The sequence below is a fragment of the Cupressus sempervirens genome, chromosome 9 (genome assembly GCF_028749045.1).
Source record: "Cupressus sempervirens isolate cs-2001-9-10 chromosome 9, ASM2874904v1, whole genome shotgun sequence".
NCBI classification, from domain to species: Eukaryota; Viridiplantae; Streptophyta; class Pinopsida; order Cupressales; family Cupressaceae; genus Cupressus; species Cupressus sempervirens.
Genome location: NC_143126.1, coordinates 703,796,550 through 703,868,638, shown reverse-complemented (window position 1 = coordinate 703,868,638; position 72,089 = coordinate 703,796,550). Strand labels below are relative to the sequence as shown.

The 72,089-nt window shown below is 36.1% G+C and overlaps 1 pseudogene; it reads left to right on the top strand.

Moving 5' to 3' along the window:
- Positions 1–33,579: 33,579 nt before the first annotated feature.
- Positions 33,580–51,997, top strand: LOC149540666 (uncharacterized; annotated as a pseudogene).
- Positions 51,998–72,089: the final 20,092 nt, after the last annotated feature.

Sequence of the window (72,089 nt, the reverse complement as noted above, 5' to 3'; positions counted from 1 at the left end):
AGTTTTTTTCTTGCATCCACCTCCATATCCTTTGAATGTTCTCAAACATGGTTGCTTCCATAGCCATTGTTTGAAGTATTCTCCACTCGTTTTGCATAGTTTCATCATCACATTTGCATTTCATATCAAAGAGATTCACATAGATGTGTTTGGGAGAGCACATCAACATCCCTCTAATCTAAAATAAACCAATAGGGCCTCTTATGGGTGCCTTTGTTGAGTTTTTTGAGGTTGCATGAGGACTTACTTCTTGGTTGCATTGAGTTGCAAAACTCAAGCATAGTGTTAGTTGTGTCTTGTCTTATTTTGCAACTTTTGATATACATGTTCAACTAATGTGTGCTTGTTTGCTCTTGTTTCCAATAGGTTAGGTTTTTTTGCATACAGTTATTGAAGGTGTCAAGGGAGAAGAAGTTGAGGAAGTACCTACACCTACTGACCAAAAGAAGAGGAAGGCCAAAGCACAACCAGTGACGAGGGCTAAGAAAATTGTCAAACCAAGCCAAGTCAAGCCTATAACACCTACTACAATAGCTAGTGCACGTGTGAATGCTCAAAAGGGAAAGGAGAAAGTCAAACCAACTAGAGCAAGAAGGTGGTGTGCAGAAAAAGCCAAGGAGGAAATACATTGCACAACAAAAATCTGACAAGGAGAAAACAGAATCAAATGATAATACCCAATTCAAAGTGGTGAGTCACAATCCTCTATAAGACTTATAAAATCCTTGTGAGAATGTTAAGACTAATGCAGATTTGTTAGGATTTTCACATGTTGATTTTGATAATCTTTGAAAAGTAGAAAAGAATCAAGTAGAGGAAGATATTTATGCCATGATGGCAAATTTTAAGAAAGCCCCACTAGAAATTGCTAACTCTATGCCAAAAAATTTATATACGAGAGTTGAGTAGAAGTGGCACGATTGTTTGAACTTGGAGAGACAAATAAGGGAGACTTCACTTGCCAAAGTGATGCCTGAACTTAGTAAGGCACAAATTTCTAAGGTTATGAATAAATATGCAGTTAGGTTTGTACCTAAATACAAAGCCTTTAGCATACTGCAAAATAACATTGAAGATGTTGTAAAGAAGTCCACACATATGTGGAAGATAACTTATGGGCTTGCTACAGTGAAGGAAGGTGAACAAGAGCCTCTTGAGGTGAAAGATGATGAGGAAGATGATAAAAATGATAATACTATTGAGGGAGGGATAGAAATGCAAGTAGATGACAAGGCAATAATTGAGGTAGAGTAGCAAGAAGAACAGAGTGTACCAAATACACAATTGCCTAATGTTAGTCCTCAACATGTAACAAGTGAGAATACTGAAAAAGTAATAGTGAAGGATGTTTTTGATCTTATAGCTTAGAAAATCAATCCCCTTACAGAGGAAGATCTCAAGAATATACTAGATTAGTCTACACTATACGCAAAACTATGTGATAATCCTATTTTTGTGAGTGTAGATGAACTACAAAAAATAGTGATTGATACTCCAAGGGTAGAGGTGAATACACAAGAACCACCTACTATCATTTGTCAAATCACTCTTGTACAACCCTTGGATAAAGTACCTGGAGCTAAATCAGAAAAGGTTCATACAATTAAAAAAGTTGATAAGTTGAGAAGGATATAGTGGAAACCCAAGCCACTATAGAAACACTGAGTGGAATAGGTTAGATAATCTTATCCACACCTCTTGTACAAGTACAAGGTGTAAGTCAAGGCATTATGGAACACAAGGATAAGCTTGAAGAGACGAAGTTGACATCAAAGGTGAAGGAGCAAGTTGCAATTCAAGCCCTAGTAAGTTTACTAGAATCTGGCATACCTTCAAGTCATACTCTTCAAAAGCCAAGCATAGATGCAACACCATTGCAGATCTCAGCACTGAGTCCAAGCTCATCAAAGGCAGAAGAAGTGATACAATATGGAGATGTGAGCCTTGATGAAGAGATTGTGTTACCAAAATATGATTATGACACAATGACCATAGAGCATATGGGTATATTGTAGCAAGCCCTAGCAAGAAAGAAGCATCAAGAATTGCTTAGAAGGGAGCATAGGTAGAAGCAAGCATTGTTGGACATTAAAGACATCTTTTTAGATGCATTCATTTGCCAACTATAGATGATCCACTGATTGAACAATTGACAAACATAGTGGAGAAGGTTAATGATGCAAACCTAGACACAAATGCAAAATTATTAGAATGGTTAGAAAAGAAATTTTAGCATAAATTAAATGAGAAAATATTAGGTGAACTAGCACTCACACAAATTGCATTGGCAACTAATGTTGAGGATGTGAAGAAGGTACTTGAGAACATTTTCTCACTGTACACTAAAATGTGCAATGCAACACTGTTCACCCAAGAAACTAGAAGTCACATTTTGAGTTTGGAAAGTCAAACCAATGCATCAGGTGTAAAACTACCAATGACACTAGCTCAAAGTGAGAAGCACTTCAAAACTTTGCTACAAACCTAGACTCGGTTAACTGCATTGTCAACAGATGAAGCCAATATAAGGGCAAAATTGATTAGCATCCAAACAACACTCACCCCACACATGGAAATTTTGCACAAGGAGTTAGGCTACATTGAAACTCTTATAAAGAAAGACCCAAATCTTTCAACATTAGATAGCCTAGTCCACCTTGTTAGAGCTAGCCATCCAAATCAAGTCTTTGGATGTAGCATGTGAAAATTGGGATGCAGCTCTTAAGATAATACTAGATGTCCATAAATCTTTTTTTTACAAACACACTATTAGTGTATAGCCCACTGACATAAGTGTCAAAAATGGGGAGATATAGCAAGAGTGTAAAAGGGGGAGATATAGAATTTGAGAGAAGATAGAGAAGTATGGGGGAGAGTAAGAAAAGGGATAGAGAAAAGATAGAACAAGATAAGGGGGAGCAAGCAGAGAAACAACATGAAGTCAAAGAATATCAGTTGAGACACATTTACTTAGTAGGAGTACAACATTTTGCAAATAGAAAAAACCTATCAACTCAGGGGAGTTATCAAATTTTTAGGTATCTAAGTTGTTACAAATTTTTGAAATTTTAAAGTTTTGTACATAAGTCGTATAAGAGATATAAGAGATATGTTATGCTCGTAAGATTAAGAATATTAATGTATAACCAAGTGTTTTTTACACTCATGTTAAAGGAGAAGATTGTTGATCTCATATTGGTTTTGACTAATGACTATCTACACACTTATGTCATTTACTTAGTTCATGTTGAACAAGTAATACATGTCGAGCAGAACATGTATAGAATAGAGCATGTCGAGTCCACAATGAGTGTTGAGCCACTCATGTGCTAAGTCACTCAAGTGCTGAGCAAATAGTGTATGCCGAGTGATTTAGGAATCGAGCAAGTAATGCATGTCGCATGATACAAATGTTGAGTCATAGTATAGAAGTTAGTATATGTCGAGCATCAGAGACTTCAGATGCTGAGTGAAACAGTTTTATCATAGTTGTTTGTAAAAGCACAAAGTACTATGTAAACCATTTTTTAGCCGACTTAAAGATGAATTATCATATTTTGGAGATAAGGACAAATCTTAAGTTGGATTCCCAAAGCAATTATATGTAGCCAATCAAAAAAAGGGAAGGATTAAGCAGCAAAATGGATGAAGCATAGTCATTGATTCATATCTAACCCTAAGTCACCTATGTCTTCTTAAGGAGGACAAACCCTAAACTATCTAGAGTGCATGGAAGGTGAATGAAGGAGAGTGTAGAGAAGTTTGCATGCACAAATAGAGTATTCATGGTGACTAAGGAGTTATGATCTAAGATTGCATTGCAGAATTAGTTAAAGGAAAACAAAGGAAGAGAAGAGCATACAACAGAGAGACATCTAATCAAGAAGGATCAAGAAATACATCAATTTAGAGGCGATCTATCATCAAGCAATCAAGTGCTAACTATAGGATCATTGTTGAATCATTCTAGCAAGTGAATTAGTTAAATCTCTTAATAGAGTAGTCCTAACATGTTGTGTTGAAATCTTCTAACAAGGTGTTTACTTAACTATGAATTAAAGTCCTTTAGCAAGGCACACTTCTAAAAAGGTTTTGAAATCATTTACTAGGGTGAGACCTAATAGTCTTTTTAAGCTTTTAACAAGGCATACCTTTCACAGGGTAGATCATGTCTCATGATCAAAACATTGTAACCTTTATTGGATGCACTTTATTACTGTAATAGTGAAGATTTGTAGGTGTCGTCCCCACCCCAGTTTTACCTTCTCATTGGAGGGTTTCTAGGTAATCATATCTAGTGTCATACATGTGTGAATGTTTACTTTCTTACATGAATTAAAAGTATATACTTTGCATGTTATTTTAGTTTACTTATTGAATACATGAGATGGATGTGTGGTGAAAGTTTTATGGGCCAAAGCTTAAACTACTGATCCCCCCCCAACTCTTAGAATTTTACCTTTCCTACTATAATTCCAAAAATGTTCTATAAGTCTAGTGGTTGTATCAGGCATTAACAGGTCAATCTTTTGGTGCAATGACAACCCTACCTTATAATAAGTGGTATCAAAGCTTGGTCACAGGTTTGAATCTCCTCGGGTAACACTAAGGGGGGATTGTTGGACTAATCACCAATATTCCCCTTTGAGATTCATGACATGGCTTAACTACCTCCTATGTTATATAAGTCTAATAGTTGTATCGAGCATTAACAAGTCGATCTTTTGGTGCAACGATAACCCTAGCTTGTAACATCTCTCCTCTTCTTTTCTGGTTGTGACCATGTGAAAAAGGTTATTCCTAATAACTTCATGACTTTACAACCCATTTCTCTAATTGTCATGTTTGCCTCATGATGGTGTGACCCCTTTATTTCAAACCCATCGCTGCTTCATAGCTTGAAAGTCCTTTATCTCACTAATCGTTATGACCTTGCGAAGCTGCCATACCTGATTGTTTGATGCCATCACACCTTTGCAAACCTAACTCTAGTTTTAGCCTTTGACCTTGTGAATAAGTGAAACAAATGAGATCACCACTTCAATTCCCTAACCATGGTTCACTCTTAAACTTCTATGATGATGCAAAGGTACTTAATTTGATTGTGGTTCTTTATTGTCGCACCATCGCAACTTAAAATAATGAAGCCTTTCGATGGAGTGCATTGATTCAATTGATTTTCTCTCATTCAATGAAGTCCTTCAAAAACCCATTTTCCTTGGTTGTGCACCTGGCCTAGCATGACACACGTCATAATATCATTTTCTCACTTTGGCTAAAGGTCATGCATCTTGGAAAAGCAAGAATATGACATCCATTGATCTATTGAGATCTAACGATGAAGAAGATGTGTTGATTCTTCCTCACTTGAAAACCATAAAAGGGACCCACAAGATAGGTGTTATCTTATCGCATGCTTGCAACCTTTGTCTAGAGTCTAGCACTTAACCCCGCAAACATGCACTCATAAACAAATCGCAGCTACGTAGCTCTAATTCTAAGTTAAGCTTAACTCCCTATGATGAAGTGACTAAACCCTTTTTTGCATAATCACAACTAACCTTATTAGCCTGGAATTAACTATTGCGTACAAGCAACAAAGTCAATTCAAACTTCATTGCTAACTATGATCATGCAAAAATGTAACACTTAATTGCTTCACGGCCAATCGTAACCTCGTAACTTAAGTCTTTAGTCTTCAATGTTCCCTTGTGTTGTTGTGATTAATTACTAAGCTGACTATGTTCTCCATCATCATGGATTGAATGTTTAACTCAACCATCAGCCTCACAATCATGTGAAAGTAAGCTTTTCGCACCCTCGCGACTCAAACCTAAAGTTTATGCTAACCACTTGTGAGCATGTGCCTCCACTATTTTTTCCTTTCGCACCATAAGCTGCACAGTCTCCCTTAATAGTTGTGAAGCCATGCACACTACTTGAAGTCTACTTTCACACTCTTGCATCTCCTACAACAGTTAGTGATAGAAAGGGAGTGACACTGCAAATGAAACATTTTTGCAACATTGCAACTTAAACATTTCAAGAAGGATGACATTATAATATGAAAAGTGGCCAAAAGACCTAGGGATATAAACATATAAACAATATTTTCATCCATCCCTATAATATTTTCAACATATGAATTACACCCATGCACGTTAACATGGCTATCACCTTTGACTTAGTGGGACTAGTAAACAAGTTTTACCAATCTGCACAAGGAGGTGAAAATCGGTAACAGAAAGAATGAATCATCAACATATACATTTGTATCCTTGGAAAGTTCATTAACTATTTATCAATTGATATCAACTTTTTATGCAATGAAAGTTATTGATTTGACCATTCCATTGTATTCATTTTAGCTTGTATATTGATGCATGAACATCAAAAAGAATATCTTAGAGACTTGACACATCCATCATTAGGTAAGGTATCCACTTTTCTCTTTGAATGGAATTTCTCCTCTTCTATTTTGTGCTTTTCATTTTCACAATCAGCTTTAGTTTTCCCTTGTAAGAGTTAAACACACCTTTGAATAATTCACTTGCAATGAAAGAGACAAACCAATCATTTTTTTGAACAACTACTAGCACTAATAATAGGGGTTAAGATATAAAATAACTCTCATTTATACACAATACCATAATTGTCTTCATAGTTGCAATGATTTCTTTGTGATGTCTTCTATTGGTGGCAACCAAGAAATTATGAAACATGTGTAGATCAGATCATGTAATCCCAAAACTATTAGATCGTGTGAATACACAATATTGTTGATATCATCAAGATCTTGAAAATTATCCACAATTAGATAAAATACCACCTTTAATGTATCCTTATCATAAGGAACTTAAGTGCTAGCATCCTAATTGCATTGAAAGTGTTTATGAGTTTTTTATTCATGTAGTTAGAAGGTTGATTTGATATTATGTTGATGTGAATGATTACATTATATGAGTTTAATGTTCAAATGGGAGTTTATGTGAAGATATCCCACACCCCACCCCCATGCCACAGTATCTCACTTTCCCTATTAGATTTCCAACATTGTTGTTAAAGAGTGATGGCTTTGCCACAAAACACATAATTCAAACTAGGATTAAAACATAAAATAAAATATATATTGACAACCATGAATGAAGGCATGATTTAATTAAATAAAACTCGGAGTCTCATGAACATTTTCTTTCATAGTCTTGTTTGGAAATCAAAATGAACATCAGAGACAACATATTAGAGAATTGACACATCCATCATTAGGTAAGGTATCCACTTTGTTATTTGAATGGAATTTCTCCTCTTCTATTTTGTGCTCTTCATTTTCACAATCAACTTCAATTTCCCCTTACAAGAGCTAAACACACCTTTGAATAATTCACTTGCAATGGAAGAGACAAACCACTCATTTTTTTGAACAACCAATAGCACTGATAATAGGGGTTAAGATATAAAATAGCTCTCATTTATACACAAGACCATAATGGTCTTCATAGCTGCAATGATTTCTTTGTGATATCTTCTATTGGTGGCAACCAAGAAATGATGAAACATGTGTAGATCAGATCATGTAATCCTAAAACTATCAAATCATGTGAATGCATAATATTGTTTATGTCATCAAGATCTTGAAAATTATCCACAATTAGATAAAATGTCATCTTTAATGTATCCTTGTCATAAGGAACTTAAGTGCTAGCATCCTCATAATCTCAGTTAAGCAAGAAGTAATTATTAGCCTAATCTGATTATTTAAATGCCTCACCATTCTGTGGTTTGTTAAGGAAGTCACAACAAGGACAAGAGCTAGTTGTAAAAGAATTAAAGGTGACTTTTCTACTATGCTCAAGCATCCATCTAATTCACTCAAAGTGTTGAAAATCCCATCTTTTCGCTAATGAGCATTGATCTTTCTACTTGCCTATAATAGAACTTTCACCAACCATTGAAATATGTTTCCAATAGGCTAGCGTAAACTTTATCTTTAAGAAGTATTGTATAATTAGCACACTAATGGCTGACCCCACTTGCTATTAATTTTTGCAATCTCTTTCACAATCGTCACTCAATACTTGAGCTTATAATTTTCTAATTTGTGAATGGTTTAATTGATCTCAATGTTTATAGATTTAACAGGGCTCAAACATGTATTTATAGGAGAAGAAATAAAACTACAAGAATGTGAAAATTTGAGATAAAGAGTAGTAACATTACAAACTTAGTGCAAAGATTAAGAAGAGACACAAAAGGAAAATACTATTAGTAAACACCTATGATTCCTAAAAAGGAAAATACTTTTCCACAATCTATCTTCTTCTAACATTACACAACCATGGACTCTTAGGATTTAACTAAGGTTTGATTCTTAGTCTCCAATTCCTACCAATGGAAAAATCCTTCACTCAATAACTATGACATAATTACCCATGACTATAACTTTCCTTTCATTAAGTCTTTCATAGTTTCATATGTTTTTGTGACTATTATAGTTACCCTTTCTTCATTGGATCACATGCCCAAACATTTCATGCTCCTCCTACAATGACTTCAGATAGGTATTATATATTATCATCTATCATCCCCACCCATGATGGGACTTATTCAATGTTGCAAAAGAGAGGGACTACATTCCTAATGTCACTAGATAATCTAGTTGAGGGTTTTAGAAGTTATCAACCAAATCAAAGGATTTGTGAATAAGAGAAGCCAAATAGTATGATCCAATCACCATAATGTTCCTAATTCAATACTAAATCTACTTCAAACAAGGATCCTATGAAACATATATATTTGAATGTTGCAAATATACAAATAAGTTAATTGTCACTGAGTATAAACCACTAAAATGTGTTAAGAACTTTTGTCATTCACTTAATTTCAATCAGAACTCTCAATACATGTCACCCTCTCTTTTCTTAAGATTCTATGTCCTTTATAAACTTCCTAATATGTTCTATACTCAATAAACTACCCATAACCAGCCTTAGGTCTGCTTGCTAATATGTATTTGTCATATTTTATATTTTATATTTCTGTTGCCAAGTTGATAATAAGTTGTCAACTTTGGAAACATTACAACATTTATCATTTATATTTATTAAAAAATTATTTAAAATCCTTATGATGACCTTGCGACACTATATAATCTCAAAACCCTTATTCACTTACTATTACCCTCTTATGTCATGTTTTGCACATAAGGAAAATTACTACAACTTTGCATTATTAATGCATATTATTACATCTAGGGGTACTATTGACCTATTTTACAATTTTTAAGTATTTTAAGGTCATTTCTAGCTCTGTCCTGATAATCTATTCATGGTGCTTCATCCATTGTTCCTATTTTACCATGGTCTCTTTATCATGTCCTCATGCTCCTGCACTGGAGATCTAAGTAGTCAAGGGAAGGTAAGAAAATTGAAAGATTTGATCAACTTTGATACTTTGATGCCAAATAGACTATACATCCTTATAAACACATCATATTTTATCCAAACAACCTATTTTCACTTTTCAAATTCCTATTTTAACCTATTTGACTCATGATCTCACCATGAACTTGATTAGAGAAGTTAGTATGAAGAATTTTCTTTCAAACAAATGTAGTTTCAAGAGATGACATGCTCTCTATGAAGAGATCCAATCATTTATGTTAGAATTCACCTACAACTATCTCAAATATAAGCAAATGTAATGTAAGCATTGATGGTTAATGTGATTCTCGATTCTGTCCACATGAATGGCTAATACTTTTAGAATTTGATGCATGTCTTTGTTGTTTGGATTTTATGCTCTGTTATTTTTAAACTCATGGTGTGCCTTACTAGATCACTTAGTCACATTCATTCTAACCTGTAGATTTTTTTTCTAGAATACTCCATGTTTAGTGGCACTCTTATAGTTGATCAAGTACATGTTTTAATATTTGTGTTTTCTAGCTTAAGATGACATGAAATCTTGTTTTTATGATTTCTATACCCATATGAAACTAAAAATTGATAATCATGAGCTATAAAAACATACCATCCTCTGATGTTCAAGCCTCTATTTTATTATTTGACAATGAATTATTGACCTTTTTAGAAGTTGGTACAATTGGCCAAGGTATTTTGTGATTCATAAAGGACTTGTATTAGGAGATGTTGTACTCTTCTTTAGGTGTGATCTCAACCTATGCAATCATTTTCAGTTAAGTGTTATCCAAATGCATTTATTTCCACCACTTAGAAGACATGTTTTTGATTTTCAGTTAGTGTTATCAAGTAATTCTACATATTTGCTACCCAACACACTTGTTGCCTTCACTGAGACCTTGCCTACAAGGTTATCTTCATGTGAATTAGGTGATTCTAGTTTCTTTCTACTCATGACATGCCCATTTCACTTCATCCAAATGCATTTATTTCCACCACTTAGAAGACATGTTTTTGATTTTCAGTTAGTGTTATCAAGTAATTCTACATATTTGCTACCCAACACACTTGTTGCCTTCACTGAGACCTTGCCTACAAGGTTATCTTCATGTGAATTAGGTGATTCTAGTTTCTTTCTACTCATGACATGCCCATTTCACTTCATATGATCATTTGAAAATTGTGTCAATTTAAGCTCTCGATGCATCAATCCATTCATTCATTTAGAATTCAAGAGTGAATATATATTTTGTATCTTAATGTGCCATTGTGATCTATGTCTCTGCAGTGATCATTTTTAGTGGAGAAGAGTCTCACTGCCTATCACACATGTTGCCTTCATTGAGACCTTTTGAAAAATTTAACATATTATATGTCCTAATTTCTGACCCTCTAATGTTTATTAGTAAAATGTTAAAAAAATGTGTGTAACAATTAACACTGTCCTTTGAATTGATTTAATATTGAATGTTGCAATGTTTATTATTTGTATGACAACTCTTATTTATTTTTTATGTAGGTCAACCCTAAAGGAATTCATGAAGGACTTGTATTAGGAAATTTTATACTCTTCTTGAGGTATGTTCACTCATGGTTCCATGCATACTCAATTATCATTGTTTTATCTCTAAAATGATTTGTTAGCATAAGATATTCCTATGAAGAATAATTGAATATGGTTTCATAGGAATATCTTATGCTTCCACCCTTATTGAGAAGGCAATGCAAAATATTATTGTCACTACAAAAGGTGTAAAAGCTTAAGCACTAGAAGACTCCTAATCAAAATAGCTAAGATAAATTGTAGGGACAATGGTCACATTGAAAGGGTGTTCGAATATAGTCCATTGGTAAGTTGTCTATTATATTATTTTAACAATTAATATACATAGGAAATCACCTGATGATGAGATCACGGTCATGGCTTGTTTATGTTCATCATTTTTATATAGATTGATCTCCCCATGATAATACATGATATGGACCACTACATCCCAGGGAATATGGTTTTGGAAATGGAGGAACTTGGAGGTGTGAATATTGATGATTCTATGGAAGTTGACGATCACACACCAAAAAACACATTTGAAGATGATAGTATAAATACATTGATCCATGACACGTTTGGTATTGACACAACTAATGATGATGATGATGATGATGATGATGATGATGATGACTTTTATTTCATCAATGATATACCTCTACTTGGGACGGAAGCCATGACCCTTTACGAAGGCTCCCAAACAACTCTTCTTGGTGTTGTATTGTTGTTGGTGAATTTAAAGGTTATTAATGGTTTATCCAATATAACAATATTGTGTATATTAAGGTTTTCCATTTATTTCATTACTGTCAATAAAGGGTGAAACCTTTACCATTAATACTATTTATATTAATAACTTGTACTTTTTATTGTAGATTGATAAGTGAGTTTTTGTTACCACCATCAAATATTCTCCCTCACTCATACTGAGAATTATGTGCCACTATGAAATATATTGGAATGAAATATCAAGAAATAGATGCTTGTCACAATTATCATATTATTTACCATAAAGAACAAGAATTTGCAACAAAATTCCCTAAATGTGATACAAGGAGATATCGACCAAATCAAATAACAAAAAATGTACCTCACAAGACTCTTCATTACATCCCCATTATTCCACGTTTGTAATGATTATTCAAGTGCAGTAGCTTGGCATAATCTATGGATTACCATGCACACAATAGAAGTCAAGATGACATTATTCAAATGCCTATAGATGGTTTGACATTTATGGACATAGAGGAAAAGTTCCCACACTATAAAGAAGAACCTCAAAATCTCAAGCTTTCATTGGTAGCAGACGGTGTCAATCCATTTGGAGATTTGAGATATATTTACTCGGTGTGGCATGTTTTTATTACCAATAATAACCTTCCTCCATGGATGTCAATAAAGATGGAGCACATTGTGTTGGCAATGATTGTTCTAGGTATTTTATCATTTTGTAGTTATATACATGTAATTATAAGTCTTGCAACAAAATGGTCGCATTAATTATATAATGACGTTGTTGTTCATTGGACTAGGTAAGTACCAAGTTAAAGATATGAATGTATATATTGAGCCTCTTATCAATGAGTTTGTGGAGTTATGGAATGGTTTCACTATGCATAACATCTTTGTACCAATATGAAAAAGATAATTACAATTCCATTTAATGCTTGTATGGACAATAGATGATGCCCCATGGCTGACACATTTTTTTGGTATGTTATGGTGGATTCAAGTTCTACATGATAATTCTAATTAAAATCAACATATTTAATGTAGTTGTATCATTATCTTGTAGGTCTTCAAATAAAGGGAAAATTCCCATGTCTAATTTGTGGTCCACAGATGAAATCTCATCATTCAAAAAGTTTAGGAATACAGGTGTTTGATGAGTATAGGCACTTCCTGCACAAAAGTCATAAGTATCAAACTACCGAAAAACATATTTTTCAATGGGAAAAAATAGAATACATCAAAGACATGAAGAATGACACCTGACCTATGGAAGTTGGATTATAATTGAATTACTCGTCAAAGTAATGTCATTCTATGTAATGGTTTATATTTGGGATTTATATATTTCTATTGTGTTTTGTTTGCTAATTTGTAATTGATGACCATGAAGGTTTTAAATGCATTATTGAGTACCTTCCAAAGGGACTAAAGTGTTACCCCAGATAATTTAGTAGGTTTCCCTACTACGAGGACCTACAAATTTTGCATTTGTTTGATACTATGCATATTAAAAAGATTACAATAGAGACATTATGGAAAATATTGAATGGAAGGCCCAACAAAGAAAGAAACAATGTTAGAATTTGTAGTGATATACATGAACCCAAGCATGCAATTAAAAACTTCATTGAATCAAATAACAATAGAGACCACATTAATATAAGTGCCCTTATTTGGTTATTAACAAAGCTATAAAGTGACACCATAAAAGAAGTCATACAAAAGTCAACTCTGAAATTATGTCTTCCTGTGCATCCACAAAACCTAAATCTGGTTGCAAGATAGGAAAAAGATCACTATGCAATAGAACCATTATGGTTCATCACCAATCTAAAGGGCTTAGTCCTCTTTTCCAAGGACTTCCCTAGTAAAGTCACCAAAAATATGTTAGTGAACTAATTGTTTTCCCCTTTTTTAATTTAAATATCTTGGTCTACACCAAAGATAGGAAACCAATGGAGCTCACAATAGTTGGTAAATGTTTCTTTAACCATTTCCCTTAGAATTTTAAAAGCTACAACTCCCTCTGATAAATTATCAATGAATTTAATTCAACAACATAGTAAACACATACATGCACTTTTACCAGAAAGTGCCTAAGGATCTCTCACATACTCTTAGGCACGAAGGTGAAATGCACAAATTTTCAGAGATCAAAAGCAATCGAGAAAAACAAAGTCTCCTCAAAATTGAATAGAACTTAGGAAAACCTAAGATACTTCAACAACATTTAACAAAATAAAAATTGAAAACCAGGTGCAACAATTTAAGATTGTAATAAATGTCATCAACAATCAACATAATAGTTCACAAAGTAACCACCAACAACGAAGTTCAAACCCAACGTTTTGAACTATAATATGTATTGATAAATATATAAGTAAATTTCTAAGCCCAAAGTCTTTAAAAAAATTAATATATTATCTTTACTTTTCACTTATCACTATTAAGAAAGGCTCAAAATTGCTACTATTAAGATTATCCTATTTATCTCAAAAAGCTAACCCTTTATCAGTTTTATGCCCCAATATATATAGTTTTTAAAATCTGATAGGCCTCCATTAAACCTAGCCATCTCAATTACAAATAGTTGGTAAGAATAATCCATTAAGACAATTTTTGAAACAAGAAACTAAAAAGGACAATCACCCCACAACTAAACTTCTTTGCCAAATTTATCATCTTCCACACGGCTTGCTTTACCAACTTCTAGCTTCAAAAAGCACTCATGAATTCCTAGACTGTGTGAGATAAAGGCTGAGCAACTTTTACCTGCAAGGGTCTTTCTGTCACCTCACTTCCTTGATCCTCTTGCTTTGTCTAGGCATGAGCTCCTTGTTTAAGTACAACACAGATTCCATGTTGGGTACTGTAGTGAAATCTTGAGAGGTAGGAGTATTGTTGTCCCTGATCTTGAACATGGTATCATGGAAACTCTTTGTTAAAATCTCTAAATCTATGTTTCCATCTTTGAACTATGCAATGCCAGTAGGATTTATTATCAACATGTCTTTCAATATCCTTTTATTGCATCTCTGTGATCTCATGCTCAATTGCACACATCTCTTCTATGGCAATTTTATACAGAGAGTCTTTCCAACTCGTTTTACTTTTCAAAATGAAAAGCATGCATGGATCTACAACCTTCATGCAATTTTTATTGAGGAATTTTATCACACCATATATTTTTCTATCTCATGCACCTAGAAGACAATCACCTGGCATCAACTTTGATTTGTTTCCCACACAAGAATGAGAGTTTGAACTTCCCCAAGTAGCACCTCTCCCTCTCCGTATGTAGTGGTAAAATCCAAAATGAATTTACCTCCCTTGTTCGCAATAGATCCAACCCACTTTTTAATTGGCTCTAAAAATAGTCTTCCCCTTTGCATTTGTCTGACTAACTACTGACTGCTGGAGGAGTTGGGGTCAAAAGACTGCAGAACTTGGATTAAGGGAAGTGCACCAACATTCAATAGAGAATCAATATATTCAATTATACTAACAACCAATCTCTTTAGTTCCCTCTTCTCCTTGTTATCCTTTTCTGATTAACTTAACATGTGGTCAGCTAAGAACTTGAAGATGTGGTTTCTAGTATCTCTAGTAAGAACCCCCAAATCCATGGTGGCAACCTTGAAATCTCTAGCCTTCACTTGACCTAAACCTTCTTTCTTCCTATAGGTGGCCACTTCTACTGTTACCTTCCCTATGATAGGATCCTTAGATGTGCATCATTCTTTAGCTTATTTTTTTTTGGAGTACGAGTGACATATTTGGTTACTATGTCTTTGATGGTCATAGAAAAAGGCTAAAATTTGTGTTTCTTATTATTCATAGGATTACATAACCAAGGGGGAATGGTACTAGCAACTGTTACCCCTTCTTTGGTTCTAGGGGGGTCATGAAGTTGGATTAAATTACATTCATAGTACCTAACAACTCTGCATCCATCTCTTGGTTGTCTGATAGTGTAATATCTTTTGCTTTATTTTTCTCTTGATCCATAGTGTTGAATCCTTGAACTATCTTCTAAGCCGGTGGCATAGACCTAGTTTTAGACATTATTTTGGGATTCATCAATCAATTTGGTGGTACCACTCCTTTCTTTCTCTTAATTATTGAAACACAACCTATAAGCTGTTGAATAACGAAAATACTTCTCTTTCTTCTCCCATTATTCAACTCTCAATTTACCATGAAGCAGGATAAAGAAAAATGAGTTTCAAACATAATTTTAAAGAAAAACTAACATACCAAGTGTTGGAGTTTTAAAACTATTGAACAACAAAGATTCAATACCAAATTGATAGTACTCACATAACCTAAGGATTAGCCAATTCCTATTAGCAATTACATGTGTAAACCATTCAGACCCAACTTCAAACAAAACCAACGGTGGTTTTCTACTCTTTAGGCTCTGCAAAACCAAGGTGGGTATGCCCAGGCATGATTCAAGACTGGAAGATACTATATGAGAATTATTTTAGTTTCATTCTAATTTTCATCTCAAATCCTCACATACATGCATGGTTCTGGCATTTTGAATAAACACATCCCATATAACAGACTTGGCCAAATTTCTTCTATAGATTTGCAAGTGTTCATAGCAACAATGGCTAACTAAGGCTAAAACATTCCTTGCAAAAAAGTGCTGATTATCATTTAAGATCTTCAAGAAATGTAATTTAAAGATGATTGCAATTTTAGAAATGATGCTCCTTCACAATGTATCTATTCTGCATATTGAGTAAAATTTGATCAGTGCCTATTCCATTGGGATTCAAAGTCCACTTCAATTTGTGATCTAATATGTTGCTTTACAACAAGAATTATCAGCAATTCTTATTGAATTTCATTCTTACAGACACCCTTTCTATTACCATGACAACCCCATCAAATTCATCAAAAGCATTTACTTAATTCATTGAATTAACAATATTAATGAATTGACATACAACCTAAATGAATTGCATTCAACTGAGCAAGCTTTAACTCACACAGTTTAAAAATAACCGTGTAACAACCAAGGAGACAAGATTCACTAAAAACTGATATGGGGACAGTTTATAACTTGTATTGATTTTCTTTGAAAATTGTATACAATTTTTGTAAACTCATAATGATCTCAAGAAAAGACACAAAGATCGATCCATATTGAAATATTCTCAGAAAATATGCAGAGAAAATACATCATAAAGTTCTGCTCAAAGACTGGACTAAAAAAATCCTAAGTTTAATACTAAAATGCATTAGAAATTGGACCATTCTCTAGCCCTAGAATCTCACTTATATAATGTGAGATACAACAAGCTTCAGGCTAAGAGAATTGATAGGTGTCTTTGACAAGAGATATTTACATACACCTATCACAAAATGACAAAAATGTGAGTAACAGAAAGATTTCTAGATCGAACACTCCTTTTGGTTGGTCCCCTTCTGTTACATCCTCTGATGTTGTTGATTTGGCTGCTATTCTAATTCCTCCATGTATGCAACTACCAAGCTAGCCAATGATGAAGTTTGTTTTGATGATTGCAGGTTAATCTCCACCCATGGGTTTTAACCATCTTCATCCTATATTGTGGGCATAACTTCTACCTTTCCCTCTTCTTCGATTGTGTTAGCATCCTGTGGTTTTGGGCCTACAAATAAAATTGACTGATCATTCTTGTCTTCTTCTTCCTATTCGCCTTGTGTAGTGACAGTGTCAATGATTTGGATCTCATCACCCTGCACCTCATCACTGTCAGTTTCAACTTCCTCAAATTGTTCATCAGGAGCTATTTCTACCATCCACTTGTCAAACAATGTGTTATTCGGCCAATCAAACTATAGAATATCATGTTGCTTCTTGATAACAAACTCTGCCTTATTGTCAATATTAACAAATTCTTGTTTCAAAGAATCAAAGAATAGTTGAACCTTTACCATTTCTTTAGTAGTTGTAGCCCACCATGCATGCCCTTTTTCATTGATAACTTTATTCATTCCGAGACAAAATAAATCATCTAACTACTTGGCCATTCATCTTTACTTTTCAATCTATTTTTTCTATCTAGGGCATGAGGGAATAAGCTAAACCTTTGGTCTTTATATTTATCTAAGTAGCCAACAATTATTTTTTGTAAATGAATTCTCTTTTCATCAAACTCTGGGAGATCAACAACCATATCATAGGTTCTCTCAATTTGATTATGTGATGACCTTATAACAGAGTAACACAAAAAGGTCACCTCTCTCCTCCTCTCTTTCTTTCCCCATTTGTTCACAATAGGCTTTAAAGTCTCATCATTTTCTTTCAATTCATTCCAGATGTTTACCATCCTAGCCAATTGGTCATAAACTAATGGCCATTCAATTTTATTAGCCAAGTATGTAAGAGTTTTTGTCAATTATCTTGACATTTTGCCTCCAACTCCACATGTAATGCCCACAACTTGCTTTTTTCTTCCTCAAGATCTTTTGCTATGTAGTATTTTGGCCTTTGGGGTGTATCTGGTATTTCTATGAGGGGGGTGAATTTGAAAGGTTCAACTAGGGGGCGAGGATATGTTATTCTTGGCCTTGTGGACCTCCCCAATAACTTGTTTTCAAGTTCAATTCTCCTTTTTACCTCTTTATTGTAGGCATCCACAACTACCTCATACTTGCTCTGCAACTCAATCATTTCTTTTTCCTCCCTTTCTATAGTAGCCAAGGAAAATTGAGAATAATCCACATTCATATGGACTACTTGTACATATGAGGTGTTAGCAACTCTCCTTACAATGATATTCCCTGTTAGTCCTGAATCATCAGGTTGTGATGAAATAGCTCTAGACCCTCTTCTAAGTGACCACATAATAAGAGCAGCTTGGTCATTACTAAATGCAGTTCCCAAGAACTCCTTTTTATTTGGATCTTGCAATCCCAAATTATTTGACACAGAATTGAAAATTAATGCATCAACAATGTCCCAATTGGGCAATAATAAAATATTTACAACTTTTACCATATGTCTCCCCTCTTTAGGGGTTATACTTTGGAACTCTTAAATCATCTGTTCCTTTATTTGATTTTGAATGGAGGTTTCATCTATTTATGGATGCTCTGCTTTCAAATTCTTACATCTTTCCTCAAAACTGCTCATGTTTGCCCTCCAAGAAAACTGGTGGAAAGCCCTAGACTTTACAAAACTATCATTAAAAAAAAATTGTTGACTTGCTTCTGCCAAAATAGGGTCCAATTGCCTTCCTTTGTAATCTGCAACAGTCAATTCAAAACTTGGCACAAGAGGCTCCTGGGGGTTCCCTTCATCAATCTCTGCTTGGGTAACAAAAACTCCCCCTTGTGATCCAATTTGTCAACTTGCTCATCAGTGAGTTGCTCATCCTCAATTCTCATTGGGGTTTGGGAAGGTGAGTACTCCTCAACATGAGGTTCCTCTTCCCTTATCATCTTTCTCCTCTTAGGAGAAGGTTCAGGAGGCCTTTCTTCAAGAACAACACTAGTAGATCCAATTATCTATTTCCCTTTATCTACAGTGGGCCTTTGATTATGAATGACAACATATCCTAGCCTTCTTTGAACAATTAATGGACCTGCCCCTATATTGGGAGTGAAACCCAATCTCCTCATTATTTCCCTAGCCTTATCTACAAAAGAATTAATGAAATATTGCTTCTTCTTATTCATTGCCTCCATTATTTTAGGGAATGTATTCATAAGCTTATTAATTTTATCTTTAGTAGTTACATCATTACTTAGAGGGTTGTAATCTTCATCAAAATAATTAATAAAATTCAAAACATTTGAGTAGACTCTCCATTTTTCTTTCTTTGTCTCTTGCTCCTGCAAAGAGTACTCATTCCTTATTACATCTTTAGGGAAAAAAAATTCATGTTCAACTGGACCAAGCTTGATCCTATACCTAAGAGCCAAATGATAGATACCCTCTGTATCACAAAAATGAGGGTGAGAGTTAGCCATTTTATACTGATCCAAAAATTTGTAAAGGAAAACCCACCCTTCCTTGGTTATTGCAAACTGGTGGGCTATTATGCAAGTGGGAAAAATTGATCCTATCCCCCTCTTGTGCAAAAAAGCTGCTTCTACTCCTCCCAACTACCACAAGAATTCAGCTACTCCTACCTTTAAGGGCACCTAGTAAGGTAGTACATGGGGTGTTCCTTTGAATCCATAAATTCTGATAACAGTTGAAACTCAATATGGGATGATGTCTCTCCAATTATGTGAAACTTTCAAATTATGGGGTTTATCCATAGGCCTAATGAGGTGCATTAGTGCCTTATGGATCCTGGGATTGTCACTTAATATGAGGCATCTCAGCTTGGAGGCAAAGTACCTGTCAAGTCTAGCAAAACTAGCATTTTCTACTTCCCCAGTCATATTTGCACGCCATAATTGAACTGGCAGTGCTTCCCCTTCTTGTTCTCTATTTAAAACCATTTCTTTACCAAAATATGTCACCCCTTTAAATAAAAACATGTGCATCAACAGAGAGTAATGGCCCTAAGCCTTCTCCACCTTGCCCTTAGCAATCCCAACCAATTCACTATGAATCTCATCAGTTAAGTAAGAAGCAAAATCAAAATTTATTTCCAAACCGAAAGAGGAGATTTGAGTAATCATATACAGGAAACTCACAGGCATAAAATCTTCTTTATCCTCTCCAGAAACTCTGCACAGGGTCTTGTATATCTCTACTGCCCTGGCATTGAAGTATGCTTTCTTGAAAGGTTCTTTAGAGGATGATATTATTGCTGGTAGGGTTCCAATTTTTCCAATATGGGCCTTCAGTGCACCTTTTCTAACTATATCCTTCTTAGATATATATATTCTTTCTCTAAATCTTTCAAATTAGTGGGCACATGATACCTAGTGAGAGGTCCCAAATGAAAAACTTCTCTAATTTCCTCTAGGTTGATGGCCATTAGAATTTCACCATCTATTCTTCCTACTACCCTAGTGGCTTGATCATAGTTTTTTGCCACGGCCTCAAGGAGATCATAATCCATAAAAACACTGGGGACCACTAGCTTTCCTATGTTGAAATTCCATATATTGGCATGTGGGGCAAATAGTTTGCTCTCTGCAAACCATTTCTTGAACAAATTTAAACCAGTTTGCGAGGTACGAGCATCCCAAACCCAATTACACTTATCAAAAAATCCATCTGCTATCCTCAACCTAGGGTTCAATGAGGTCAACTTCTTAACTTATACTGTCTCAATAGTAGACTCAAGAAGCAACTCAAGCAAATCATCATGTACATTTATATCCAAATAATTTTCCTAACCTAAAAATTCCTTCTTTGGAGGCATCTTTGATTATTCTTTGCAGAACTAAAACACTTACAGAGATTATAGTGTAATTACTTACTTGAATTTCATTCTCATTCCTCTCTATATTTCTATAATTTCTCCACGAACAAGCTACTTCACAATCTTGCCAAATTCAGCACGATCTTCACAGTAATTGGTTCTGCTCAGAAAAGGCTCAAAATCTTTGTTCGTGTAAGGTGGAACTAAGAAAATCTTCTATGTTATACTCTATTTTTTCTCACATAAAAATCTTTCATGTCTCATTAATACACAAAGTGGCACCACCTTCTATGTTTAAATCTACACCATCAATCTTTAAAAATCTTACGATCAAGGGATGTGGAAAAAGATGACTAGCATTCCACTTAACAAGTTGGTCAATCAATCCAATGAGAACTAACCACATATATAGCTCCTTCCTTGATGGTATTTTTGTCTGGACCCACTGGTGACTAAGGAAACGTGTCAATAGGTCACTACCTCGCTATACATAAAGAACGAGCACCTTGCCATAGCAAAGTAGCGAAAGCAGTTGATTTGATCTTGATCTTGTGGATGACATGTTACTGCATTGCTTAGAAGAATAGTGGTGGGCCCTTTGTCGCTATATCGCTATACATATCCTCCAAGCAACTCTTCATAATGAGATAGAGATGGCCATTGATCTGAGATCAATCCAAGGGTAAAGAAATTGCACAAACTTCTTAAGATGTGGTGGGTCCCATATTCGCTATGTCGCATAGAGTAAACAATGCACATCATTCTATAGTGAGATAGTGAGAATCATTGATCTCAACTTGATCTAACAATCAAAATCCCTCATGCATTTTATGAATGGGGCATGGGTCCAGGATACTGATGACATGGTAAATCCTATATAGCTAGCATAATAAAACCATATTCTAATCCTAGTCACCTTTCCACGTTGCTTGGGTCCTACCATATGTTCATTTCAAAGCAACTCACTATGTCACTAACGACGAGATGCCTAAATTTTTTGATAGTGAGATAATGAGCTCTGGTATCTTAACCAAAACTCAGTGCTAGAAGAATAAAAGCAAGTCAAGTCACCATCATCTTTATTAAATGCTTCTACCAATAATAGTTATTACTCACCATGCCACTTGGAAAATCTTATGGTCATTGGGAAGTTTAGAGACCATTATGTAATACATTTCTTGGTTATTCGCTATGTCACTAATGGTGAGATGCTTAGCTTTTTCGATAGCAAAGTAGCGAATCATCAAAAAATCAATATTCTGGTGATATCTTCTACCCGCCTTTTACTAGGTTCCTTTTCCTACTCTGACAGCTTTGACAAAATGCACGTGATTGAAACTTTGGTCGCAACATATTTTTTGACTATGGCATCTCCACTATATGGCATTGTTCTTTAGTTTTGTGGCATTTGCTACCTCACTATACATAAGAAGCATGCAACTCACCACAATGAAGTAGCGATTGCTGTAGATCTCATCAAAATCGGACGGTGAGAGATATAAGGGAACAAGACCGCTTAGGGTGCAGAAAACTTAAAATGAAAACAAAATATTTGCAAAAATTCAAAAAGATTTCATGCCCAAGACTTTTAAAAGGAATGAGACATAGGGTTTAACCAGATTTTTCAAAAGAAAAAAAAATCTGGAAGACTAAACAAGAAACCCTATTCATCAACAATGGATTCAATCTGATTTTTTGTACCTAGGCTAGGGAAATTTCAACATGCAAAAAATTAGACCAATAGTGGCTCTATCTGGGGATGATAGACTACCTGATTTTATGCAAGAATTTAGAATCTCTAGGTTTGTAGACCACATACATGACTTTAAAATAACAAATTCTTTAGAGAGCGCAGGAACAAAACACAGAAACAGGGAAAACCACTATACAAGGATATTTACATGAGTTTACAAGATACATAAAATGTACAAAGGAACAAGAAACCCTAAATCTATTGTTCATGGAGAAACATATACTTTCAAGAAAAGTATCTCTTCAAGAATTGTCCATGAACTGGCAGTTCAAGAAGATTGTTTGATAAATCTTTAAGGATATAGGAGTTTTCTCCCCATGGATTTTCAATTAAATAGGGACCTATCCAAATAGGTTCAAACTTACCATGTTTTCCTTTATCTTCAACTCTGGCATTCCACATAAGGACCAAATCTTCATCTTGAATTTTTTTGCTTATTGTCCTTCTATCATACAATGTCTTGATTTGTAACTGCAACTTTTGGTTTGTGATTGATGCCTCCTTTCTTGTTTCTGTTAACCCTACAAGCTCATCAAGCCTTTTGTGCATATCATCTGTAATATCCTCATCATATAACTGGATATGATTGTAGAGTCCCATTAAGTTATTCTGAGGTATCCTCGCCTGAATTCCATACACTAAATCAAAAGGAGCTACTCCAATGGCTTTCTTCATAGTCACTCTATCAACCCATATTGCAAGTTGCAACTTAGAGTCCCATGCCTTCTTGTTATCATCCAAGGTCCTCTTAATAACTTTTAACAAAATTTTATTTGTAGATTCAGCCTGTCCATTTCCTTATGGATGATATGGGGAAGATGTTGACCTAGTTATTCCATACTTGTCATAGAACTTTATAAATTCCTCAGACCTGAAGCACATGACATTATCTATCACAATTTTCTAAGGGTAACCAAATCTGAAAATAACATTACTTAGCAAGAAATTATTGACAACTTTACTTGTTGCATTTCTTGTAGGGATAGCTTCTACCCATTTTGTAAAGTAGTCAGTAGCAACTAAAATCCATGAATAGCCAGCACTAGATTTGGGAGAAATTTCAATTATGAAATCCATACCCCAGTGCTGAAATGGTGCTTGCACCTCAACTGGCTTTAAAGGAGTATTACCTAAAAAAATTAATTTTCCAACAAACCTTTGACAAGAGTCACATTTCCTAACCAAAATTTGAGTGTCCTTAAAGAGGGATGGCCACTAGAATCCAGCTCTCATTACCTTGTGTGCAGTAGTCTTAGCCATATAATGTCCCCCACATACTCCAGTATGCATCTCATTCAGAATTTCTTGGGCTCTTTCTTGATCAACACATTTCAGTAATATCCCTTCAAAGTTGCTCCACCACAAATTGCCTTTGACAATTATGTATCTGATGGCTTGCAATTTTATGCTCCTTTCTCATTTTCAGTTAAGTGAGATGGAACCTCTATGTGTTGTAGATAGTGAATAATATTTGTATACCACTCACAATGGCTCATATCACATGAATCAAATCTAAGGTCATTTGCTACCATATTGATCTGGTTAACATCCAAATTAGATTGAGCCATGAGTTAGCTAAACTTTGACCTCTTACCAACTTTGTTATCTATATCTCAAAGTTAAATTCTTGGATTCGGTTGATCCACCTACATCTTCTTCGTGACACTTCCTGTTGAGAAAATATATCTTTCATAGTAGCATTAGGCACAAATGCAATGACAATAGCACCTAACAAGTAGCATCTAAAAGCCTTTACAACTTTTACTAGAGCATATGCTTTCTTTTCATTTATTTCATATTTCAACTCAGCTGGCTACAATGACTTACTAAAGAATGCAATTGGTTTCTCATATCCTTCATTATTTTTCTACAACAAGACTACAGCTACAGTATGAAAAGAAGAAAAAGAAAATATGTGCATGGGCTTTGTGTAATCAGGAGTTCTTAGCACTGAAGCATTTTTTATTGTAGTTTTAATGTCCTGGAATGCTTGTGAAGGCTCATCATTCCAATCTATAGTAACTCCTTTCTTGAGTATCTTTGAAATAGGTCTACTAATTTTAGCAAAGTTAGTATCAAACCTCCTTAGAAAATTAACTTGTCCAAAGAAGGATTGAATTCCTTTTACATTCTTTGGCTTAGGGACCTTATCAATAGTTGCTACTCTCTCAGGATCTATCTTTACTTCATCCTTTGATACTATATGTCCCAATAACTTACCTTCAGTTACCCCGAATGCACATTTCTTAGGGTTTAATGACACTCCATATTCCAATGCTTTGGTAAAAATATTTTCCAAATGCCTACAATGGTCCTCAGCCTTTTTGGAATAAGCTATGAGGTCATCTTGATATACCACCATAAACTTATTTATATATTCATGAAAAGCCACATCCATGGCTCTTTGGAATGTGGCACCTGCATTAATCAACCCAAGTGGCATTCTTACATACACATAGGTTCCCCAAGGAGTTGTGAATGTTGTTTTGAATTGCTCTTCTTCCTTCACTAGTACTTGGTTATACCCTGAGAATCCATCCATCATAGACATGAGTTCAGATCCAGTTACTTTTTGCAACATGGCTTCCATGTTGGGCAATCCATAATTGTCTTTTAAGGAAGCAATATTCAAATTTCTGAAATCTACACATAGTCTGATATCTCCATTCTTTTTTCTAATAGGAACTAAGTTTGAAACCCAAGTGGAATGTCTAATAGGCTTGATTATTCCCCCATCTCTTAACTTCATCAATTCCTCTTGCATTTTAGGGGCTAGAGTTAGATTGACTGGCCTCTACTTTTGCCTAAAAAGTTGTACATTGTCTTTCAATGGTATAACATGTTGAAAGAGATCTTCTTTATAGGCTTTCAAGTCATCATATGACCAGGAAAAAACATGTCTATATTTTTTTAATAGGTCAATCAAAGGCTTCTTAATTTTTAGTTGATAAATTTTGACCAATGTAGACCTTCTTTGGGGTCTCACTACCCAAATTTATCTCTTCTAGCTCCTGAGCTTTACAATCCTTAGCTCCATGTCTTACCCTATCCTGGTTATCAAACATATTCTCCAAGACAACCAGACCTTTAGGTACTTTGTTAGTCTTCAACTGTACAACTTCCTGGCCAAAAATTGTTTCCCTCCCATCTATGGTCTCAACCAAATCACTGCAATCCATCTCCTGACCATGATACTTATCTTCATTTAACAAGAAATTGACAATATCTTTATCATCTTCAAATACCTGCCAATGTTCAATATTATCAAGTACTGAGGGTTTGTTCTAAACCTCAATCTGTGAGATTCCTACAAATGACATTTCTTGTGACTTAATTGCTACATTTTCCAATATGTTAGCCATCTTATTTTGAGTCCTATCTCTCCATGAGATGCAAAATGCATCAAAGAATTCTATCTAGTCCCAAACAAGATTTATGTACGATTTTAATTGTCTATTTTTAGATGCATAGGTTCCCTTTATATGAGAGATAATCAATTCAAAATCCCCTATGACATGAAATTTCTTAATTCTGTGGTCAGAGGCAACCTTTAATCCTAAAAAAAAGCCTCATGCTCAGCTATATTATTAGTACATAAAAAAATCAAGGTAAAAGAATATTTGAAAGTGTGTTTCTCTGGAGAAACAAAAACTACCCCAGCCCCTACACCTTCTTTAGAACTAGCCCCATCAAAGAACATTGTCCATAATATTGGTGAGTCTATACAACACTCAACTTCATGTTCAATAATAGTAGGCAAATTCTTGACTTCTTGGATAATCAATTCAGCTCTGCATGCATTCATACCAGTATCTAAAAAGCAATATCTTTGTCAATTTCTTCACCCAAGATATGACTAACCCTTGGCTCTCTGTCTACTTTAATAGCCTTATCACCTATGTGAAAAGTTGCATAAGTTAAGTCGCACTGCAGGCTACCTCCCATAGCAACACTCCATTTTCTAGAAAGCAACATTCCATAGTGTGGATGTATGTCAACCACAAAGACTGACATGGTCAATTCTACCTTAGGATATGCAACTAGCTTGAATGGCAAAGCATTTATAGTACCTATGACTGGGACTTCCCTAGCATCCATACCTTTGTATCTACCTTGTGTAGTGTTTACTTTCAACCCTAAGGCTTCCATTACTTTGAAAGGCATTATGGTGTTAGAGGCTCCTAAGTCTATCATGTAATTTTTAAGGGTCTTCCCTTTTATAATTAGAATGAGAAAGAATGGGTCAATATCTTCTATGTATGCTACTAATGAGTCATCCAAGAACATTTGGGGAATTTGGGACATGATACCACTATCTTCTATTACTAAGGGGATCTGTTGGGTAACATTTTGTTCTACATTGTTATTACTTTTTTCTATCCCTCCCAACCATGACAAAGCTTTACTCTTCTGCTCTTCAATTCTAAAGAGTTTAGACAAAGGTACCTTAATAGTGATTTGGGACAACATGGATATCATATCAATTGGCTCAGACATAGTGGGTTTAACAATCATACTTGGAGTAGGAGCCTTCTGAGCAGCAGGGATTATTATTTGCTTGGAATTATCAAACCCTAATCCCTTCTCTTGCACAATTTCTTTTGCTATCTCATTAACTTGGAATTGCACTTTCTTCTTAGGTTCCCACTTCATAGTTTCAACATCTTTAACCTTAATTGTCTCTGCACTAGCCTTCTTATCTTCATCTTTCATCTTATATGTGATATCTTTTATGAATATACTAGAAAGCTTTCCAATTTCATTGTTAACTGTTCTATTTCTCAAATTATAATTGTTATGTACTTGGGAGATCATTTCTGCAATGATCCTATCAATTTCTTCTTTGGAAGGCATTCTTAAACTTACATGACCCACTTTAGAAGATTTAACACATACCTAATCTTCATCATAGCCTTCATTATCTAAAAAAACTTGTTGATGATGTAATTGATAAGAGATTTTCTTATTCTCCAGATCACCTTCTGTTCCTTCTAAATTGGAATCAACACAGTCACTACACATGCTTACCATATTACAACTTACATCATCATGACTCTTCTCTTCCTCCTCCTCAGTTTGTAAACTATGATCAGAAGAAAATGACTGAGCAACTGCACAATATTCTACTGAGTGAGGTGATTGAAAAATAATGCACCATGGCACATTATAATTCATATTTACTGAACTTCTTTTCAAAGGATCTGGTGTGCCCTTATCTTTCACATTTTGAGTCTAGTTAGGAATTGGCTTGCCATCCTTCCATTGGGTAGTATAAGGGTAATTCTGCATTTTAGGTTGTCTATTGAAATTGCTATTATTCACAGGGGTTTTTTCAGCAATAGTTGGTTTATTGAAACTAGTGGGATTCATCTTTTTTAGCAATTCCAACACTTGGCCTATTGTAGGTTCTTCTAGGTTTTTTCCTACAGGAGTTTTATCACCCTCCCTTTTGTTGTTATTCTTGGGATTGAAAAGCTTTGGATCATCTTGTATCACCTAATTCAGTAGAGTAAATATGAATACTAACTATTAAATGAAAGCATTAACAATACTAAACAAGCTAACACTTAAGATAGGACCGAGGATTATCACCACAAAAGGAAGAAAACCAAGAATGGTAGGCTCCTAATGGCATAACACGTGATACAAAGGATTTTTCCCTCATTAAGATATGTATGCTCACATGTATGCTCAAGTTCTAGATGGATGGATAGAGTGGATGAGGCAAGGTTTCAACAATGGATTCATGGAGGTATTTCAGCATTATAATAGTATTTTGGTAGTTTTTAGGCTTTCAAAATAGCATTATAAGTTTGCTTGAAAAGTGGATGATGTTTGTGAAGGGAGAGGCTTCTATTTATAGGCCAAGGGGTAGAGGGATGGATAGTCAAGATGCAAGGATGGCAAGATGGTGAGGGAGGGCTAGGATGCACTCAAAGGGGAGCACATGGATTGTGCTTGTTTGAAGCCAATTAGGAGGTGACACATGTCACAAGGTGATTGGATGTGAGAGGGTAGGGTATGGGTTGGTCAAAGGAGTAATGAGGGAGGTTGAGCCATAAATGGGGATGGTTGAGTCATAAATGGAGATGGTTGAGGGGAGAATGAGATTGTTGACTTTGGCTTGGGTCATAAATGTTGATGGTTGAGGGGAGAATGAGATTGTTGAATTTGGCTTGGGTTAGTAAGTCTTAACCCATGTTTATGATTGTGCACATGATTAGAAGAGGATTAGGCTTCGATTAGAGGGGGATTAGGGGGTGAGTGGCTTAGATTTGATAGGATGGGTTAGTTAGGTGGCTAAGTGAGGTTAGTATGTGTGAATGGGTTGGATTAGGGGTTAGGATAGGGTTTAGGGAGGCTCTTAGGATTTTAGATATTTTATTAAATGATTTATTTAATAAATTGGGGATATAGAATTGAATTGAATAGATTTGAGGATTTATTCAATTTAATAGAGGAATAGGGATTTAATTGATAAATTGATTTTGGGTGATCTTTTAATTGATCAATTGGACTATAGTTAATTAAATTAACTAATTAACTAGGGGATGATAATACATTAATTAAATATTAAATACTTAATTAATGATGCCTTAGGAGATGACTAAATAGGATTACTTAAGTGATGTAATCAGATTTAGGTGTCTACACATCTCTCCTACCCAATTTTCCAGATGCTTTCCTATTATTCTCAATATTTACTACAACCTTGTAAGCATCCCTTAAAGTTTTAGGATCCTTATCCCTCAATTGGTAAGCCATTTTGCTATCAAAAGCATTAAAATATGTTGTGAGACAAACATCCTCATTCAACCTCATAACCTGAAACAATTTGTACATACCTTTCTAGAATTGTACATTGAAATCAAATGTAGACTCATTAGGATTCTTCTTGATATTGTTGAATTCATTTAACATGAATCCAACATTAGTGTTGTCTCCATATTGTTCTTTGAATAACTTCTCTAAATCACTCCATGAACTAATACTATCATTAGGTAACCATCTAAACCAATCCCTTGCATCCTCAGTTAGTGAATGGACAAACAACTTCATGACCACATCTTCATGTTCCACTTCATAATCATTTAACATGTCTATGAAAACTCTCAAATGTTCTTCACTAGTAACAACATTATTTCCAAAAAACTTAACCACTTTATCTCATAAATCAAAAGATATGGGATGTGGAGCACCAAGAATACCTACAAATGATATTTGTCTATACTTTTCCATGTATATAGGTTTCTTTTGAAAACTAGGAATGTTTGAAGTGCTCACTACATTTGCTTGGTTAAGGGGAACACTTTGGGATTGTTGAAGTTGGACAACAGGTGCTTGAGTATGAGTGGTGGATGATGAGGTAGGAGCAGACTGAGATATTCCTTTAACTAAAACTATTGGTCCACAACGAGGTATAGAAGCTGAAGCTGGGGTGGATAAATTTGGCCATGAGGCTAATGCAGAATTAGACTTAATAAACTAAATTTTTCTCCTAGTTTCTACAGCTTGAGCTTCATTCTCCACCTTCTCAAGCTCTTTTGCAAGATCTTCCTTCTCTTTTCTACCCTTCTCTGGATCTAAATATAATTTTGACATGAAAGGCTTTAAGGATTTGCTTGGTAGCCTTGCCCTTTCCCTTACCTATAGGTTTCACAGTGGGTTCCAGAGGATCTACTTGGACAGGCTTGTAAGCTTAGACTTGAGTAATGACTAGTTCTTGCTTTTGATTTAGGTGTTTTCCTTGTTCTTGAACTTTAGCTCTCAGACTGTCTACATCTCCAAAAACATCAGTATGGAGAGTTGTAGTTTTCTCTTCTAACTTTTTATTTTGTTCTTTCAAGGCAGCCATTCTTCTCAGTAGAGAATCCCTTTCTATTATAGCATCCAAGGTGGCTTGCTCCTTCTCCCTTTCAAGACAAATGCACTCAGCTTCTTCCTCAGCAACCCATTTCTTTAGAAATCCTATCTTTGATTGTACTTCTGTAGGATCTACAGAAGTAGCTTTCGAATTAGCAGGGTCATCCAGATCTATATGAGATTTGGTTCAGTATATGGGACTATTTTAGGATTAGAAGGATCTCCAAAAGAACTCCCGAGTCCTAACCTACGATGCATTTTAGTTATGAGACCTGGTCTAGGGGATATATTCCCTACTGGTGACATATCCTTATCTTGATACGTTCTTTCATATGGTACTTGGGTAGTAAATATCCCTCCTAGGAGTCTTGTTGTTTATGATTCAGAGCTGAGTGAAGAAGACTCCCTCCCTATCATTGGTTGATACTGGGAATTGACTAATACACTACCTCTGGGTTTCCAAGTGGGATTTGGATCTATCCTTTTCTTATTTAGGTTCTTCCTACCACCTTTAGGTAAATTAGTATACATTGGTTCATTAGGATGGTCTCTTGTGTAAGCTCTTGTGTTTTTTCTTTTGTCAGCCATTTCACTATATACTAAATAAGCAATAGCTTCAAAACCTTGACTGAGTCACCACCCTTTTTCTTGGGAAAATACATGATTACAATTATTCTTGACTTCAAGGAAAAGACACAAATAGAATGGGAATATCTAACACAGATGGACCAATCACTAAAATTGTAAGACTGCAACTCTTGCTTGTTAGATAAGACACTTGGAAAGGCTAGATACGTTAGTGTATCTTTGTGCCATTTGGGTTTTGCTTTCTTTCATTTTAAATTCTCAAGATTTGTCACTAAAAACATCCCCTTATAATCATGGGCAAAACTGTTAATGTTATAATTCTGTCGAATAAATTATATTATATATATATATATGAGATATATAAATAATATATGGCAGATATTATATATGGAATAATTAACTTATGTTATATATATATATATATATATATATATATATATATATATATATATATATAAACTTAAATCAATCATATAAGCAAGTTACAGTAAATCAACATGCAAAGATAAAACATTCAGGATCAACACATGACACAATGATTTACGTGGAAACCCAATTTGGGAAAAACCACCAGTAACATGCTACTTGATTCTCACTCTTTTGAAGTGATGCCCTATTAAAGGCTTACAAAACATTGTTAAATGTGACCTTGTTAGAGGATTTCACCAAACTGTTAGGAATGGGCCTGGTTAAAGGTCTTTAGAACATTCACTTGGAATGTCACCCTATTAAAGGATTTTTCTAATGGTTGTTAAACCAACCTAAGTCCATAGGATTTAGACTTACAGTTACAATTGCTAGAAAGTAACAATAATGGTCTTTTGATCTGATATAACTTACAACATACTTTGCAGATTTCAGATCACACTTTTAGTTCAATCCTTATGCTTGACTTTAATCTCTTTAGCTCTGACTGCTTTTCTTCCTCTCAAGCTTCGTCTCCTTGAGTCTTCTAACTCATTCTGCCAATGCAATCACCTTTGTGGTCGTCTAAACAAATAGAATTTCTACGTTATCTTCTCCTAGGCACATTCTTCAGCATTTCATGCTTTTATGCTTGACCACTGTCTCCTTTCCTTCTATCCCCTCTCACTTTCTCTTTCTCTTATTAACTTGTGTCTTCTTATATAGAAGTCTAATTTTCCTTTACCGCTCAATTCTCCCTCTTTAATTTTAGGGTTTCAAAATTGATTAGGTAGGATACAATGTATCTACCCCATATCTTGTTTTCTTCTTGAAACTTCGCCAGTTGTATCTTAAAAATGTTCTACATGGTGTTCTGTGCCACCAACTCATCATTCTTATCTTCCTTTTAATTCACAGATTTCTAGATAACAACCTTGTCGGCTTAGATCTGGCGAATCTTTGATTTCCTAAATAATGCAGCAACTTGGCATTATTGAGTTACTGGTGCTCGGCACCCCTGTGTTACGGCACCTATACCAGCTCGACACTTGAACTTGCTCGACACTTGAACTTACTCGGCACTTGAACTTACTCCGCACTTGAACTTACTCGGCACCACTCGGCATCTGAAGTTTACTCGGCATTAACTAGAACTTGCTCGGCTCTTACTAGCTTGCTCGGCTCCTTCTCTCTAATGAACTTAGTTTGAGTCTTTACAAAATACTTAGTTAAAACCTTAAATCTTTGATATGTTTCAGTGTGCCCATTCTTTATAGTATGTCATCAAATACATTCTTTCATCAATGGCTTAGCTGATCCTTGTACTTCATTCCAACATCATAACTTCAACCTTTCTCTAGGTATTTTAGTTACATCTTATTAATTGCCTCCACCTTGACAATCAACTAGTTGATAGCATTTGGATCACTAAAGCAATTGTCATCCCTGCAAGTAGCAAGTTTGACATCAATGACAAAACAATGATTGAGGACATTCTTTACTAGTTCCTTATTTTATTCCAACAATCTTCCTCAACTTTTCTTATAATTATTTCAATCATTTCCAACAATATAATAACTTGGAAAACACAAAAAATATCTACAAGTGCTATTACAAGTTACAGAATATAATATCGATCCTATTTCACTAACATGGTATCAGAGCAGGCGACTCCCAAGCTTGTTAGTAATAAGGTCAATAAGTTGATATGAAAAATTGGCTTATTCGTTGAATGGCATTATCGTTACAGAGAGAGACCTTGAGTCTAAGGTCCGCCATGTGAAGTGCACATTGATTACGGTGAGGACAGTGCAGTCAATGACTGATGAAAAGGTTGTACAAGGGCGTGGTGTTGCAGTGAACAACATGAAGAAATATTGTGCCAAATTCATTGTGAACTATACAAAACCATATCGGATCGAACCAAGCACTAGAGAGGTGGGAAAAATGCAGGTAGCCAAAAGTAGGCACTTGATTCATGTTTCACCTTAAACTTCTAAGCCTTTTGTTCCCTCGGGGAAGTACACCAATCTTCCCCTTTACTCTCTGTCTGGAAATGGATATGTTGCAAGTGAGCTGAGGTGAAAAAGAGGCACATTTGTTAGCTTTTCTACCAAATACAAAAGTGAGACTTACTATGTAGAGAAATGGGAGGGTGGAAAAGAGGAGGAGGTGGCTGACGAGGCATGGAAGGGTGCCATAATTGTGAAGAGGAGCGTCAGGCATATAGAGTATAACACCACTCTTGAGAGGGTGGGGCTGTCCAATTTATCCTCACACGTATCAAAGTTGATAGCAGAATCAATAGGTCTGGCCATGTCCACCAGAGTCTCCATGGATTATTCCCATCCCTCGGGGACAACCCTCCTCATCTCCCTCGATGAAACTCGAAAAAAAAAGATGGGAGACTTGCTCCTCCATGGACTTATTTGCACATTCATATCTTTACCCTGCAATAGGTGCACAGACGAAGCCACCCACTATGTGTTCTCAAATTTTTGTTTACTACTTCATGAAAAACCTTTTTTAGAATCAGATCAAATGACAAAGGTAGATTTGAGTGATTTAGAGAATGATGATGTGACCATACCAGCGGTTGAGTGTGAGCAGTGGAGAACCAAAGGGAGGTCCCCTTACATGTGAGTGTATGGTGCGTTGAACCTCAAATAAGAGACCGTAGCTTGCTAATCTAATGTGTCAAGGGTGTCATGACTTGGTGACAATGGTGGAAGACCATTGTAGGAAGTATAATCTTCTAGATGTTGAACTACAAGTTGCACAGATTGGTGAGAATTGATTCTAATATATATTTCAAACAAGTTTATGACTGAAAAGGGGAGACATCCATATATTTCACCATTGGAATTAGAGGACATCAAGATGAGGTGCATCTAAGGGAGGATTTATACTATTTTTTTCATGTCCTTGGCTTGGCATCCAAAAGAAATTAAATATAGTTTCTATGAAGGCATGTAAACTTATTAAAGATAAACAACAAATCTTCCATGTATACTTGCAGCGATGCGTGAGACAAGTCTACCATATATAACAACCATCTCAATTTAAATTATGCAAGCCAGAATTATATGTGTGGCAAAATTTCCTAATTTATACAGCCATGTCTGCAAAGACTACGGGACATCACTGATCACATATTACTATTGAAATAATATGAATCATAATACTATACAACTAATTGTCAATCTAAAATCACTGAATTCACAAGTCGTCAATTTTTCGTGAATATGTGAGATCTGGTATTTCTACACAAAATAGATGTTATCACAGCTCCTTGCATTGATGGAATCTTGATGCAAATTTTTTTTCATACAAGTGTTCAATGGTAGTTATCAGTGAGCATTTCCAAGGTAAATAATTGATACTACAATCTTCAAACCATTGTGAATGTCAGTCCCTTGATAGTGCCACGAGTGGTATGATATGTTTGATATCAATCGTGATTTTGAGGTACCAAGGATGAGTATTGAACATGAAATCTATGTGATGTGATGCAAAATTACTCGACGATATAAGAGTGGGAATCCAACATTGTAAGGGGGAATGATTACCAATGGTCTATTAATGATAACCAATGTTCTATTCCCATTTGAACTGTCCTTATATGAGAGTAGAAAAGACGTACTCAAATTGTTTGACAAATTCTTACATGGAGGCATTTCATGATTTGATGCATATGGACCTTCATTGGAGCAATTTATATTATTGCAGATAAGTATTTATTATCCTCGGGTATTGCATGTATCTACTGATTGTAATCTCTCTCTTATTTTTTATTTTTATAATTACTATAAAGAGCTATTTGCCTTGATCTTTTCCTTTGTCTCTAGGGATGTTCTTGCAAGAAAAGAAGATTAGTACATTAGGCATGCTACCAAATATTGTGCTGACTCAATCTTATGATAGTAGCTTCAAAGAAGCTGTGATTTAGGATTCATTAATCATCTGACAACCATGTTGGATAATTTGAGTCTCTTGAAGCAAATATCCTTGATGATTGACATTATGAGAGGGAGTCTAACAGTTCACTAGAGGTAACCTTGGAGAAAGAGAGGGAGCATAAAATAAAATGCTTAAATCAAACTTTTGATGATCTTGGTTAAGAAGGAGTAGACCTTGTTGATGGATTCTCCACTAGTCAGAAACTATAACAACTATAGGACTATGATTCATGGGATTAAGTCTCATGTTTGTAGGCTGGAAGACCTTATGCTATCAAGATACCTATTGAACTAGGGAAGCATTACATGACTTGCTACCAAGAGGTTAGAAGGATGATAATAGATTCAAAGGAAGTTTGACACTTCATCAGAAAGAACCTTTTGCTAAGAGGTCAGAAAAGGTGATATCAAACTAAGAGGGAGAAACCTTATTATCTGACATGTTTTTTGGTGAATGTTGTGACAACATCACATGATAGTATTCATGGAGACTTCATGGGAACTTTTGATGTCATACATGTATGAGTCTGTCTCTTGTGTACATCATGAAGAAGTGATGACTTCTAAATGATTATCACTTGTATTAGAAGAAGTTGTTGTAAAGTGACATCCTTACAGTAACTTGTAGCATGATTCATTTTTTGTGAAAGTGTTTCATGTAAGGGCTTTATCTTGTAAATCAACAACTAGGCGATTGATATGATTAATTTGATTATCTACAAGTTGTTTGTATAGATATATTTTCGGTACTTGGTGTATATCATGCCTTGATATTTTGATAGGCCATTACCACGTTGAGTACTTGGTGGATATCATTTAGTTGATGTTTTGATAGGCCATTACTCAGAGTATTTAGTGAATATCATTTGATTGATATTCTGATAGGCCAATGCTCATGTTACCAAATATGATATCAAATAGTAATTGGTGAATATCATATGTTGATATTCTGATAGGCCAATACATACATGATATCATATTCTAGAAATCTTCCAATCAAAGATTTCCTATATGTATTGTTTTTGAAATATTACCTATGGTATAATATCTATGTGTTTTATCCTTCTTCATTAAGAGGGAGTGTTAATGTTATAATTATGTCAGATAAATTATATTATATATATGAGATATATAAATAATATATGGCAGATATTATATATGGAATAATTAACTTATGTTATATATATATATATATATATATATATATATATATATATATATATATATATATATATATATATATATATATATATATATATATATATTGAGAATATATTACTTGTATTATAACTATAACTAATGTAGGTTAATAAATTAAAGAGACATGTCTCTTCAAGAGACATGCTTCTTTATTTCATATATATATTCATTCATTTAATAACTTGGAAAACACAAAAAATATCTACAAGTGTTATTACAAGTTACAGAATATAATATCATGCCTCTTTATTTTGCTTTCTTTCATTTTAAATTCTTAAGATTTGTCACTAAAAACATCCCCTTATAACCATGGGCAAAACTAAACAATCTAACACCCATCTACACAACAAGACCAAAGAAACTGTAGCACTTTTTACAGACGTATTGGACAACTCCCTAGTAGAGATGCCATTTTGTTGGAGTTTTAAAACTACTGAACAACAAAGGCTCAATACCAAATTGATAGTACTCACATAACTTAAGGATTAGCCAATTCCTATAAGCAATTACATGTGTAAACCATTCATACCTAACTTCAAACAAAACCAAGGGTGGTTTTCTATTCTTTAGGCTCTACAAAACTAGGGTGGGTATACCCAGGGATGATTCAAGACTGGAAGATACTGTATGAGAATTATTTTAGTTTCATTCTAACTTTCATCTCAAATCCTCGCATACATGCATGGTTCTAACATTTTGAATAAACACATCCCATATAACAGACTTGGCCAAATTTCTTCTATAGATTTGCAAGTGTTCACAGCAATCGCGACTAACTAAGGCTAAAACATTCCATGCAAACAAGTGTTGACCATCATTTAAGATCTTCAAGAAATGTAATTTAAAGATGATTGTGATTTTAGAATTGATGCTCCTTCACAATGTATCTATTCTGCATACGGAGTAAAATTCGATCAGTGCCTATTCCATTGGGATTTAGAGTCTACCTCAATTTTTGATCTAATATGTTGCTTTACAACAAGAATTATCAACAATTCTTATTGAATTTCATTGTTACAGACACCCTTTCTATTACCATGACAACCCCATCAAATTCATCAAAAGCATTTACTTAATTCATTGAATTAACAACAGTAATGAATTGACATACTACCTAAATGAATTGCATTCAACTAAGCAAGCTTTAAATTACACAATCTCAAAATAACCATGTAATAGCCAAGGAAACAAGATTTAAAAAAAATGATATGGGGATAGTTCATAACTTGTATTGATTTTCTTTGAAAATTGTATACGATTGTTGTACACAAAGATCGATCCATATTGACATATTCTTAGAGAATATGCAGAGAAAATACATCATAAAGTTCTACTCAAAGACTGGATCAAAAAGATCCTAAGTGTAATACTAAAATGCATGAGAAATTAGACCATTCTCTAGCCCTGGAATCTCACTTATATAATGTGAGATGCAATAAGCTTTAGGCTAAGAGAATTGACAGGTGTCTTTGACAATAGATATTTACATACACCTATCACAAAATGACAAAAATGTGAGTAACAAAAATATTTCTAGATCAAACATTCCTTTTGGTGGGTCCCCTTCTATTACATCCTCTGATGTTGTTGATTTGGCTGCTATTCTGATTCCTCTGTGTATGCAACTACCAAGCTAGCCAATCATAAAGTTTGTTCTGATGATTGTAGGTTAATCTCCACCCATGGGTTTTCACCATCTTCATCCTGTACTGTGGGTGTAACTTCTACCTTTCCCTCTTCTTTGGTTGTGTCAGTATTCTGTGGGTCTGGGCCTGCAACTGAAATTGACTGATCATTCTTATCTTCTTCTTCCTGTTGGCCTTGTGTAGTGACAATGTTAATGATTTGGATCTCATCACCTTGCACCTCATCATTGTCAGTTTCAACTTCCTCAAACTGTTCATCAGGAGCTATTTCTACCATCCACTTGTCAAACAGGGTGTTATCTAGCCAATCAAACTGCAGAATACCCGTTGCTTCTTGATAACAAACTCTGCCTTATTGTCAATATTAAAAAAAAATTGTTTCAAAGAATCAAAGAATAGTTGAACCTTTACCATTTCTTCAGTAGTTGTAGCCCACCATGCATTCCCTTTTTCACTGATAACTTTATTCATTCTGAGACAAAATAAATCGTCTAACTGCTTGGTCCATTCATCTTTACTTTTCCATATATTTTTTCTATCTAGGGCATGAGGGAATAAGCTAAACCTTTGGCTCTTATATTTATCTAAGTAGCCAAAAATTATTTTCTGTAAATGAATTTTCTTTTCATCAAACTTTGGGAGATCAACAACCATGTCATAGGTTCTCTCAATTTGATCATGCGATGACCTTATAACAGAGTAACACAAAAGGTCACCTCTCTCCTCCTTTGTTTCTTTTCCCATTTGTTCACAATAGGTTTTAAAGCCTCATCATTTTCTTTCAATTCATTCCAGATGTTTACCATCCTAGCCAATTGGTCATAAACTAATGGCCATTCAATTTTATTAGCCAAGTATGTAAGAGCTTTTCTCAATTTATCTTCATATTTTGCCTCCAACTCCACAGGTAATGCCCACAGCTTGCTTTTTTCTTCCTCAAAATCTTCTGCTATGTAGTATTCCAACCTTTGGGTTGTATCTGGTATTTCTATGAGGGGGGTGGATTTGAAAGGTTCAACTAGGGGGTGAGGGTATGTTGTTCTTGGCCTTGTGGACCTCCCCAATAACTTGTTTTCAAGTTCAATTCTCCTCTTTACCTCTTTATTATAGGCATCCACAACTGCCTCATACTTGCTCTACAACTCAATCATTTATTTTTCCTCCTTTTCTGTAGTAGCCAAGGCAAATTGAGAATAATCCACATTCATATGGGCTGCTTGTACATGTGAGGTGTCAGCAACTCTCCTTACAATGATATTCCCTGTTAGTCTTGAATCATCAGGTTGTGATGAAACAACCCTGGATCCTCTTCTAAGTGACCACATGACAAGAGCAACTTGGTCATTACTAAATACAGCTCCCAAGAACTCCTTTTTATTTGGATCTTGCAATCCCAAATTATTTGATACAGAATTGAAAATTAATGCATCAACAATGTCCCAATTGAGCAATAATAAAATATTTGCAGCTTTTACCATCTATCTCCCCTCTTCAGGGTTATACTTTGGAACTCTTGAATAATCTATTCCTTTGTTTGATTTTGAATGGAGGCTTCATCCATTTTTGGACGCTCTGCTTTCAAATTCTTACATCTTTCCTCAAAACTGTTCATGTTTGCCCTCCAAGCAAACTGGAGGAAAGCCCTAGACTTTACAAAACTATCATTAGAGAAAAATTATTGACTAGCTTGTTCCAAAATAGGGTCCAATTCCCTTACTCTGTAATCTACAATAGTTAATTCAAAACTTGGCACAAGAGGCTCTTGGGGGTTCCCTTCATCAATCCCTTCTTGGGTAACAAAAACTCCCCCTTGTGATCCAATTTTCTCCACTTACTCATTAGTGAGCTACTCCTCCTCAATTCTCATGGGGGTTTGGGAAGGTAATTACTCCTCAACATGAGGTTCCTCTTCCCTTATTATCTTTCTCCTCTTAGGAGAAGGTTCAGGAGGCCTTTCTTCAAGAACAACACTAGTAGATCCAACTATCTGTTTTCCTTTATCTACAATGGGCCTTTGATTATGAATGATAGCATATCCTAGCCTCCTTTGAACAATTAATGGACCTACCCCTATATTGGGAGTGAAACCCAATCTCCTCATTATTTCCCTGGCCTTATCTGGAAAAGAATTAATGAAATATTGCTTCTTCTCATTCATTGCCTCCATTATTTCAAGGAATGTATTCATAAGCTTATTAATTTTATCTAGACTAGTTACAACATTACTTAGAGGGTTGTAATCTTTATCAAAACAATTAATAAAATTCAAAACTTTTGAGTCGACTCTCCATTTTTCTTTCTTTGTCTCTTGCTCCTGCAGAGAGTACTCATTCCTTATTACATCTTCAGGGAAATAAAATTCATGTTCAACTGGACCAAGCTTGATCCTATGCCTAAGATCCAAATGATAGAAACCCTATGTATCACAAAAATGAGGGTGAGAGACTGCTATCTTATACTGATCCAAAAATTTGTAAAGGAAAACCCACCCTTCCTTGGTTATTACAAACTGGAAGGCTATAGTGCAAGTGGGAAAAATTGATCTCGTCCCCCTCTTGTGCAAAAAAGCTTCTTCTACTCCTCCCAACTACCACAAGAATTTAGCCATTCCTACCTTTAAGGGCACCTGGTAAGGTAGTACATGGGGTGTTCCTTTGAATCCATAAATTCTGATAACAGTTGAAACTCAATATGGGATGATGTCTCCCCAATTATGTGAAACTTTCAAATTATGGGGTTTATCCATAGGCTTAACAAGGTGCATTAGTGCCTTGGGGATCTTGGGATTGTCACTTAATATGAGGCATCTTAGCTTGGAGGCAAAGTACCTGTCAAATCTAACAAAACTAGCATTTTTTGCTTCCCCAGTCATATTTGCACTCCATAATTGAACTGGCAGTGCTTCCCCTTCTTGTTCTCTATTTAAAACCACTTCTTTACCAAAATATGTCACCCCCTTAAATATAAACATGTGCATCAATAGAGAGTAATGGCCCCAAGCCTTCTCCACCTTGCCCTTAGCAATCCCAACCAATCCACTGTGAATATCATCAGCTAAGTAAGAAGCAAAATCAAAAATTATTTCCACATTGAAAGAGGATATTTGAGTAATCATATACATGAAACTTGTAGGCATAAAATCTTCTTCATCCTCTCCAAAAAATATGCACAAGGTCCTATATATCTCTACTTCCTTGGCATTGAAGTATACTTTCTCGAAAGGTTCTTTAGAGGATGATGTTGTTGCTGGTAGGGTTCCAATTTTTCCAATATGGGCTTTTAGTGCACCTTGCGTAACTATATCCTTCTTAGATATATATTCTTTCTCTAAATCTTCCAAATTAATGGGCACATGATACCTAGTGAGAGGTCCCAAACGAAAAATTTCTCTAATTTCCTCTAGGCTGATGGTGATTAGAATTTCACCACCCGTTCTTCTAACTACCCTAGTGGCTTGATCATAGTTTTTTGCCACAGCCTCAAGGAGATCATAATCCATAAAAGCACTGGGGACCACTAGCTTTCCTGCATCAAAATTCCATATATTGGCATGTGAGGCAAATAGTCCTCTCTGTAAACCATTTCTTGAATAAATTTAAACTAGTTTGTGAGGTACGAGTATCTCGGACCCAATTACCCTTATCAAACAATCCATCTGCTATCCTCAACCTAGGGTTTAATGAGGTCAACTTCTTAACTTGTAATGTCTCAATAGTAGACTCAGGAAGCAACTCAAGCAAATCATCATGTACATTTCTATCCAAATAATTTTCTTGACCTAAAAATTCCTTCTTTGGAGGCATCTTTGATTATGCTTTGCAGAACTAAAACACTTATAGAGATTACAATGTAATTACTTACTTGAATTCCATTCTTATTCCTCTCTGTATTTCTACAATTTCTCCATGAACAAGCTACTTCACAATCTTGTCAAATTTAGCATGATCTTCTCAATAATTGCTTCTGCTCAGAAAAGGCTCGAAATCTTTGTTCCCATAAGGTGGAATTGAGAAAATCTTCTATGTTATACTCTATTTTTTCTCCCATGCGAAGCTTTCATGTCTCATTAATACACAGAGTGGCACCACCTTTTGCATTTAAATCTACATCGTCGATCTTTAAAAATCCTACGATCAAGGGATGCGAAAAAAGATGACTAACGTTCCACCTGACAAGCTGGCCAGTCAATCCAATGAGAATCGACCACTTATACAACTCCTTCCTTGATGGTATTTCCGTCTGGACCCACTGGTGACTAAGGACACGTGTCGATAGGTTGCTACCTTGCTATACATAAAAAACGAGCATCTTGCCATAGCAAAGTAGTGACAACCATTGATTTGATCTTGATCTTGTGGATGACACGTTACTGCATTATTTAGAAGAATAGTGGTGGGCCCTTTGTCACTATATCATTGTACATATCCTTCAAGCAACTCTTCATAGTGAGATAGTGACGACCGTTGATCTGAGATCAATCCAAGGGTAAAGAAACTACACAAACTTTTTAAGATGTGGTGGGTCCCATATTTGCTATGTCGCATAGAGTAAACAACACACATCTTTCTATAGCAAGATAGCGAGAATCATTGATCTCAACTTGATCTAACGATCAAAATCCCTTATACATTTTATGAATGGGGCGTGGGTCCAAGATATTGATGATGTGATAAATCTTGCACAGTTGGCATAATGAAACTATATTTTAATTATAGTCACCTTTCCACATTGCTTGGGTACCACCATATGTTCATTTCATGGCAACTCGCTATGTCGCTAACGACAAGATGCCTAAATTTCTCGATAGCGAGGTAGCGAGCTCCGGTGTCTTAACAAAAACTCTGCACCGGAAGAATAAAATAAAGTCAAGTCACCATCATCCTTATTAAATGCTTCTAACAATAATAGTTATTACTCAATGTGCCACTTGGAAAATCTTATGGTCATCGAGAAGTTTGGAGACCATCATGTAATACATTTCTCGGCTATTCGCTATGTCACTAATGGTGAGATGCTTAGCTTTTTTGATAATGAAGTAACGAATCATCGAAAAAATTAATATTCCAGTGATATCTTATGCCTGACTTTTACTAGGTTCCTTTTCTTGCTCTAATAGCTCTAATGAAATGCACGTGACTGAAACTTCAGTCGCAACATATTTTCTTACTACCGCATCGCCACTTTACGGCATTGTTCTTTAGTTTCGCAGCATTTGCTACCTCGCTATACATAAGAAGCATGCAACTCACCACAGTGAAGTAGCGATTGTCGCAGATCTCATTAGAATCAGATGGTGAGAGACATAAGGGAACAAGACCGCTTGGGGTGCAAAAAATTTAAAATGAAAACAGAATATTTGCAAAAGTTCAAAAATATTTTGCGCCCAAGACTTTTAAAAGGAACAAGACATAGGGTTTAACAGGATTTTTCAAAGGCAAACAAAATCTGGAAGACTAAACAAGAAACCCTATTCACCAACGATGGATTCAATTTGATTTTTTGTACCTAGGCTAGGGAAATTTCAACATGTGAAAAATTAGATCAACACTAAGGAAAGTACCGCTTAATGATGAGATTTTAATGTTGATATTATCTATTGGAAATATTCAAGACTAAGCTAAATTACTGAGAGGGGAGGGGTGAATCAATAACTTCTAAAACTTCAACAATTTCAACTCTTAATAATCCAATTAGCATTTAATCCATCACATGTATTCTAATCTACTTGCATGCATAAGAAACTGAAAACATGAAAGCATTCATAACATTGTGACACAAAGATTTGGTGATCCAGAAACGTTCAAATAGAAAGTAAAACTGGGGTGGGGATGATACCCACAACTTTAGTACTACAATATAAATTTAGCCTGTTAAAGATTACATTGATCACTTTTGATGATCTGCCCTGTTAGGAGCAATAAGGACTGCTAGGTCCACCTTGTTAAAGGATTTACAAACATACAATTAAGTATGCACTCGATAAAGAGATTTACAAAAGACTTTTAGGTCTACCTTGTGAAAGGATTTGATTGATCCACCTGTTAGGATGAAATAGTAGATGATCTCTAATCTACAACTTGGTTTGCTAAAAGAGATTCCTTTTAAGTACTGATCACCTTTCTATGATAGATATGACTTTGTTGCTCCTTATACTGTTGTAGCCTTTGTAATTCACTCTTGCTTTTCTCTGATTTTGTTTGCATTTACATCTTCACATTCTCATACACATACACTTTGGATATGATACAATGCATTACATATATATCAATCCAATTATACAAATTCTAAAGTCGGCCACAATACAAGTTACCACAAATATTATAAAGTTGGCCCATATGAAGACATTCAGGTTCTGAAGACTAACTCGGTGAGGTTCTGATACTCGACATCCACTGTCAATGCTCAGCATCATCATGCACTTGGTAGATGTAGAAGCTCGGTCCATATTGATCACTTCCAAGTAGTCTTGAACTCAGTTTGCACTGGTGACTTGATAGATATTGTGAAACTCGTCATATAAATTGAGTCTCTTATTTTGCATTGTATGACTCGGTAAACACTATCACCTCGAGCTCAATATAAATTGAGTCACTTGGTTAATGCTAGGAAGCTTGGTTAACACTGGACTCACATTACATACACTGCGAACTCGGTGAACACTACATAGCTTGGCTTACACTGGTAAACTCGGCATACACTGAGATGCAAGGTTTACATTGCTAATCTTCACTATAACTGTGATTGCTCGGTAACCACTGAGATTTGTCCAAAGGACTCAGTAGTAACTGTAGAACTCAGTGAGAACTGAAATACATGGCAAACACTATGAATAGTACGATGAGCTCGATAGCTATATACAATCTGAATAAGTGTGTGTCACTAATAACAAACTTGACTGATATGTCAACAATTATCATAGGCCAATACACACACTTCAAGGAGTCATGATGTTTCTTTATTAAATGCTTGCTTGGGGGAAGTGTCTTTACAATCATTATTATTCCTCTGAGAACACGATTTAGCCTTCAAAATAAAAGATTTCTCTTTTCACTTACACTACCAGCATGTCACCCATACTAAGCAGTAATGATTTAGAAGGGATGTTTACATCATCGTCAAGACTTCATTTCCAATATCTTTAGGAAATTTGTCTTGATCAACACCAATCACATTCTCAAGTGTCTATTCTTAGTGTCATAACTAATTTGAACTACATTGAATCCAGGTTCAAAGAAGTTTGAAGTGGTTCAGAAGAAAACCAATGACATACTTGGTAGGTCCCACCTGCAAGACAAATTTTAGTTTAAAACCCTTTGGTTAAACTACTTTGAACTTAGGTTCAAAGAGGCTCAAAGTGGTTCAAGGGATTTAATCACAAGAATTTCACAATGAGGTTCACTTTATGCGCTTAAGTCAAAATAACATATCGAGGGGAACAACACACAATGTGAAAGGCAAACTTTAGTAAGTGAAATGAAAAATAGAGGATCAAACATGGCAACTCACAAAGTAGGGCCAACATACTGTTAAGCATCTAGATTAAAAATAGACTTGTTTTATTCTTCTCTACCATATTAGTCAACCTCCGCAAGTACTTAATTTTGAGTAGTCATTTAGGCGCCATACTAAATTTTAATTTCACATTCCCTTCTCCTATGGAGTTGTGGTCTGAAATTTGAAAATGTTGCAACAAAGCTAAATTTTTTTATTTTTATTTTTAAATGCAACTCTTAAAACTGTTGATAATGTAGGCCCAATATTGTTGGGCTTCTATTGTAAAGCTTTCAGACTTGAATGTTTTTTAATAATTTGCATATAATGTGGTATTATGCACTATACGAAAATAAATGTGAAGAATTATGGATAAAATTCTATTGAAAGCCTTGCCAAGTAAAATTTTAGGTGTGATTTCTCTTTTGACCTCATAGCTTAGGTCACAACCTAAAATGTTTTATTTCAACCATTTTTTGAAAAAATTTAGTAGCATTTGCTAGATATGTAGATATTTCATGCATACGAAAAGCCATGCTTTACCAAAATGCAATGTTGTTGCAAGTTGATTTTTTTAAAACATGTTTATTAAAGCTATAGTCTCTAGACACGTACTAGACATGCCTAAAATGTTTCTCATATTTCTGTTAGAGTAATTAGATATTTCCTAATTAACTCTAGTTTGCTTAAGCTAAACTTTAGGCATCTAATGATTAATTCTTTTATTAATTATTATGATGCAACCTAGGTTAGACCTTTTTAGGGTTTGATTGTCCTTTATAAGGATTATCTCTCATTGTAAATATTGATTCACTTTTGATAATATCAATTTCTCTTTTTGCTTATCAAGAATGTCTCATCTATGGATATGGAAATTCCAACCTTCATATCTTTTGCTTCTCATTTTCTGTGACAGGTGTCTGCATGTAGGTGATTCTTGAGAGCTGTGGGGTTGATCTTTCATTAACTTCAACATGGTATCAAAACTCGAGATCTTCATGCCCTTGTTCTATTTGTAAGAGGTTTGGCTTGGTTTTCAGATCTATGTTTTTCTCTTTTAGAGGGTTTCAATTTTCAAAATTATTTAATATTAGATCTAGGGGATCTATTTTCAGAGCATTGTGAGCCCAAATAGAGATCACCATTGAGCTCAAAATGCTCAAAACTTCCCATTTCTATATTAAATATGTCCAGTTTGGGTGCTATTGAAATCAAAGGCAACATTCTTTTTGCACCTAGACTATTTTGACCTAGGCACACAAATCAAGGTGGTAATTTTTTTTAAAAATCAAAATTTGGAAGTGTTGATTTTTTTTTACTTTAACAAAAAAAATTAAAAACTTTAAATCACAAGTTCTAAGTGCATGTTTTGGCAAATAATGGGTATGTAAGTCAAAAAAAAATTAGTCTACTTAGGCAATGTTAGGCCTATTCTCTAGGATCTGTGCTTGTACTAGCTCCTTGGGCCTCACGCTTGTACTTTTCCATTTGCCCATTACGCATCCTTGGTGACATTTTTTCATTGAAATTTTGTGGGAGGTACAAGCCTTTTGGAGCAAGATCTATAGTTCATTGACACACTTTGGACACATGTGATTGCATCAGTTCTTAAAATATGCTTTTTTGACGTTTATTTTCCCTACCCTTTGCTCAATGGTTTTTGGTTTGCAACAGTGTCCTTGAATTATGCATGTCTCATTCTCCTGCAACACCTTATTTTGTTTTGGCATTAACGCCTAATTTGTATCATGATTTCTTGAATAATGTCAAGTTTTGTGCTATAACTTTGGCATGATCATTGGAGACCTTGGGGCTATCCTTTGTATTCTCCTAGCAGACACCACATGATAGCCCTTGGCAACTCAATGACTCTTGATTTTTGTCCAATCATCCATGGTGTTCATTTGTCATGCATGCCTCATTTCTTATGAAGGCTCTTGAAAATAGTTTTGGGCCCTTGTACATGTGGGGCTTGTGATTTATTCAACACATGCACTTGTGCATAGAGGTGTCATTTTATGACTCTACGTGGACCCTCTCGACCATCCATAAGCTCCTCTTTATGCAAGTTGTTTTGGCCACCAATTTTTTCTTCTGGCACTAGCCCTTTGTTCTAGCGACTAGATTTTTTTCTTGTAGGGGTCATTTTTAGGCATTTTTTTTCTTAGATGACCATTTGACACTCAAATTTATGCTCGTCATTTATCGACGTCAGCATTGCATCAACTCTCTTGTCACCCCTTTAGGTCTTGTTTTGAACTACCTTAATTTTTTTGATCATATCTTGTGCATATGGACCCCATTTTTTGCAAATGAGATGTCATTGGAAAGATGGTTCCGAGTCCATTAGAGTGGTACAAGTATTTTTTAGTTTTGATGCTTTTTTGAAGGCTTTTTTTGTTGTCAAATTTAGGGGTTCTATTTTGCACTATGGGAGACATATCTTGAGCATTTGATCTCCGATTTGGAAATTATTTATATCATTGGAAAGGTCTTTCAAAGCTCTTTCCACTGATGTTGGTTATTTTTCTAGATTATGCTCTAGGCACATTCTATTTAGTCTTTTGCATTTTTGCATTTTAGTGGATATCTTGGTTGTTTCAAGTCTGGGGATCGATTTTCTTGCTTTTTAAATGATTTGTCATGGGTTGTAATATATTTTGTATCAACCTTATGTCTTTTTTTGTCTATTTAGACATTATTGGTATGCATTCTTGCAAACGCCTTGAGATAAAGTGTCATATTGCATCTGTATTTTCATTTTAGTAGTTTTGTCTTGTTTTGCCCTCTGATTTGAGCAATGTGATCTGAGGACACTCATCCAAATTACTGTATTCTTTGGATTCATTATATCTTTTGTATTATTGTACATGCAATACTTTGATTAAAGTTCCATGGGGGGTTGATGTTTTTCCTTTTGTTGCCATCTTCCTTTGTCCAATGAGTTTTCCTTATGTAACATTAGCCTCATGATGTGTATGAGATTGATCACCTTAGTACACACATATATACTCTTTTATGCATCTTGATTGTGATTCCTTGACATGCAGTTCTATTGGCCCACTTTTCCAGTTGCCTGTCACCTCACCCTTGCCTGCATTAGGGGGTTCTTCTATTATTTCTCATGCTTCCTTGGTTCGATGGAGTGAGTTATGTATTCCACATTTATTCCTATGTACTAGGTGGATGCAACGGCTAGGTAGTTATGCATTTTGGTGAGATGGATCATTTACCATATATACACTCTTCTTTTCATTCCTACTTTGGTTGCATCCTTCCATGTTCTATTGATCAACTCTTCAGGATTTGGTGTTTCATGTCATCTATATCTTCGAGTTTAGTTGTTTGCCTTTGTGTGCCTCTTGATTTGATGCAGATTATAATCTTCTCTACCTGGTCAAATTCTATTTTAGTGGAGGATCTTTAGATCAACATTTACTTTTGACAGAGCTTTGCAACTTCTACATGTTTTAGTGGTGTTCTTCATGATAATCTTTTGTTCCTATCTTCTAGGACATTCCCTAGTTTGGAGGCTTCTTCATTCCTTCGCTAGTTATTTTTAGCATTATTTCCATCTCTTTTTGAAGTAGGGTTTTTCCCATGTGGTTTTCTCCATTTCTCTTCTTTTCAAAGATTTGGTTGTGCTTGGGTACCTCATCAGACCTTGTTTGTTGGGACCCAAATTTACTTTTAGTAGTAGTTTCTAGGTTTTTTAGCTACTCCCTAAGTTTATCTTAGGGGTGGGGAGGTGTTAGAGTAATTAGATATTTCCTAATTAACTATAGCTTGCTTAAGCTAAACTTTAGGCATCTAATAATAAATTCTTTTATAAATAATTACGATGCAACCCAAATTAAACCTTTTTAGGATTTCAATCTCCTTTATAAGGATGATCTCTCATTGTAAACATTGATTCACTTTTGACAATAGCAATTTCTCTTTTTGCTTATCAAGAATGTCTCATTTATGGATCTGGGAATTATGACCTCCATAGCTTTTGCTTCTCTTTTTCTGTGACATGTGTTTGCATGCAGGTGATTCTTGCGAGCTATGGGGTTGATCTTTCATCATCTTCAATAGTTTCTACCTTATTTCCTTTGTTTTTTTTTTAATTCTAAATTTTTTGATTGAAGTTTCCCCTTACTTGATGCAAAACACCATAAAAACTGGTGCTTTTGTGCATTGTAAGTACTAGTACTACCCATTGATGCATTGAACAAAATAACCATGCCACTAAAAGGCCTAGTAGTAGAGGACAATAGTAAATAAAAGCTTCTAGATTTCAGTATTAGTTGATCTATGACAAATTGAATATGATAGAAATCACATGCAAACCAAAGATGGGCTAATGTTGAACTTATAAGGATTAATAACTCACCAATAGAATATTCCAATAGTAATAAAAAAAGACTTGTATGTGATTTAGAAATTCTCACCTAAATTACATATGATTGAATTACATTCATTTAGCTAAAGCGAGTGGTTACCTACTCTATCCTACATTTTCCTTGAAAACTGATCCCATACCATACCATAATTTGAACCAAAGTGCAAGAAAATAAGCTCCACATGTGCAACAAAGTAAAAGAGAAGTACCTGATGAACAACAAAAAATATTTCATACGATTTCCCCTTAATGCCTATTTTGTCTTTGTTCCAAGCCAAACTATAGCTCCTATGAAGACAAAAATAAAACAGTCACTATCCACATGGCTAGGCTAAAGGGGCACCTCAATTTTGTAAACAATCATTTTTTTTTGGAAATAAAGGTCATGAAAGATGGTACTAATATACAAAATAATTTACTCAGCTTTCTATTTTTGTCACAAAGTAAACAAAAATCAAATAACTTATTTATAAACTTGAAATTTAAAAGAAAACTTAGAGTAATTTAATGGTATCACAAAAGCATATAAAGAAACTAAAATATTTTTCTTAATGACAACACATAGAATAAATTTGTAATGATCTTATCATCTTTTACAAAATATTGTTTGTTTGTACACTCATAGCAATGTAAAAAGACAAGCATCCATTTTCGTGCAAGGTAAGATGTAACTTGTGCCACATCCCTGAACCGCTTCAATTGTTGCGGTGCTCCGTCAGTGCATACCTAATTTGGGAGACGAAGGAAATCTAACATAATACAAGAAGGGAATTGAATGGGAGATGATCAAGTGATGAGTCAAAGTAATAGAAGGTATATGCATGTCATGAATTGTTAGGTTGCCAACTCAAAAAGATATCTGGGTGTAAAAATCTCCACACCATTAAACTCCATGGTGTTAACCATTTGCTCACCAGTGATGATCAAACCCTTGCCATGAAGACACGTAGACAAGCAAGTGCCGAATGTTCAAACAATGGTTGTGATTGACCACCTTGCTTTAAAAAAAATTGTGGGCAAAATTGTTATTGTGTCTCAGATTGCACATTCACCACTATTTATCCCTTTTTTTTTTTATGAATAGTCCTTTTCAATTAATAAAATTTACTAAGATTACAATTCACAAAAAAGGGCCGGGGGATACAGGATCACCCCGTGAATGAGTTCAATCGACCGAAGCCAGAGTAAACAACATGGCCACAGCCAGCAACTATAAACTATTCATCAAAAAAAAAAAACATTTAAAACAACCTCATGCTACCAAGGCAGTACCAGCAAAGGGAGGAGGATCATCTTTATCAGGAAATCCCCACGCATCAGTGGGATTGTGAGGCGGACTAGGAACAGTCCAGCCGTCAGCAGCATCTACAGGATCTGGGGTAGTTGCAGTCTCTGCATCCTTCTTCTCTGGCTGCGGAGGAGAAATTGCCAGGGCTAGCCAGGGAAACTTGCCAGAGTGCACCCGTCTAGGGGGAGGAGCTGGAGATCGGCCAGAAGCCCACCCAAGGGGGGACCTGGGGACCAGCCAAAACCACCACATGGTGGGGAAGCAGAGCGGCACCTCCAACTGCCATGACCACCGCTGGGAGAGCGGTGGTGAGGACCCTGGGAGCGTGGTGTGTGTAAATGGCGACCAGAGGACTGGCATCTGGAACGACGACCGGGAAAGGAGGAGGCATTAGTCGAGGCATCCGGAGGCACACTGGCAATAGTACAAGGAGCATTGCCCCAGTGGTTTAACAATTCCTGTAAGTGGGCAATGTCTAGGGCAACTTTATTAGCTTGCACCTGTATCTGCATAATGACATTGTTACAAATGCATGCCTTAGTGTACATTGCAATGTTAACATCCAAAAAGCTGCGAGTGAATAAAACTGCATTCCTATCTTTCCATAGAGAAAACAAAATTTCCATCCTGAAGGTATGCCAAATCTGGGAAAACTTTCGAGGAAATCTAGGGGAATCACCCAGCAGGATCATGTGCCATGAAAAAGGTTCGGGCCTGAAAGGCTTGAAAAAATCATGAATCTAGTGCCAATAATTCTGAGCACGCTTGCAAAATAAAAAAATATGCAAAAAGGACTTAGGTTGGCCACAGAAGGGGCATCTGGGATCAGGAACCCCAATGTGCTTGAGCCGAGGCCCCAAGGGAAGACCTTGGAAAGCAAGGCACCAAGTAAAGTGAGTAATCTTGGGTTCTGTAATGGCACTCCAAATGGTGTCGAACCGTTTTCTCCATTGAGAAAGTGAAGAATGCAAATGCCACTGTTGATTAAGCGTGTCCACCATCGGAAGGTGGGCTGAAAGCCATATGTATCCCATATTGGGCTTATAATTGGTAAATGGAGTGGCAAGAAACCACTTCCAATCACACCACCAAGGTCGAACATATTGAATCCCCACTTTATGAAGTAAGTGCACAGGGATGGAAGACAACAGAAGCTCATAAGTCTAGCGATCAACACGAACAAGGTGGTATTGAACTTGCATATCCTCCCAAGACCTGAAATTCATGGTGACTCTTGAAAAAATGTCCTTGGTAGTGTGAATGCCACGTTTATAGAAACGCAGAGCACTGGCACCTTGAGTCTTGGCAAGAGGAATACCCTGTAAGGCAAACAGGGGAGACCACCAAATGTTCTTCTGATTTAAGGACAGCCCATTGCGAAACTCATCACCAGCCCAATGAAGCCAAGGTTTAACAGCTTCCCAAGCTTTCCAAATGCTCTTAATAACGAAAGAGCCCTGTATGACCACTGGTTCATGCATAGTGAGAAGGGTGTGAAAACCAATTCCCTTCCACGTCGGTCTGTTAGCAGGGAAGCCGGAAGAGATGCGATGCCTAACAAGAATTTTCAAGGCTTCATCTCCAGAAATAGCTCTGATAATCCATTTAGCATAGAGGGAAAGGCCCTGCTTTCGAGTGGAAAGCAAGTCGAGACCCCCAGATTCCCTTGGGAGACAACAGAAATCCCAAGCAACTCTGTGAAAACCATGATGGTCAGAACCAGAGGCCCAAAGAAAATCTCTGAGCAAACGTTCTAATTTGAGATAGGAAGCTTTGGAGGGAGCCCAAAAAGAAGAATAAAACACATGGGTGGTAGCCAAAATCTTAGAACAAATCTAAAATTTACCAGCAAGAGAAAGCGGCTTAATGATCCAATAATCAAGCTTTTTGGTAATCTTTGTAAGCACAACATTCCAAAGTTCCACAGGGGAAGCCTGGAAAACAAAGGGAATGCCAAGAAAGTGAAAAATTTCTCCATGAGTAACCCATTTCCATTGGAATTGGCTGAGCCAAGGTGGAGCTGGCAAAAAAGACTGTCGGTAATAGAGCGTTTTATGCCATTGAATGGCAAAGCCAAAGATTCAAAGAGTTGTAATCAACATTTTTGTTGATATATCGCATGATTGCATGTAAATATATATGGATGATTTCACAAAATTTGGAGTCACCTTTGAGAAAGCCTTGATGAATCTTGAAAAGGTTCTTGTCTGATGCAAGGAACATAATCTATCACTCAATAGTGAAATATTTCATTCTCATGCAGGAAGAAGTGGTGCTTGGTAATTTTATATTAGTTGCAAGGATATAAGTGGACCTGGCTAAGATAGAGGTATTTTTTGTTGAAGTTGATGAACGATCAACCTCACAGCTCCCAAGAATCACCTGCATGTAAACACCTGTTACAAAGAGAGAGGCAAAAAGCTATGGAGGCAGGAATTGCCAGATCCATAGATGAGACATTCTTGATGAGCAAAGAGAAAGATTGCTATTATCAAAAGTGAATTCTCAAGTTAAGTTTACAATAAGATATCATCCTTATAAAGGAGATCAAAACCCTAAAAAAGGTCTAACCTAGGTTGCATCAAAATAATTAATAAAAGAAATTAATTATTAGATGCCTAAAGTTTAGCTTAAGCAACTAGAGTTAATTAGGAAATATCTAATAACTCTAACACCCCCCCTTAAGATAAACTTAGGGAGTAGCTAAAAACCTAGAAACTACTACTGAAAGTAGAAATGGGTCCCGGCAAACAAAGCCTGATGAGGTACCCAAGCACAACCAAATCTCTGAAAAGAGGAGAAATAGAGAAAACCACATGGGAAAAACCCTACTCCAAAAAGAGATGGAAAACATGCTGAAATAAACTAGTGAAGGACTGAAGAAGCCTCCAAACTAGGGAATGTCCCAGAAGATAGGAACAAAGATGATCATGTAGAACACCATTGAAGCATGTAGAAGCTGCAAAGCTCTGTCAAAAGTAACTGTTGATCTGAAAGACCTCCACTAAAATAGAACCTGACCAGGTAGAGAAGACTATAATCTGCATCGAATCAAGAGGCACACAAAGGCAAACAACTAAACTCAAAGATACAGATGGCATGAAACACCAAAGCCTGAAGAGCTGATCAATCGAACCAAGGAAGCATGAGAAACAACAGAAGAACCCCCCCTAATGCAGACAAGGGTGAGGTGACAAGCACTTGAAAAAGTGGGCCAAAAGAACTGCATGACAAGGAACCACGATCGAGATGCAAAAAATAGGACATGTGTGTGTACTGAGGTGATCAATCTTAGACACGTCATGAGGCTAATGTCACAGAAGGGACACTCACTAGACAAAGGAAGATGACAAACAAAGGCAAAAACATCAACCCCCCATGGCACTTTATCAAAGTAGTGCATGTACAATAAGGCACAAGATATAATGAATCCCAAGAATACAGTAATCTGTATGAGTGTCCTCAGATGACACTACTCGAATCAGAAGGCAAACAAAGGCAAACAACTGAAACGAAAATACAGATGTAGTATGGCACTTTATCTCAGTGCATTTGCAATAATGCATACAAATGATGGCTAAATAGATTAGAAGAGACATAAGACTAATACAGTAGATAGTACAAGTCATGACGAATCATCTAAAGCAAAGAAATCGATCCTCAGACCTGAAACAACCAAGTTATCCATCAGAATGCAAAAGTGCAGAAGACTGAATAGAATGTGCCTGGAGTAGAATCTGGAAAAACAACCAGCATCACTGAAAAGAGGTCAGAAAGACCTTTCCAACGAAATAAAGAATTCCCAAATCGAAGATCGGATGCTCAAGAAATGCCTCCCGGAGTGCAAAACTATACCGCTGACTTTGACAGCAGAAAAAGCTATCAAAACAGCATCAAAACTGAAAACTAACTATACCACTATGACGGGCTCGGAACCAGCTTTCCGGCAATATCTTGTTTGCAAAAAACGGAGTCCGTTTGCCCAAGATATGAGCAAAAAAGCAAAGGTAGGTTCAAATAGAGGCCGAGGAGGTGACAAGAGTAGTGATGTAGTGCTGATATCAGCAGGTGACGAGCCCAAAGTTGACGGTCAAATGGCCGTCAAGGCAAAAATGCCATAAAATGACCCCTGTTGAAAAAAAAATTCAACCGCCGAAAACAAAAGTCGAACAAAGGGCCGGTGCCGGATTAAAAACCGGTGGCCAAGATAGCACATGTCTAAAAAATGTCCACAATCAAATCTGCCATGTATTCATAAGACTTTCCAATCCAAGAAAGGGACCCCATTGGAAATCTGCATGGCAGGTGGGTACATGACAGTTGGAAGACAACAACTATAAAAGAGCCCACCGACCAACCTTGATTGGTTGAGCACCTCTAAGCCGAACAATCACACAAATTATTGCAAAAAAAACATGCAAAATGCCCCTCAAATCTAGAAAACCGCTAGAACCAAAAGGAAGGCCAAAAAATGGGAGGAAAGAGTGCGCAGATTGTGGAAATAGCTGGTAGTAGCTGTCACGCCAAGTTGATGGAAATTGCCAGAGATCTACGAAATTGCCAAACCGTCGCCTTTAATGAAAAAGTCCAAACAATGATCTCTCCCGGCTACCACAATCTTTGCCACCTGAAAGTATGAATTTCAACTTGCCTGGATATTGGATAAAACCCTCGCCACCTGATGGGTTTCAGAACATGAAGCGCAAAATTGTTAAAAAAGTCGTTGAAAACTACATGAAGACGCCAGTGGGAGCAGAGACAGCTTGGATGGGATGCATCAGCTTTGGGCCAAAAACACGTGGTCCTTGAAAGACTCTAGTAATGGCGCAGTCAAAAGCCAGAATCCATGGGACCCCGTCTACAACTGCTGCTGCATCACCCTTATACTCCAGTCCCACCTCGATTGCTTCCTCTGCAGTGCCGAGCCAAACCCTCTGTTTCACGGCTTGGGAAGGGTAGTTTAGGCCTGTAAAGTTGCATATAAACCGCACGAAGACCCAAAGAAAGTGGGGTTATCTCGAGCGTGAAGACTTCTAATGGAAAAATCTATTGTTTGGAAAGGAAGACCGCCAAATTTCAATGCCAAAAATCTAGGAAAGATAAAGTGCCAAGTCCTCCACCAATGGTACACGTCTGAAGTTTGGCGACCACTGATCAAACCAAGCAAAATGCATGCATAGAACACTGATGATCCCATTAAGAGAGTGCTTGGAATCTACTCAAGATTGCAGGAGAGGTCGTGGAAACATATGAATAACCCAATAAAATGTGCCTCCACCAAAAAAAAATCCACAAGCCATGAAGTCGTGGATCAGCACAAAATGTATATATCAACAAGTCCACAAAACTGCTTGTTGAAAGCCCAAGAATTCTGCCGCGACCCCAGACGGATTTGTCTCTATACAGAATGGCACATATTCACTCAGAAGGCAGACAAAGAAATCAAAGCCGTCCTGTCGTGGGTAACCAAGTCTACCAAAATATCACAGACTAGAAACTTCCTCCAATGGCCAAGCTCCTCTAAAAAAGCGCATAGATCGTTGGCAAGGCAGATCAGCTGCGGAGGAGATAGTAGGCACCACTGGTGGTGGAGGGCCGACGTCAAGAACAAGTGGTTTCAAACAGGTTGCATGCCAATCGAATCCTCTACAAAGCACATCTCACCAATCAATGAAGAGAGCTAGCTGACAGACAAATCCGCCTGACAAGATCAGTACGACTCCGTTAACTATTGAAAAGCAATGTGCAAGGATAGAATAGGATCTCGTCCACAATTCTCCAAGCTTCAAAATCCAACAAAGCCTCACATAAAACTGATTGAAACCCTCGTCCTCAATATGCGATCCAAAAAGCCCTCCAAATAGTCTTTGGTACAAAAAAAAATTTTGCCTCAAATTTCAACTATGTCCAAATTGGACAAATTTTGTATGGAAATAGGGGTTTTTGGGTGCTATGAATCCAATGGTGTAGTCCGTTTGGGCTCAAAATGCAGCAAAAAAATTAACCCCCTCAGATCCAATACAAAATGCTAAATGCTCAAATCTGAAAACCAATGTCAGATCTGATGCCAAAGACTCTCACAAACAAAACAAGGGCATGAAGATCTGGAGCTCTGATGCCATGTTGAAGTTGATGAACGATCAACCCCACAGCTCCCAAGAATCACCTGCATGCAAACACCTGTTACAAAGAGAGAGGCAAAAAGCTATGGAGGCAAGAATTGCCAGATCCATAGATGAGACATTCTTGATGAGCAAAGAGAAAGATTGCTATTATCAAAAGTGAATTCTCAAGTTAAGTTTACAATAAGAGATCATCCTTATAAAGGAGATCAAAACCCTAAAAAAGGTCTAACCTAGGTTGCATCAAAATAATTAATAAAAGAAATTAATTATTAGATGCCTAAAGTTTAGCTTAAGCAACTAGAGTTAATTAGGAAATATCTAATAACTCTAACAATTTTAACATTGACCATACCTACAAAACCAAAGGATGTAAGATCTTGTTAAGGTCATGCTGGCTATTAAAGGCATTTCATAAAAAAGATATCAGTAAAATAGCTAGTCCTTTGTATACATTGTTGGCTAAAAAAGATAAATTCATTTGGACACTCGCATGTAATGAAGCCTTCATGTAGCTTAAGAAACTCCTCACCACAACACCAGTTCTGATGTAGAGAGGCACGAAAGAACTAGGGCCAAAGGCACACCCAACTATCCAAACCACCCTACAAGAGTTGACACAATGAAAAACATAACACAAGGGAAACACTGAGGAGAGAGAGAGAGAACATAATGTTTATATATTCATTAGATAATCATCATACATGCCCAGTTGTAAGGCCTTCTGGGTTATGACCAATTGCCAAAAATATACAACTTTTAGATTTATGATTCACCTTCAAGTTCACACTTCCAAGCACATATCCTTATTCCAATCCTCTAAGTTCTACCCATCTACCTAAAACTCAATCCTAGACTTAAATACTTGAGCAACCACAAGTTGGCCCATCACAATATCAAATCTTGCATTAAATGCATGCATAGCCCCAAGTCAACTCACAATAACTACCTATACCAAAAGTAAATGCAACAAAGGTTGGTCCAAACTAGAACCAGACACAAACTACTTGGAAAATGAAGACTTCACAAAATACTGGCACTCAACATCTATATGAACTTAACATCCAAAGGAATCACTCAGCAGCTACTACGAACTCGACATCCAAAGGAATCACTCAACAACTACTACAAACTTAGCATCAATTAGGGAGCTCGACATCCACTAAGCATTCGACACCCACTAAGAACTCAACAACAAATATAAAACAAAAGTGTAGGATTACGAGGCAACTCAGGATGTTCCTACATCAGACAACTAGGGATGGAATAAATGATTCTCTAGAATCATTGAGATGTCACATCTTGAGCTGAATCCAACTTAGATTGAGAAATCCATGAAGCATCTTCCATAGGTCTATTCTTCCACTTCACCAGATATTCATAGTAATCTTTTCCTCTTGTGCTCTTACCAACTCTCTAATCCAATATCTATTCAACTTCTTCAATCTGCTTCTTAGGATAATCCTTTGATACAATCATTTCATCATTTGACTCATGATACTTGTATAAATCAACGATATTGAATATAGGAAATATATCAATGTCATCAGGTAACTCAATTTCATAAGCATTTTCACTATCAAACTTCTTCAAGATCTTACAAGGTCCAAACTTCTTCATCTTCAACTTACTATATGTTCCAACATGAAATCTTCATTTCTTTATATGAACCATCACCTCATCACCAACTTCAAAATCATGATGTCTTCTAAACTGATCATCATTCTCCTTATACTTTTGATTACTTTGTTCCAACCTCAATTTCACTTCCTTATGTAAAGACTCCATAAAATCAACAAATTCTTCTCCTGCAACACTTCTCTTTTCTTCAGCAACAACATCCCTCAAATCTAATACTCCTCTAGGCTGCATTCCTATAACAATCTCAAAAGGTGTCTCCTTGTACTCCTATTCATAGAATTATTATATGCAAACTCAGCTTGTGCCAATACCATTTTCCAATTATTTGGCTTATTCCCAACTAAACATCTCAACAAATTACCCAAGCTTCTATTCACAACCTCTATCTATCCATTTGTTTGTGGATGGAATGTAGAATTAAACTTCAACTCAGTACCCATCTTCTTCCACAAAGTCTTCCAAAAGTAACCAATAAATTTATTGTCTCTGTCAGAAATAATACTTCTTGGTAGTCCATGCAATCTTACAATCTCTTTAAAGAAAAGTTCAACAACATGCTCAACATCTAATGTCTTCTTACAAGGTATGAAATGAGCCATTTTAGAAAATCTATCCACTACAAAAAATATGGAATCATACCCCTTCATTGTCTTAGGTAATCCAAGAACAAAATCCATACTGATGTCACTCCAAGGTTTCTCAGGAACAGTAATAGGTGTATAAAAACTAGTATTCTAACTTACTCCTTTTGCAACTTGACAAACTCCAAAACTCTTTACAAATTTCTAAACATCCTTATACATTTATGGCCAATAATACTTCTCCTTCAGCAAGCTCAATGCCTTATCAATTCCAAAATGTCCAGCCAATCCACCACTATGCTTTTCCTTGATCAATTTCAACCTTATAGAACTTCTAAGAATAAAAAACTAAATATCTTTGAACAACATACCTTCTTGAATGAAATATTTATCATACTTATGTGATCTATTAGATTTGGTACTTTGCACTCTCTCCACATCTCAAAAAAATTAGGGTCAGTATCATACAATTTTTTCATTTTATCAAAACCAAGAACTTCAACCTTCATCTTAGTCAATAAAGAATGTCTTCTGCTCAATGCATCAACAACTCTGTTAGTAACTTTACTCTTATGCTTGATCACAAATGTAAAATTCTGCAAGTACTCAACCCACTTCATATGTCTATGATTCAATTTATGTTGACTTCCCAAGTATTGTACAACTTTATTATCAATATACAACAAAAACTCCTTAAGAATCAAATAATGCCTCCACTTCTTCAATACTTGGACAATGGCATAAAATTCTTGATCATACACATAATACTTCTTTTTAGCATCATTCAACTTTTCACTAAAGAAAGCAATAGGTTTACCTTCTTGACTTAGTACAACTCCTATTGCATTACCACTTGCATCACATTCAACTTGAAATACCTTATTGAAATCAGGCAAAGCCAATATAGGTAACTTAGCAACCTTTTGTTTCAAAATCTCCATGAATAGAGAGCTTTGAGCCACCATTCGAGACCTCATTTTTGAAAAATCTTGGATATAATGACTCATACAAGTGTGCCCACATTTTAAGCATACAACCCATTTTCCTGAGGGTGATAAGGACTGGATTTCTGGGGCCTTATGATGTATTCTTTCATAAGTTCAATGATCAAATTTGATCTAAACTGGGCTCCTTCATCTGTGACAAGTTCTCTAGGAACTTCCTAGCGTGTGAATATTTTCTCATATAAGAATTTAGCTACTTTCTCATCGCTTGCATTTTTCATTGCCCTAACCTCCACCCATTTAGTTAAATAATTTGTGCATACTAAGATATAGGATTTTCCATTTGATGGTGGATCAATTGGACCTATGAAGTCTATACCCCACTTGTCAAATGGTGTTACAACAATTTATGGATTGAGTGGCATCTCATCTGACTTGGTTGGTCAGCCCATCCTCTAGCATTTGTCACACTTGGTTGTATAATTTGTTGTATCCTTATGCAATGTTGGCCAATAATATCCTATTATAAGTACCTTTAGTGTTGTTCTTTTTCCTGCAAAATGACCTCCACATGGTTTGTTATTATAGGCATGTAGTATGTCATATATATCATCCTCCTTGACACATCTCCTCATGATATGATCTGATCTAGTATATAAGAGATTGTTATCTATCCATAAATAATGAAAAATTTTCTCTATGAGCTTCCTCATGTATTTGTGAGAGAAGTGTGGGGGCATTTTATTTGTAGCAAGATAATTTGCTATGTTTGCATACCATGGTGTATGAGATGCTATGTGGAAAAAATGCTCATCTGGGAAGGTATCTTCCATTGGAGTCGAATCTTCATCAGCAATGTATAGTCTGGACAAATAATCAGCAACTACATTGGACTTGTTTGGCTTATCAACAATGGTAATATCAAACTCTTCCAACAACAAGAGCCATCTTGCCAATCTACTAGTTATAGCAAGTTTGTTCATTAAGTACTTTATAGGTTAGTCATGGTCAGTATGAACAAAAATAGGATATCTAGTTACATAATGTCTAAATTTGTTCAATGCATAAACTACAGCTAAAAGTTTTTTCTTAGTTACTGTGTAGTTTAGTTCAAGACCATGGAAGATTTTACTAGTATAGTAGATTGCATTTTCAAGGTTAGCAATCTTTTATCCTAATATAGCACCAACAACATAGTTTGATGCATCAGTATGGACATGAAATGGAATTGACCAAACTAGTCCCTTCAGAACTTGATGCAAGAGCATCTTAGGTTGCCTTGTAATCCTGCATTTTTGTTCATTCAGCTAGTTGTTGCCAAGTTCTAGCTATTGTCAAGCACTAGTTTTGTAGTTGTTGCCAAGTTCTTAGTGGGTTTTGAGTGCTTAGTGGATGTTAAGCTCCCTAGTTGATGTCGAGTTCATAGTAGTTGTCGAGTGATTCTTTGGATGCCAAGTTCATAGTAGCTACCAAGTGATTCCTTTGGATGTTGAGTGAATGCAGATGCTAAGTGCCAGTATTTTGCAAAGTCTTCATTTGCCAAGTAGTTTGTGTCTGGTTCTAGTTTGGACCGACCTTTGTTGCATTTAATTTTGGTATAGGTAGTTATTGTGAGCCAAATTTTGGTTGCGCATGCATTTAATATAAGATTTAATTATGTGATGGGTCAACTTGTAGCCACTCAAGTATTTAAGGAAGTCTAGGATTGATTTTTAGGTAGATGGGTAGAACTTAAAGGATTGAAATAAGGATATGTATCTGAAAGTGTGAATTTGAAGGTGGATCGTGAATCTAAAAGTTGTATTTTTTTGGAAATTGGCCATAACCCAAAAGGCCTTATAGCTGGGCATGTATGTTGATTATTTGATAAATATATAAACATTTTTTTCTCTCTCACCTTGGTGTTTCCCTTGTATTTTTTTTTCTATTGTGTCAACTCTTGCAAGGTGGTTTGGATAGCTTGGTGTACCTTTGGCCCTAGTTATTTCATGCCTCTCTACATTAGGTGGTATCAGAGCCTAGTTCATCCTTGTAGTGATTGGATTGTGTAGAACTCTAAGTGAATTGGGTTGTAGGGTTGCAGATCTATGCATTTGACCTATAACTTGTAGAGGGTTACGATCTTGTAGGAACCAAATTTGTAAAGATGGTTCATGGCAGAGGAAATGTTGATAATGCTATATTGGATCAATTGAGACAAATTGTAGCCAGATTAGATGTTGTGGAGACAGCCCAAAGTAGAGGAACACATCTTAATGATGTAAGTGATGATGAAGCAGTAGCACCAAACCCTAATCTAGAACCTAAAGAAGATCAAGATGAGGAAAGATTGTTGAGAGTATTATCTAGGGAACATTTGAAGCCTATTGTAGAATTTGTTCCTTATGATGGAAAATTGGATACCAATGATGTGTTAGATTGGATCTTGGATATGGAGAAGTTCTTTGAGTATGAAAACACTCCTAATAATAAGAAGGTGAAGATTGTAGTTACTAGACTAAAAGGTCATGCTTTATTGTGGTGGGAGCATTTGCAAACTTATAGACAAAGGAGAGGAAAGGAGAAGATCAGAACTTAGGTGAAGATGGTGAACAAGGTAAAGAACAAACTCCTTCCTACTGATTACTAAGTTATCTCGTTGAGAAAGATGCAAAATTTGAAACAAAGAGACATGAGTGTGAAGGAGTATACTAAGGAATTCTATAGATTGGACATCAGATCTGGACATGTGGATGATGATGTTGAGAAAATTGCAAGGTACATAAATGGATTGAGATCTAGAATTCAAGATGAAATAAGTTTTGTAAAGTTGGAAAGTGTGGAAGAAGCATATCAATATGCCTTGAAAGCTAAGGAGATCTTGGAAAAGAAGCATGAACAAAGACAAAGAGGTAGAGGTGGTAGATTCTAGAGAGGCAGAGGTAGATCTTATGGAGAAGGTGGCAAGTCTAACAATTTTGTGCAAAATAAGGGGAAATCTAAATGGAAGAATGATGACGAAGGCAAGACTGAGTGAAAAGGTGGTGATTCTTACCAAGGAGGTATTGGTTCTTATCGAGGAAGAGGTAATTCTTATTCTAGAGGTGGTTTTCATGGTAATTGTTTCAGATGTGATAAAGAAGGGCATAGGTCCTTTGAATGTAGATCTTCTAAAAGTAGGCAAGGTAACAGAAATGTTTTGATTCGAGGAGACATTAAAAGTTCACCTAGTGGACCTAAGGCTGGGGAAAATTTGATGGTGAGAAGAACCTTATGTAATAAGGGAAGTAATGAGGAACCCATTTTGAGAAGAAGTCTTTTAAAGACTAGATGTAAGATGGTTGGAAAATGTTGCAAAGTGATCATTGACAGTGTAAGTTCTACAAATTTGGCATCAAAGGGGTTGATTACCAAGTTGCATTTGTAGAGGTTGAAATATCCCAAACCTTATCATGTTTCATGGATCAAAGATGAGCATAAGATATTGGTAAGTGAGCAATGTATTGTGAAGTTAAATATTGGACATTACTTTGATGAAGTGATTTGTGATATTATACCTATGGATTTTTGTCATATGTTGTTGGGTAGACCTTGGCAATATGATAGATATGGTGTACATGATGGAAGATTGAATCAATATACTCTTTGGGCGAATGGAAAGAAGCAAATATTGTTGCCTTTGATTGAAAGTCTAGATGAGGTTAGTTGTACTGCAATAAAAGTTTGCATGGTTAATGGAAAGTAATTTGAAAAGGAAGTAAAGAAGAATCAAGTTTTTTTTGCTATAGTTCCTAGAGGACCAAGTGTTGGTAGTAATGATCGAGTGTTGGTAGTAATGACCGAGTGATAGCAAATAGTGGTAGCCGAATACTAGAAGAAATTATTGAGTTTTTGAATGAGTATAAAGAGATTGTTGCAAAAGATATACTTGATGGTTTACCTCCAATAATATGTATAAGTCATTGTACGGATCTAATTCCTGGAGCTAGTTTTTCGAATAAAGCACCATATAGATTAACACCTACAGAGAATGAAGAACTTAACAGACAAGTGCATGAGTTTTTGGAGAAAGGTTTGATCAAAGAAAGCTTGAATCCATGTGTTGTACCTATTGTATTAGCACCTAAGAAGAATGGAGAATGGAGAATGTGTATTGATTCTAGAGCTATTAACAAGATCACAATGAAATATAGATTTCCTATGCCAAGGATGAATGACATAATGGATTGTTTGAGTGGAGAAAAGTATTTTACCAAGATTGATTTAAAGAGTGGCTATTATTAGATTAGAATTAGAGAAGATGAGTGAAAGACCATTTTCAAGACAAAAGATGGTTTGTATGAATGGTTGGTTATGCCTTTTGATTTGACTAATGCACTTAGTACCTTCATGAGATTGATGAATGAAGTTCTGAAAAGATTTTTGGGTAAGTTTTTGATTATTTATTTGGATGACATTCTAATATTTAGTAAGACTCGGGAAGAAGATCTTGAGCATATTAGACAAATATTGCAGAGGTTGAAAGAGGAAAAGTTGCTGATTAATCTGAAAAAGTGTTCTTTTATGCAAGAGGAGATTGTGTATTTGAGATTTTTTATTTTAGCTGATAGTTTGAAGATGGATCTTGAGAAGGTTAAAGCAATTTTGGAGTGGCCTACACCTAAGAATGTGGGTGAGGTAAGACCATTTCATGGTTTGGCTAGTTTTTACAGGAAGTTCATAAGAAATTTTAGTTCTGTTTTTGTAGAAATTTTAGATGTGATAAAGAAGGTCATAGGTCCTTTGAATGTAGATCTTCTAAAAGTAGGCATGGTAACAGAAATTTTTTGATTCAAGGAGACATTAAAAGTTCACCTAATGGACCTAAGGCTGGGAAAAATTTGATGGTGAGAAGAACCTTATGTAATAAGGGAAGTGATGAGGAACCCATTTTGAGAAGAAGTCTTTTCAAGACAAGATGCAAGATGGTTGGAAAATGTTGCAAAGTGATCATTGACAGTGGAAGTTCTACAAATTTGGCATCAAAAAAGCTAATTACCAAGTTGTAGTTGCAGAGGCTAAAATGTCCCAAACCTTATCATGTTTCATGGATCAAAGATGAGCATAAGATATTGGTAAGTGAGCAATGTATTATGAAGTTAAAGATTGGATATTACTTTGATGAAGTGATGTGTGATATTATACCTATGGATTGTTGTCATATTTTTTTGGGTAGACATTGGCAATATGATAGATATGTTGTACATGATGGAAGATTGAATCAATATACTCTTTGCGTGAATGGAAAGAAGCAAATATTGTTGCCTTTGATTGAAAGTCCAGATGAGGTTAGTTGTACTGCAATAAAATTTTGCATGGTTAATATAAAGTAATTTGAAAAGGAAGTAAAGAAGAATCAAGTTTGTTTTTCTATAGTTCTCAGAGGACTAAGTGGTGGTAGTAACGATCGAGTGATAGCAAATAGTGGCAGCCGAATACTAGAAGAAATTGTTGAGTTGTTGAATGAGTATAAAAAGATTGTTGCAAAAGATATACCTGATGGTTTACCTCCAATAATAAGTATAAGACATTGTATGGATCTAATTCCTGGAGCTAGTTTTCCAAATAAAGCACCATATAGATTGACACCTACAGAGAATGAAGAACTTAACAAACAAGTGCATGAGTACCACTAGTACATTTGGACCCAATTTTCGACCAAGGTTTGTCGCTATTTTTCTCATTGAAATTTTGACCAAATTGCAAGTTGGTCAAAATTTTGACAAATACATTCGTCAAAATTTTTACCAACCTACAATTTGGTCAAAATTTCTACAAGAAAAATAGCGACAAACCTTGGTCAAAATTTGACCAAAATTGGTAAAAAATTGGGTCCAAATTTACTAGTGTAATTGTTGGAGAAAGGTTTGATCAGAGAAAGCTTGAGTCCATGTGTTCTACCTATTGTATTAGCACCTAAGAATAATGGAGAATGGAGAATGTGTACTAATTCCAAAGCTATTAACAAGATCATAGTGAAATATAGGTTTCCTATACCAAGGATGGATGACATAATGGATTGTTTGAGTGGAGAAAAGTATCTTACCAAGATTGACTTAAAGAGTGGCTATTCTTAGATTAGAATCAGAGAAGGTGATGAGTGGAAGAATGCTTTCAAGACAAAAGATGGTTTGTATGAATGGTTGGTTATGCCTTTTGGTTTGACTAATGCACTTAGTACCTTCATGAGGTTGATGAATGAAGTTCTGAAAAGATTTTTGGGTAAGTTTGTGATTGTTTATTTGGACAAAATTATGATATTCAGTAAGACTTAGGAAGAAAATCTTGAGCATATTAGACAAGTATTGCAGAGGTTGAAAGAGGAAAAGTTGTTGATTAATTTGAAAAAAGTGTTCTTTTATACAAGAGGAGATTGTGTATTTAGGATTTGTGATTTTAGTTGATGGTTTGAAGATGGATCTTGAAAAGGTTAAAGCAATTTTGGAGCGGCCTACACCTAAGAATGTGGGTGAGGTAAGATCATTTCATGGTTTGGATAGTTTTTACAAGAAGTTCATAAGAAATTTTAGTTCTATTTTTGTAATGCTATGACTGAGACAACGAGAGGGGATAAAAAGGAATTCAAGTTGACACATGGAGCTAATAAGAGTTTTGATGCCATAGCTTATAAAATAAGGTGTCCCTAGAAGCTCACAGCCTTGCCACAAACTAGGTCAAACTAAGGGCCTTCTTGTCTTCTTCTCTCATGCATCCATGGCTTCCATCATGATGATCCATCTTTTCATTTTCATATTAGCTTAGAGTCATATTTGTTTTCATAGATTAATATTGCATTGCTATTTCCTTTCATAGATTAGGTTTCTTTTCTTGCATTGCTTTGCATTGTCATCATTTAGATTAGTTTTCATTTTCATTTACATGCATATTTTGATCCTTGAATCTCTTGTTTCATGGTGTACTTGCATGGGCACAAACTAGGTCAAACTAAGGGTCTCCATTCCCTAGGAGTATTCATTACAAAAAGTGTCAAGACAATTTAAAGCATTTTTGATATTTTTTTCATCTTCAAGAAGAGTAAGAAAAGAATCATCAGCAAAATGACCATTGACTAACTGGGAGGAAGAATCAGGCAAGGAAATGCCACGGACCAGCCCTGAAGACACAGAGTGAGCAAGTAAATAACCAAAACCTTCAGCAGCAAGGACATAAAGCGTTGGAGCTAATGGACAACCTTGTTTGATGGAGCGAAAAAGTCCAAAAGCTTCAGATTGCGAATTATTGATGGTGATGCAAGCATTAGCATCACCAAAGAGCATCTCCACGGACTGAAGGAAATTGGGACCAAAACCCAGAGCCTGGAGCATAGCCAAAATGAAAGGCCATTCAATGCGATCATAGGCTTTAGCAAAATCTATCTTTAAAAAGATAGCTTGCTGCTTGGACTTATGGGCCCATTCCATACCTTCTCAGACAGCAATGATGTTGTCAAGAATATACCTGGATTTGATGAAGCTAGTTTGTTCAGGTCGCACAATTAGAGGAAGCATATGGCGGATTTTGAGAGAGAGCGCCTTAGCAATGATCTTATAAGACATATTCAGGAGGGTGATGGGCCTCCAGTTGCAGATGTCCTCAGGATCACCAACTTTAGGTATGAATTTAATATTGCCTTTATTTATGATCGCTCCTAAGCTTTTAGAATGGTATGCTTCAAGATAGACTTTGTATAGATCAAGACCAATTTGCTCCCAAAGATGTTTGTAAAATTCACAGGGAAATCCATCACACCTAGGGGATTTTTCATCTACCATGGAGTAAACTGCCTCTTTAAGGTTTCGGAGGGAAAGAAGTTGCTCACAGAAAGTGCGTTGCTCAACCGTGAGGCGGTTTGGAGTAACATTAATACACTTTCTGAGAGCCTACTCCTGAGCAACCAAATGGCCCTGCGAAGCAAAAATGTTCTCATAGTGAAGAACAAAAGCTTGTAGGATGTCTGGCAGACTGGAAAGAACATCAGTTCCCTGTTTTATCTTTTTAATCCCAATATTGGTATGACGGGCTCGGAGAGCCTGGAAGAACTCCTTTGAGGCTTTGTCGCCAACCTCCAACCAGTGGAGACGGGCTTTGATTTGAGCTCCTCGGGCAGCATAGTTATTAGCAATTTGCTTTTCATGGCGTAGCTTGGCAAGCTGAAGTTGAAGATCCACATCAAAGTGGTCGAAGGTGAGCACTTCAGAGGCTTTTTTGAGGGCAAGGGTGTTGGCTTCATAAGATCGTCTTCTGAAAATTGCCAGCTGATGCCCGTAGATGCGCAAAAAATGAGTCATTCTGGTAATGGCATCATTCCACCATTGAATCCAACCTCGATGGGAATGTGGACGTGGTTCCAAATTCCAGACACGTTGTATGTGGGAGATGGTGGAGGCATGCAATAGCACAGACGTGTTGAGGAAGAATTGAGACTTAACCACTTTGGGGACAACTATTTGCCAAGAAATGCCAAAATAAATGGGATAGTGGTCTGACAATGTCACATCTGTTAGGGGAATGACAGATAGATCACGGTCTTCAAAAAAATAAAAAAAAGATTGCGTCAAGATCATAGCACGATCAAGACGTTTCAATATGCGGTCAGGACCGACTCAAAAATTGGACCAAGTGTGCCAAGCCCCATTATCATGACAGCGACTAGTATTGGGATCAAAGAGGCCCAATTTATGACGCATGTAAAACCAAGCTTCTCTTTCCCCAGCTGTCCAACAGAAGGCAGAATGCCATCTTTGTCAGAGGCCACTTCAACCATATTGAAGTCCCTACACAGGACCCAAGTAGCTGGCGACAGGTTGTCAGCAAGCCAAACCCACATTTGCGCCCTTTCCACAACATCATTGGAGGCATAAACATTAATGACTCCAAAAGAATGATTGTTAATGGAAAGCAAAAGCCAAATAATACGATGTGTGGGGTCAGAACCATGCGAAATAATAACAGAATGAAGGCGAGGTGACAAGAGAGTAACTACACCACCTCGGCCAACTTCATGCTGAGAAGAAAACATGACGCTATCCTGCTAAATGACGCGACATGCAACAGAAAGCATGAAACCAGAAATCTTAACTTCTTGCAAGCAAAGATAATCTAAATTCCCAAGTCTATGACGGGTATCCTGGACATAGAATTTTTTGGGGAGGTCTGTAAGACCTAGAAACATTCCAAGAGAGGAAGTTCATGAAAACTCTTCCATATCATCCTCGTCCTCGAGAGAGGAGTAACTATTCTGCAAAAAGGTAGAAATCGGGTGAAAGTCAGATGGGAAATCCTCTGGACTTACAGCTTGCCGTTTGACCCTTGATATCTTCGCACGTCCAGGAGGACTACGAGAACACCTTGTTGCTTGTGGTACCACGGAAGAGACTACAAGAGGAGAACGAGCCCCAGCCAAAGACGAGGTCCTGGCGGCTGCCTTAATCCCCTGCGAGCCAGCAGGGTTTGAAACCTGCAAAACGAAAACAAGTGCAACAGAAGCCGCTAGCGTCTCCACGCTAGCAGGCGTTGACACTTTGGTAGAAGCAGGAGGAATCGTGGTAACTACCGCATAGGATGGCTTGGGCGCCAAAGGATTCAAGGTAGGCTTGCCTTTGCGCCCAACAGTAACCCATTCTTCTTTTTTTCCTTCGACCTGCTTGACAGGCGTCGCTTTAGGCTGGGGTTTGACCCTAGGTGTGGCCAAAGGGAAATCCCTGATCTTGTGTTCCATAGACTGGCACCTATAACAGGTGTTAGGTAGGTTTAAGTAAAGCACCTTCTGTGCGAAGGTTTGAGTGCCAATCTGGATTTCCACAGAATCCTTGAGATCTTTAGAAAGATCAACTTCAATGCAAACACACCTCTGAGGGCGAGCATTAAAAAATTTCTTTGGCTCCTTGGTAACAACTTTGCCAAGGGCTTGGGAAATAGACTCAATAAAAGGCTAGAAGGGCAAGGGTAGACCTTGAAATTTGACCCAAACAGGAACCCTAAGCTTTTTATCATCCGAGACATAGAAGTCTCGGGACCATTTTTGAAAAACAAGCAGAGAGGAACGCACAGACCAAGGGTCATTGGTAAAAACCACGTCAGCTTGTGACGGGTTAGCAAAGTGAAATAAAAAAAACCTTTGGTAAGGTTTTGCACAACGTCAAGGCGGACGCCATGAGGAGTCCAGCTTTTGTTGACCCATTCTCTGAGCATAGCTTCAGGGGGAGTCTTACCAACAAAATACCCTATCAAGGTATGTTGTTCTAACCAGTCACATGCGGCATCAAATTCTTGCAAAGGAAGGACAATATCAGGCTTACCTTGTGGAAAACCTTTGGGACAAACTTGCGCGGGCGTTTGTTCGGTGGCGGCGCCATGGCAGTCCGAAGCAGCAGCGTGAACACCAGAAACAACTGGTTCACCGCTGGCCGAAGCCATTATATCCTAACATAAAGCTCCCGCAGTAAATGCAGTATGACAAGTGCTGACAGAAGGGGAATGCAAGCGAAAGGCCGTACGCAAAATAAATTGAAAGTTTGCATGAAGCAAGAAAACCCTAGCAGAGCGAAAAATATTCACTCACCGTTATCACCCAATGATGAAAATTTTGGTTACAAGAAAGGTATTATTTATCCCATTTTTCATTGACCAATGCAAATAAAACCCCTAAAACATTGCAATGCATTGTTTAATAAAAGTTCACAAATTAAAACAAAGGAGCAAAGAGTAATAGAGACCAACACCTTGTAAGTAAGCCACAATAATTTAAGGTAAAACAACATTTTGGACTGAGATTAATTGTAGAATAAAGGAATAGCCCTGTTAAAATCGTGGAAAATTTAGAAGTTTTACCAGAGGGAGAAATATTTGCTTCCCTTAATAAAAATAGACTACACAATGCATCTATATGATGAAGTTTTTACTGGAAAGTAATTTCTATTGTTTGATAGATGCTCCAATTATGGATGTGTGAAGAACCTCCTTATAGCAATATCGTGAGAATGCTCGAAATAACAGAATACAAAGTGATAGCAGAACTCATAATGAATCTACTGATCGCAGGCCACTTCGAGGGGGTAACCTCCTTTGAGCAAGCTCAATACAATAAATTCGTCCGTGCCCATCAAGGGCCTCAACCTATTCTTATATACTGAGTACGATCTAGAAAAGTAATACTACCTATGCATGTGGGATAATAAAAT